Raw genomic sequence first — 68824 nt, forward strand, 5'->3', positions numbered from 1 at the left:
ATTTGCGAATAATCGCACCAAATGTTGTCACCTTCTCACCAAGCTGCTTGGCGATGGTCTTGTAGCCCATTCCAGCCTTGTATAGGTCTACAATCTTGTCCCTGACATCCTTGGCGAGCTCTTTGGTCTTGGCCATGGTGGAGAGTTTGGAATCTGATTGATTGATTGCTTCTGTGGACAGGTGTCTTTTTTATAGGTAACAAGCTGCGGTTAGGAGCACTCCCTTTAAGAGTGTGCTCCTAATCTCAGCTCGTTACCTGTATAAAAGACACGTGGGAGCCAGAAATCTATCTGATTGAGAGGGTGTCAAATACTTATTTCCCTCATTAAAATGCAAATCAATTTATAACATTTTTGACATGCGTTTTTCTGGATATTTTTGTTGTTATTCTGTCTCTCACTGTTCAAATAAACCTACCATTAAAATTATAGACTGATCCTTTCTTTGTCAGTGGGCAAACATACAAAATCAGCAGGGGATCAAATACTTTTCCCCCCCACTGTAGATGGAATGGTAATAAACCCAGACCCAGAACACTGACACGTCCATAAACCTTCATAGCAGTAGGAGACGTTACAGCCACAGAGTTGATACTAGTGAGCAGCAGGAGGCAATGTTACGCCATCCTCTGAGTTATTACGTACTCTCTTTAGTAGAAGGATACTCATTTCTAAATGCTGTAGTTTAGAGCAAGCATTCTTTCTAATGCACTGCTTTAAACTAACATTGGGAGCATATAACAGTGTGTTAAATAGGTACCACCAGAGTATTTCTCTATGTTCATCTGCCTGTCCACTCTTAGCAGTGTGACATCACCACATTGGGAGTTTGAGTGGCCCGGTGGGAGAGGCACCGATGACTGTCAGATGGAACTCAGTGTCCTTTTCACACATAGTCTGCCAAATTCCCAATATCTCTCAGCTGGATAGAGAGAAAGGATGCTGGAGACGCTGTATTGAGCAGTGGGGACCGAACATGGAGGACCAGTAGTGTACTGTACTGTGTGTGCGAGAAAAAGGAGGAGGAAGATGGAGAAATAGGACAGCAAACAGTATAGCCTTGAGGGTTCATCAACAACTTGATCTTACAAGCTCACCGAGATATCTGATGTTCGTCCAACGGCTGCCAGACATCAAGCAGGTGATCTACATGCGCACGACTGTACAAATGGAAAAGCTACTAAATGAAAAACCTACAAATGGAAAACCTCCATTCCATCACATTTCCTAAGATGTTTCCCAGGGAAAGGTCTATCCTAGATTGTAATATTGTGGGGTGGTTTGGTTCTCTAGGCCTAGGGAACACTAGTCAAAACCCATTGAACAGGGTGATAAAAATCAGTCATTGGATAAAGCCAGGATCCCCTCAGTGACTTCTATAACAAACAAATGAGGAAGTAGAGGGAACAGAGTGCGCATTATACCGTGACATTCGGGATTCTATATTTTTTTCACACGTGCACACATTTTTGGAATGGGCATAATAGTAAAGACATGTCATTTAACAGTAAAACATTTTTCATTTCCTTTCAATGTGGCATGAACACAACCAGTCACGATATTTTCATCTTACTGTCAAACGAATCACTTTGAAAAGTAGGCTGGCTACCAGCGCTACCTCGTCCACTCCAAAATAATTCCAGCGTCCAAACAGTGCACTGTGCACCCGCTGTTTGATGAATGGAAAGAGACATCTGTTACAAAAACACCAAAAAGTGTAATGACATTCGCCATTCTCATTGGGTCTACACCGTTGTAGTCTGAATTATTTGATACGTCTTGCTGACAAAAGGCCCTGTTTCTTGAAGAAAGAAAAGTTGGGACAACTGAAAAGGGGCTGAAATATGGGACTGTCCTTGGATGAGTGCAGCCATGACACAGAGGTGGGGGCGTTTGTTTATTTTGTAATAAGCTTTCATTTGAATATTTACCACTGTAGTGGTACAAATCGCATTTTAAACACAGAGGAGAGCCTGTGATTGTGCCTGTGATTGCGCTCGCACACACTTCACACACTCACAAACACCAGTTTTAAGCAATTGCATCAAAGAGAGGACCGTTGATATTTTCATGTACTGTACATTTTCACATTTGATTGACTTCATTTTATCTCCAGCAGTTAAACAGTGGGAAGACCTCCAGATTCAGTCAAATCAATTCTCGTTATGGACACAGTTTGATAAAAGCCATAATTGGGAGACTAATGGACAGTCTGAGGAAATAATTGATCAACTCTTAGTGAGAGGATTTGAGTGATTACCTTCCGACAGTTAAGATAATTGAAAAACTGTTTTATGCTTAGGATGTTTATTACCATACAAGAACAAATCTTCCATTAAAAGGGGTTCAAGGGCTTACTTGAAAAAGAGATGTAACTCTGGTAAAAAAAAAAAAAAAAAGGATAAATAAAACAAAATAAAAAAGTTAAATGTTGTTGAAAGTTAGTTGAACATCTACCACACCATATATTTGGGGTAAGTGTTACCAAGAAAATGCCGAAAGCTACAATGAAAAACTATCTGTAAGATAATTGCATTCACCCGCTTGTCATCTACAACCAAATGGATGGTATAGGTAAGATTAACTGACAAAATGTATTTGGGGATCATAAAACATTGTATATTTAGTTTTTTTCCTGTCTATATTCCTCCCCCTCTGTTTGTAGTGTTTATTGTTTTGTGGTTCACATGGTCCAGTGTTCCCACGGAGAGTGTTTTGTTGTAAAAAAAAATTGTTCAATGAAATATATTTTCCCCTAACACTACCTTCCTGTGGAGTGTTAGTGGGAAAGCTACAAGAACAAACAGATAATGGGAAAGGTAGCAGACTTGGGATAAACAGCAATCTCTCTACAAAAATCAGAAGAGACACTGAGGAACGAGCTATTATTCAACATCCTTCCGGAATTGGACCACAATTCTTATAACTTGACAGATCTGTCCACAGACTTGGATAGATGGCTCACATGCCACAAAGCCACAAAGACACACAAGATGGTGCCGACAGATATGGTCGCCTCGCTTCAGGTCCTTAGAAAACTATGCAGTTATTAGTTTTTTTTATGTATTATTTCTTATATTGTTCGCCCAGAAAATCAAGAGCAAGAGCCCCGACAAGAGCTGGTTGCTTTCTGGATCATTGCTACTCGAACTTCCGAGATGCAGACAAAGCCCTCCCCTGCCCTGCCTTCGGCAAATCTGACCATGACTCCATTTTGTTGCTCCCAGCCTATAGATAGAAACTAAAACAGGAAACGACCGTGCTCATGTCAATACAACGCTAGTCTGACCAATCGAATTCCACGCTTCAAGATTGCGTCGATCACATGGACTGGGATATATTCCGGATAGCCTCAGACAATAACATTGACGTATACGCTGACTCAGTGAGTGAGTTTATTAGCAAGTGCATCAGAGATGTCGTTCCCTCTGTGACCATTAAAACCTTCCCTAACCAGAAACCGTGGATTGATGGCAGTATTCGCGTGAAACTGAAAGCGCGAACCACCGCTTTTAATCATGGCAAGGCAACCGGAAACACGACCGAATACAAACAGTGCAGCTATTCCCTCCGCAAGGCAATCAAACAAGCAAAGCGTCAGAATAAAGACAAAGTGGAGTCGCAATTCAATGGCTCAAACACAAGACGTATGTGGCAGGGTCTACAGTCAATCACGGATTACAAAAAGAAAACCAGCCCAGTCGCGGACACCGACATCTTGCTCCCAGACAAAATAAACAACTTCTTTGCTTGCTTTGAGGACAATACAGTGCCACTGACACAGCCCGCTACCAAAGCCTGTGGGCTCTCCTTCTCCGTGGCCAACGTGAGTAAAACATTTAAACGTGTTAACCCTCGCAAGGCTGCCGACCCAGACGGCATCCCTAGCCGCATCCTCAGAGCATGCGCAGACTAGCTGTCTGGTGTGTTTACGGACATATTCAACCAATCCCTATCCCAGTCTGTTGTCCCCACATGCTTCAAGATGGCCACCATTGCTCCTGTTCCAAAGAAAGCTAAGGTAACTGAACTAAATGACTATGCTTTGGGAGACTAGCCAAAGACCATATCACTCCCACCCTACCTGATACCCAAGACCCACTCCAATTTGCTTACCGCCCCAATAGGTCCACTGACGATGCAATCGCCATTAAACTGCACACTGCCCTATCCCATCTGGACAAGAGGAATACCTATGTAAGAATGCTGTTCATTGACTACAGCTCAGCATTTAACACCATAGTACCCTACAAATTCGACCCAACACTGTGCAACTGGGTCCTGGACTTTCTAACAGGCCGACCCCAGGTGGTGAAGGTAGGAAACAACATCTCCATCCCGCTGATCCTCAACACTGGGGCCCCACAAGGGTGCGTTCTCAGCCCTCTCCTGTACTCCCTGTTCACCCATGACTGCATGGCTATGCACACTTCCAACTCAATCATCAAGTTTGCAGATGACACTACAGTGGTAGGCCTGATTACCAACAACAACGAGACAGACTACAGGGAGGAGGTGAGGGCCCTCAGAGTGTGGTGTCAGGAAAATAACCTCTCACTCTACGTCAAGCAAAACAACAGCAAAACTTCAGGAAACAGCAGAGGGAGCACCCCCCATCCACATCAACGGGACAGTAGTGGAGAAGGTGGAAAGTTTTATTAAGTTCCTCGGTGTACACATCACGGACAAACTGAAATGGTCCACCCACACAGACAACATAGTGAAGAAGGCGCAAAAGCGCAGAAATTTGGCTTGTCATCTAAAACACTCACAGACTTTTACAGATGCACAATCGAGAGCATCCTGCCAGGCTGGTACGGCAATTGCACCGCCCTCAACTGCAAGGCTCTCCAGAGGGTAGGGCAGTCTGCACAACGCATCAACGGGGGCAAACTGCCTGCCCTCCAGGACACCTACAGCACCCAATGTCACAGGAAGGCCAAAAAGATCACCAAGGACAACAACCACCCGAGCCACTGCCTGCTCACCCCGTTATCATCCAGAAGGCGAGGTCAGTACAGGTGCATCAAAGCTGGGACCAAGAGACTGAAAAACAGCTTCTATCTCAAGGCCATCAGACTGTTAAACAGCCATCACTAACATAAAGAGGCTGCTGCCAACATACAGACTCAAATCTCTGGCCACTTAAATAAACAGACTTAATAAATGTATCACTAGTCACTTTAAATAATGCCACTTTAATAATGTTTAATAATGTCCTACATTACGCATCTCATATGTATTTACTGTGTTCTACGCCATCTACTGCATCTTGCCTATGCTGCACGCCATCGCTCATCCATATATTTAATAAGGTAGTTGTTGTGAATTTGTTAGATTACTTGTTAGATTTTTCTGCATAGTCGGGAACTAGAAGCACAAGCATTTCGCTACACTTGCATTAACATCTGCTAACCATGTGTATGTGACCAATAAAATTTGATTTGATTTGAGTTTAGCATGGGCAATGCCATTGAGGACTTCAACCATTTTGAAGTAGTCAGCTGGGTGGGACTTGTTATGAGTCAAGGAAGAATCACAGAATTCCATCCGGGTCAGCAGGAGAAATCAGCCAATGAATCATACTCTGCGCGCATATGCAGGTGGCAGTAAATCGCCAACCTTGGCTTTATACACAACGCACTTTGGCTGCCATTATGCACCCTTTCAGTTTGTTTCATAGAAGTAAAAGAAGAAGAAATGAACTACTTTAATGAAGAAAGCCCTCAATGGCGCTGCCCATGCTGTCACAGAACCATTATAGAAAAGCTCTCTATCCAACTCTTTATCAGTCCCATATTTAAACCATAAAAAACTCAGAAGAAGGTCACTGGTATGAAATATATTGATCTATGACTGACTGGTATAACTCGGTGGTGTAAAGAGAGACAATCTATATGCTTCACATCCCCGTGGTTCCCTTTACATCTGCATCATGCCAATTGTGTCCTTTAGATTTTCTAAAGATCTGTTTCTGTAGAGGCTTGCATGCCCTATACAGAGTCCGTGTCAGCCATACAGAGTCTGTGTCACAATCATGATTTATATGTCGTGAGGCATGACACCTGCTGCTGTATAATGGCACAGTATCATTCATTTGGCAATGGAGGCTGATGTAGGCCTACTACTACTTTGGACTTTTAATATTCAGTACCAATGATTGTTAGCTTGTGGTGGCTAAAGTTAGCTGAAGTTTGTAGTGGCTGTTTATTACAGTTTCCCCTGGGCCATGGACTACTTTCAGGTGGATGAACCATGTATTGATAACCTCCTAATGTATTGGTATCATCATTGAAAGACCTAGGCACCCTTACCACCCTGCATCCCCCTGCTAGCTTGCCACTGAAGCTAAGCAGGGCTGAGTCTTGTCAATACCTTCATGGGGGTTTTTGTTGGAAGGACAGTAAGGGGCACTCTTTTTTTCTGGTCAAAGGAGTTTGGAACGTTTCCCTGCAAAGGGTGCTGTCCTTCATATAACATGAACAGTTGAGCACGCCACCATTGACAAAGTAACCCCAGCCTCACAGACAGCAAATCCTATATAGCCTAATTCATACTACATGGTTATGTTTAATTGAAAATGGGAGAAAATAAATCCTCCCTCTGCAACTCTTTTCCAGATTTATGCTGTAATTATTGACCATTATTTTATACTGTCTACTGACACAACAACATAGTACAGAAGTTTGATTTGTAATGATTCTATCAAGCACTAGATGGCGTCTCCACTCCATTATTTAGTGAACATCTGGCATTCAGACATTAATGTGATTAAGCAAATAGCCAGCAGGTTTCAGTGCAAGAGAACATAAACAATGTCCTCATGCCAGCTTGAGTAACTCATCAACTCTTTCCAATGTCAGGTTTCTGCACTGATGACCTAAATCCACCCCTGTTACCTGTATGGGAACTAGAAGGGTCCCCTGCCACCTGCTCAGTGTCAACATCGCTTAAAGGGCAGTTTGTGATATTTACAGATGTTTTTTGTCATTTAAATGAATGACCATCATATTCAAACCTGTTATTCAGCCAACGGCATCTCTGAAGGACAGTTTGCATTTTCCCAGATTTCAACTTCAGGTTTGTTACAAAGATGCTTAAAGATCTTGACAAACAGAAAGCCACAGTACTGAAAAACATTCCAGCTAGAATCCTGAATGATGCTGCTGATCGTATTGGACCTTATGTAATGCACATCATCAACCTTTCCATTCAACATGGAAAGGAACCACAAGAGTTGAAACATGCAAGAGTTGTTCCTTCATACAAGAAAGGAAGCAAAGTTGAACAAGGGAACTACAGACCAGTGTCAACAATGAGTGTATTGTCAAAGGTTTTAGAAAGAGCACTCCATGATCAGATCCTAAAGTACAGTACATTGATGACCATAACCCTTTATTTGTCATTCAGTCCAGTTTTAGGCAATCCTATTCTACCGACACTTGTTTACTATTCTTGACTGAGGGCAACTTCTGAGGTATGGTCATGCTTGACCTACAAAAGATTTTGTACGTCAAGAATTTGATACTGTGAACCATGATATTTTGTCATACAAACTGAAAGCAATTGGTTTTGGCTCCAACTCCATATGATGGGTGAAGTCTTATCTAACTGATAGGGTCCAAAGGGTGGATGTGGACAGGACACTGTCTGATGCTAAGGAGATAAACAGTGGTGTCCCCCAAGGGAGCACTTTGGGACCTTTGCTTTTTTTGCTCTACATAAATGACATGGACTCTGCCTGTTCGTGCCCTCTGTTCCTGTATGCAGATGATTCTGCCCTCTTGGTTTCACATAAGAATAAGGAGACTGTTGAAAAGACCCTAAGCAGCCAACTGACTATAGTCACCAAGTGGTTATCCGACAACAATCCGTCTCTGCATTTAGGCAAGACAGAATGCATCCACAAGGTATGAAACTCTTCTAACTTCTCAGTCAAGTGTAATTGTGTAGCGATGAAGGAAAAATGCTCTGTTATATAATTGGGATGTGAACTGGACCAACACATGACAGGTGAACTCATGGCTCTGAAGGTCATTGGGAAGGTTCACTCCATGACAGAAATTCCTGCATAAAGAGAGGACCCTGGCAAACATCTCAGATACCGTGCCTCTATGACTATGCTTGTATCTCATGGTTTAGTGGCGTAACAAAAAATCTGAAGGACACATTTCAAACAGCCCAAAACAAACAAATGAGAATTATACTCAAGCGCAGCTCGAGGACACACATTGGTCCTAATCATTTCAGGGAACTGAACTGGCTTCCAGTTGATCTCCGGGTGGTGCAGATCAAACTGTTGATGGTTTTTAAAGTTCTACATGACCTTGCCCCCAGTTACCTGTCTGGTTATTTTAATTTCATTAGACTCTCATAGCTATCACACCAGAGCCAGTGTTGCCAATATCAGACTGCTGGCTATAGGAGCATGGCTGGAAAAAATTTATTTCCTTAACACTGGTGCAGAGGAATTGAATGGTGTACAGAACCAAACCATATAAAAGTTTAAATATAAACCTTAAGAAAGGGTTTATGGACAAAATGCTTTAAAACTGCACAGGCCTAAATAAAGTATAGTTGTTTCAATAAATGTTACTTGCTAATTCATTTTATTCCTTTGACCATTTCCTCCTTATTGATGAGATGTAATTTAGATGTATTTTGTTTTCATGTCATAATCTTGTGTATATTTGTTTTCATATATCTATCTATAAGTATTTGCTAGGTAAAGCCCCGCCTTATCTCAGCTCACTGGTCGCCATAGTAACACCCACCCGTAACACGCGCTCAAGCAGGTATATTTCACTGGTCAATCCCAAAGCCAACTCCTCCTTTGGCCGCCTTTCCTTCCAGTTCTCTGCTGCCAATGACTGGAACGAATTGCAAAAATCACTGAAGCTGGAGACTTATATCTCCCTCACTAACTTTAAGCATCAGCTGTCAGAGCAGCTTACCGATCACTGCACCTGTACACAGCCATCTGTAAATAGCACACCTGTCAACGATATCCTTGGTAGCAGGAAAGGGGCAGAGTCAAGTGCAGGAGACGGAGGTCCGTTAACACAGATGTTTTATTAAACACTGTATAAATAAGGTAGCCACAAGGCAGGGTGCGCAAAACACACGATAGGAGAACAACTCCAAAATGTAAAAAGAACACACAGGGCGCAGCCCGGCAATCCAAATGTATAATCCAAAGTACGCTGCGTAGAAAAAGTCAGCGCAGAATACCAACTGCCACTCACACATGACATGAAATAATCCCACACGAATTCCCCAAACAAAAAGACAAACTAAATACCCCCCCCACTAAATGACTAACAAGGAACAGGTGTGGACCTAGACAGACAAAACCAAAAGACACAGAAACATAGATCGGTGGCAGCTACTAGGCCGGCGACGACGACCGCCGAGCACCGCCCGACCGGGGAGGGGCGCCACCTTCTGTGGACACTGTGACACCACCCAACTACCTCATCCCCATATTGTTATTCATTTTTGCTCTTTTCCACCCCAGTATCTCTACTTGCACATCATCATCTGCACATCTATCACTCCAGTGTTAATGCTAAATTGTAATTATTTCACCGCTATGGCCTATTTATTGCCTTACCTCCCTAATCTTACTACATTTGCACACACTGTATATAGATTTTTCTATTGTGTTATTGACTGTACGTTTGTTTATCCCATGTGTAACTGTGTTGTTGTTTTTGTCGCAAGCACTTTGCTTTATCTTGGCTATGTCGCAATTGTAAATGAGAACTTGTTCTCAACTGGCCTACCTGGTTAAATAAAGGTGAAATAAATAAAAAAATAAAAAAATATATATATATTTTCACGAGGACCACAATGGAAATATGTTTTGTAACTTTTTTGTGTCACCCTCAATAATTTTAATGGCATCCACAAGTGTGGTTGTATTGTGCTTTAAAATGGTCAAATAAATCCAATCAACCCCCCAAAAATGCAATATCTCCATATCACTTAAAAATATCACTTAGAAAAGCCCCATGATCTTAGTTAAACTGTCTTAACCTATCATAGCCTAAAATATATGGTTGGTTTACTCTTGGTGAACAATGTATTTGACAAATTATGGAGTGTGCCTTAAAAAAGCTATGGAGAGACATTCAGGTCTGAGACATGTAATTCATTAACACACTGACTTACTCATCTGGGACATGTCCCAGTAATGCACTCATACATAAGTGAGCCTTTCTTAAGGCACTTGACTCATACATACAGATACAGGAGAAGAAAAACCTGCTCACTCTGACCCCATTATGAAACATATAGAGGGCATTTGACCTGCAGAAAGGGATCCCTGTTTTTTCAGCCTCGAACTGTATTGATAAGGAGACAGAATCCCACTTCTGTGATGTGGGATGTGTCATCCACAGACAATCAGAAGCCAGAGACAACACTGGTGATTAAATAAGACATTAGAAGTTGATGTTTGAAGTGACGTAATCTATTCAGCCCATCTGTCATTTCTTAATTTTCCGCTTGGTCTTGCTCAGCGGGCAAAATATGACATGGGATGTCATAAAGACACAATTTTCTGGTTGAACTGTAACTTCCTTGTCAAATAACCAAATTACAACCAGGTAAAGACGTTTTTTTTTCAGGACTACAAAAACAACGTTTTCAGTCACTTCAGTCTGATGTCTTTTCAACCAATATTTCCCATGTGACATGACCAGGAAAAACTCCAGTCCAGCCCCTAATTCTACACCATTATACAATCTAATTTAATAACCCCCCCCCACACACACACACTATCTCACTGGATATACACTACTATTGTCTATTCTTCCATCGTTTCCTTCCCTCCACTCTCTTCCTATGGGAGATCTGTTTGGCTGGCGAATCCTACAGCAGATGGATGTAAACATAAAATTAGGCATCAGTTGAGGGCAGTAATTGTTACTTGCGCCGGAGCCACAAGTAAACGAGGCAAACCAGGCGAAACTCAGCAGAAAGTGCAAGGCCAAGTTTATCTAAATTCCCCTTCCTCCTGCTCCATAATGGAAAAACACTCTGAAATGTCATTTCAAATAGACCCCAATGTAATCCGCAGCCCAACGAGGCCCACTTAATCAATGCTATGGACATGTGCATAGAAGAGGAACAGTCTCCAAATGGAAAAGGAGTTCTGAGTCAGCTCACAGGAGATTAAAAAGAGGGAGATGAATAATGGAGGAGGGGAATGGTGGGAAAATTGCCCGAATGTGGCGAATCATCAATAACAGACGGAGGGTGGGAATACTTTGGAGTAAAAAAGACTACTGCTGAAAATGAAATATCCCTACCCCGAGTTGTTTTTAATTAGTTTCACTGTGTCTCGTTTTGTTTTCATCGTGTAGACTCATTATGTAAGTAGGCTGAGAGAGAGTTTGGCGTACTCAGAAAAACTGGACACAATGGTCGTGGTAAGCCCACAAACAACAGCTGTCTCCCATGGCAACCCGTTGAATAATAGTAGTCAGGTGTCTTTGGATGCGTTGACATATTTGAGTAGCCTACTCATACAATTTTACCAGGTTGACACTGACAGGTTCATAAATAACCCCGGTTCAGGATCTATTTTCAAAGATCCCAACACATTGAAGGTGTGTGAGCATTGATTCATATTTCATCAGGTTATGGTGCAACACTCACATGGCGAAAAAAGTAACCCTCCACCTCCACAGTCTTGGAGCCCTTAGGCACCAACTAGTTCTTTCTCCACATGGATCATTAGTGTCTTGCAGTGAATCAAGCTCTACTCCAGAACCCCACTGACTTCTCATTTCATTGGCATGAAAATGGAGCGAATGACAGTCTTGTTGGCCCTTGTTGGCTGAGAAATTAATATAAAAGTTTCATACAGTTTGACACTATTATACGTCAGTATTGAAATACAGGACAAATGTATTTTTTGGTATGACAGTGTGTTTGAGTTTTGGTATTACTTTTTCAAGTTTATTATTCATCAGTCTGCACTGCAGTAACTTTTTATGTCTCCGGCTCCTATTCTATGGCCTTCATAGCTGTAAGTCTTACCTCAGTCTTGAAATACATACATAATTTAGAACCAAGACACACAGACTTCCAATATTGTCCAGAGAGCTTTATTCACCTTTGTTTTATGCCCTGGCCTTCAATGCCCCCCCTGCCCCCGGCCCATACACACACACACACACACACACACACACACACACACACACACACACACACACACACACACACACACACACACAAACACAACCCCCCTACACACATACGGTAGCAGAGTCGACTGACTCCATAATTCGCAGGAGAGCTCAGGCTCTGAGATGATCTGTCATCCTCTCCTGTCAGCTTAGCGCCACTGTGCCTCCCCTTTCAGACGCTGTTTCGCAGCTGATACCTCTAGTGCAATTCTCTATTCCCAGGCTTATCCGTGGCTGCGTCCCAAATGGCACTCTATTCCCTACATAATGCACTACTTTTGACCAGAGCCCTATGGGGCCTGCTCAAAAGTAGTGCACTTCGTAGGGAATAGGGTGCCATTTGGGAGGTAGCCCTTGACTTGTGTCGTCTCGCTGCAGCGTCTCTTCGGCATGCTTTGTGAAATGTGTTTTTCCCCCCACCTCATCCCAATGACTGAATTATCATGTGTGGACTGCAGCGGGATCGTAAAAGGTTCTCTCCACAATGATTCTTCATAACACACATGTCACCACCACAGCAAAACACAGATGTTTCTATTCTCAGTCCATGGTCAAAAGCTAAGGTATACAGTATGCGATGGACTTGACTACCTGTGTTAGGATCTGTTTGAATGAATGAATGGATGGATGGATGGATGGATGGATGGATAGATGGATAGATGGATAGATAGATAGCAATCTAGCTATATTTTAGTCATTTAGCAGGGCCCATCCATCTATCTATTTACAGTGCCTTCAGAAAGTATTCACACCCCTTGACTTTTTCCACATTTGGTTGTGTTACAGCCTGAACTTACAAATTCATTACATTAAGATGTTGTGTCTCTGATCTACAAACAATACCCCATAATGTCAAAGTGGAATTATGTTTTTAGACATTTTTACAAATGAATAAAAACTATTAAAAGTTAAAATGTCTTGAGTCAATAAGTATTCAAACCCTTTTGTTATGGCAAGCCTAAATAAGTTTAGGAGTAAACATTTGCTTAACAAGTCAGATACGTTGCATTGGCCTACTCGGTGTGCAATAATGGTGTTTAACATGATTTTTGAATGACAACCCCATCTCTGTATCCCACGCATACAATTATCTGTAAGATCCCTCAGTCGAGCATGTGAATTTCAAGCACAGATTCAACGACAAAGACCAGGGAGGTTTTCCAACGCCTCGAAAAGAAGGGCACCTATTGGTAGATGGGTAAAAAAAACTGACATTGAATATCCCTTTGAGCAAGGTGAAGTTATTAATTACACTTTGGATGGTGTATCAATACACCCAGTCACTACAAAGATACAGGCGTCCTTCCTAACTCAGTAAACGGAGAGGAAGAAAACTGCTCAGGGATTTCACCATGAGGCCAGTGGTAATTTTAAAATAGTTACAGACGTAAATGGCTGAGGATGGTTGACAACATTGTAGTTACTCCACAATACATAGTGGAAATGACATAGTAAAAAGAAGGAAGCTTGCACAGAATAAAAATATTACAAAACATGCATCATGTTTGCAATAAGGCACGAAAGTTTGCAAACAGCACCTTATTGATCTCCTGTGTAGCTCAGTTGGTAGAGCATGGCACTTGTAATGTCAGGGTTGTGGGTTTGATTCCCACAGGGGACCAGTACAAAAAACGTATGAACATTTAAGTTGCTCTGGATAAGAGTGTACGCTGAATGACTAAAATGTAGTCATACTGTGAAAAAATGGGCAAAGAAATTATTTTTTTGTCCTGAATACCAACATCACTGAGTAACACTCTTCATATTTTCAAGCATGGTGGTGGCTGCAACATGTTATGGGTATGCTAGTCATCGGCAAGGACTAGAGAGTTTTTAGGATAAAAAGAAAAGGAATAGAGCTAAGCACAGGCAAAGTCCTAGAGGAAAACCTGGTTCAGTCTGCTTTCCAACAGACAGTGGGAGACAAATCCATATTTCAGCAGGATAATAACCTACAACACAAGGCCAATTATACACTGGAGTTACTTACCAAGACAACATTGAATGTTCCTGAGTGGCCTACTTGCAGTTTTGACTTATATCATCTTGAAAATCTATGGCAAGACTTGAAAATGGCTGTTTAGGAATAATCAACAGCCAACATGACGGAGCTTGAAGAATTTAAAAAAGAATAATGGGCAAATATTGTACAATCCAGGTTTGCAAAGCTCTTAGAGACTTACCCAGAAAGACTCACAGCTGTAATCGCTGCCAATTGTGATTCTAACGTATTGACTCAGAGGGTTGAACGTTTATCTAGTGAAAATGTATTTGTATTTCATTTTCCATCCCCCACAAAAATAATTTCCACTTTGACATTACAGAGTATTTTGTCGTTGACAAAAAATGACAAAACTTTGTAACACAACAAAATGTGGAAAAAGTCAAGGGGTGTGAATCATTTCTGAAGGCACTGTAGATAACTTACCTGACCTCTAATTCATATACAGAACACTATAGAGCATTCTCTCAGGCCTCAAACTTCTGGAAACAGCAGACAGAATCATGGTGGTGTTGATGATAATGTGTTGATGGCAACATGTTAATGATAGTGTGTAAATGATACTGTTGACCAACACGTTCCTAGGAAGAGGAAGTCACAGAATGAGTGAGAGGTTTAGATTTCACACCCGCATAGATGCTGGCAACACTCTTCAGATGACAGTCCTTCCTCTCTTCAGGAGTCCCTCTGTTGTTAAATTCCTGCTATGAGTGGTGGTCTAAAATGCAGTTGTTTGCCCTATAACCCACCTAACGCCTTTCATATTTTCCCCATTGAATTTTGGGAAACACTGGTCCTTTGTTAAATGACAGAAATCGATCCTCTCTCTCTCGCTCTCCTCTCTCTCTTGCTCTTTTCTCTCTCTCTTTCTCTCACTCTCCAACATGTAGGTATCCAATACACATAGGAAGGAGCGTGAGTGTTACCACCCCTACACACAAATCAAAGTATTTGTAAACCCTCCTCCATAGGCTACTTGATAGACTGGCTACTCTTTCCTTCTTGATAGCACTGACTGAACATACAGTTTATCTGTTGTCTTGACATCTGCTAATGAGAAAAACACCCTGTATAAAAAGTAGACTTTCCATACTCTCAAAAGAAAAACACTATGTCTGTCAACTATTAAAGCACCCAATACATCGCTAGCTACATAAGTTACATCACAACAACACCCCAGCAGGCAGCAGCGTCATATTTTTGGTTCAGTGTCAATGTAGTGATATGTGGTTTAAAGAGCCCTCCTATCAATCACTGTTTCAATGGAGGGGCAGCAGACCCAAGCCTGCTGGGAACTGAACTGTAGATAATAAGACCACAAAGACTGGGGACAAAACAAAAATAGTCGGGAGCTGGGGAGTCTGTGTGAGTGGGTGGGTTCGGGGGGGGGGGGGGGGGGGGGGGTCACATGGGGGGGCTAGGGGGAGCTGGTCATGGGGGGGGGGATCAAGCTGGTGAGGGGGCAAAGGGGAGGGGGCTTTTTGGGCAGGGTGGAGAGGAGAGAGACAGATGAATTAGCAGTGTTGAAGGGGGGCCTTGTTTGAACATGGGACTCATGAGTGCCATGTCCTGTAACCTACACACACCACTGGGGGGAGAGACAAAAGAGAAGAGGTCTAGTGTAATGGAGTTTTAATCCTTACGAGTCTAAGAAACATCATTAAAAAATCCCATCAAATACTGTCAATTTAAGGTGGAGATATCAGGTCTTTTTGCATGGGCAGCACTCCAATCCACCGCATCTGCTACAGCGGTGTTTGTCAGACCATGAGACATCCTGAAAACCGGTCTTCCACAATATGGAAAGGGGAGACTCAAATGAACATGATAGTGTTCTCTGTTTCGCTCTGTGACCCCCACAAGTGTCACGGGACTCGTCTGAAGGTAACCCATAGAAACGAATGGAAGTATGGAAGTAGTTTTGTGCCATCACAAATAAGGGGTTTAATGTGTAAAAAAATAAATATATATACACTGCTCAAAAAAATAAAGGGAACACTTAAACAACACAATGTAACACTTCTGTGAAATCAAACTGTCCACTTAGGAAGCAACACTGATTGACAATAAATTTCACATGCTGTTGTGCAAATGGAATAGACAGGTGGAAATTATAGGCAATTAGCAAGACACCACCAATAAAGGAGTGGTTCTGCAGGTAGGGACCACAGACCACTTCTCAGTTCCTATGCTTCCTGGCTGATGTTTTGGTCACTTTTGAATGCTGCCGGTGCTTTCACTCTAGTGGTAGCATGAGACGGAGTCTACAACCCACACAAGTGGCTCAGGTAGTGCAGCTCATCCAGGATGGCACATCAATGCGAGCTGTGGCAAGAAGGTTTGCTGTGTCTGTCAGCGTAGTGTCCAGAGCATGGAGGCGCTACCAGGAGACAGGCCAGTACATCAGGAGACGTGGAGGAGGCCGTAGGAGGGCAACAACCCAGCAGCAGGACCGCTACCTCCGCCTTTGTGCAAGGAGGAGCAGGAGAAGCACCGCCAGAGCCCTGCAAAATGACCTCCAGCAGGCCACAAATGTGCATGTGTCTGCTCAAACGGTCAGAAACAGACTCCATGAGGGTGGTATGAGGACCCGACGTCCACAGGTGGGGGTTGTGCTTACAGCCCAACACCGTGCAGGACGTTTGGCATTTGCCAGAGAACACCAAGATTGGCAAATTCGCCACTGGCGCCCTGTGCTCTTCACAGATGAAAGCAGGTTCACACTGAGCACATGTGACAGACGTGACAGAGTCTGGAGACGCCGTGGAGAACGTTCTGCTGCCTGCAACATCCTCCAGCATGACCGCTTTGGCGGTGGGTCTTTGGGGGGCCACACAGCCCTCCATGTGCTCGCCAGAGGTAGGCTGACTGCCATTAGGTACCGAGATGAGATCCTCAGACCTCTTGTGAGACCATATGCTGGTGCGGTTGGCCCTGGGTTCCTCCTAATGCAAGACAATGCTAGACCTCATGTGGCTGGAGTGTGTCAGCAGTTCCTGCAAGAGGAAGACATTGATGCTATGGACTGGCCCGCCCGTTCCCCAGACCTGAATCCAATTGAGCACATCTGGGACATGATGTCTCGCTCCATCCACCAACGTCACGTTGCACCACAGACTGTCCAGGAGTTGGCGGATGCTTTAGTCCAGGTCTGGGAGGAGATCCCTCAGGAGACAATCCGCCACCTCATCAGGAGCATGCCCAGGCGTTGTAGGGAGGTCATACAGGCACGTGGAGGCCACACACACTACTGAGCCTCATTTTGACTTGTTTTAAGGACATTACATCAAAGTTGGATCAGCCTGTAGTGTGGTTTTCCACTTTAATTTTGAGTGTGACTCCAAATCCAGACCTCCATGGGTTGATAAATTGGATTTCCATTGATTATTTTTGTGTGATTTTGTTGTCAGCACATTCAACTATGTAAAGAAAAAAGTATTTAATAAGATTATTTCTTTCATTCAGATCTAGGATGTGTTGTTTAAGTGTTCCCTTTATTTTTTTGAGCAGTATATATATATTTCCTGAGCTTTCTTATATCTCCTAGACATAGGACAGACACTTCAAAACCTTATTCCTTATTATTTTGACTGTCTTTTTTGCCATTTATGAATGTGTTATTCAATGAATGTGTTATTGAATGTGTTATTCACGACAGTGGTAGGACTGATCACCGATGACAATGAGCCTCCTATAGGCAGTGTTGTGCCAGGACAACAACCTCTCCCTCAACGTCCGCAAGACAAAGGAGCTGATTATGGACTACAGGAAACAGAGGGGTTGTAGTGGAGCAGGTCGAGAGCTTCAAGGTCCTCTGTGTCCACATCACTAAGAAATGAACATGGTCCACACACACCCACACAGTTGTGAAGAGGGTACGACAGCACCTCTTCCCCCTCAGGAGGCTGAAAGGTTTGGCACGGGCCCTCAGATCCTCAAAAAGTTCTACAGCTGCACCATTGAGAGCATCTTGACTGGCTGCATCGCCGCTTGGTACGGCAACTGCAAGGCACCCGACCACAAGACGGAACAGAGGGTGGTGTGTATGGCCCTGCCATCTAGGACCTCTATACCAGGCGGTGTCAGGGGAAGGCCCAATAAATTGTCAAAGACTCCAGCCACCCAAGTCATAAACTCTTATTTCTGCTACCACACGGCAAGCAGTAACACTGCATCAAGTCTGGAACCAACAGGACCCTGAACAGCTTCTACCCCCAAGCCAAGATGACTGCTAAATAGGTAATCAATGGCTACCCGGACTACTTGCACTGACCAATTTTTGCACTAACTCTCTTGCACTGACTCTATGTCCTCACACTAGACTCTACCCGCACACTCAAACATACTTACACTGACACCCCAACACACAAATACACACACCACACACGCCACACACACATAATATGCTCACACACGCATACTGACGCCACACACACACTTTCACACTCACCACGTACGCTGCTGCTACTGTCTGCTATGTTGTTGCCTAGTCAGTTTACTCCTACCTATATGTACATATCTACCTCAATTACCTCATACCCCAGAACATGGACTCTGTACTGGTACTCCCTGTATATAGCCATGCTATTTTATTCATTATTATTATTCGTTATTCACTGTGTATTTATTCCTATTGTCACAATTTCTATTTATTTTTTTATTTTTTATCTTTAACTCTGCATTGTTGGAAAAGGACCCGTAAGTAAGCATTCCACTGTTAGTCTACACCTGTTTACAAAGCATGTGACAAATAAAATATGATTGGACACTCAATAACCCGCGGGAGGCGCTATCTATCCATTTCAAAACCAGGCGCAGATATTGACATTCGTCACCTATCCACAGTAACGTTTTGTATCGAAAATGGATTGATTCCGACAGGTTAGGATTTGAATGAACAGAACCTCCACACAAACCAAGGCTTTTCTCTTGTCTCTGATGCCGGTCCCCAAAGTTCACGACATTCTCTCTGCGTCTCGGGAGGGGTGTGACTCGCAGAGCAAGGCAGCTGCTCCACAGCCGACAACCCCCCGCCCCCCTTCCATCCCTTCACCCACACGCCCCAGCTCCCCTCTGTCTCGGCAGTCCCAATTGCCATTCCAACGAACACTCCTTGAGGAGCAACAGCTACAACTGAGTCAGCGAAGTGGATTACTGAGTTTTTTGGGAGAAAAAAATAAGATTTGCAGTGTTTTTGGAGCAATGTGCGAGTGTATAGATGCGCTTTTGGACTACAATGTGGCATCGATAAAGCGCGAGAAAGGCGGAGAGAAAGGGCATTGTAAATGCTCCATAGCTTTGCTGTTTCTCCGTGGATTTGGCCGATGATTTGAATGAATAACTAAAATTGCTTGATTACTACTTTCGGCGATTGGATGTAGGCTAGTGGAATGGGATGGTTTTATTTGTTGCATTAATTCAAGACATGAGAATAAAGAGACTTGTGAAAGGTTCTACGTCTCCGGTGGTTTAGGTGCTGTGTATTGTGTGGCACCATCTGAAGGGTCCAGGCAAAACCTTTATTAATGTTGCAAGATCCTAGTTTATGACAATGGATTACTTGCTGTGGATATGCAGCTTTGTGCTTCCCGTGGTATTATCTGTTGAAGGTATGTATGTAAAATCATTTCAATATGCTACACTTTTGTTTGAACTTTTCTTTCACATGTAGCCTCATTCCGATTAATCAGGTTCTAATACACAATTCATTGGTATATACAGCCTGAAACTAATGACTGCAAAATCGTGTCAATTTGCCTCACAAGACAGAATGTTGAATAAAATGACATTTGAACTCGGAATTTGAGACAAAATATCCACAGGAAATATTGTTTACCCGACTTTTTAGAGGGCTGTTTTTTACAGTGCCTTGCAAAAGTATTCAGACCCCTTCTATTTCTTCACATTTTATTGTGTTTCAAAGTGCGATTAAAATGAACGTAATTGTCATTTTTTTTGTTAACAATCGACACAAAATACTTTCATGTCAAAGTGGACGTGGTTTTATTTATATATATAAAATGCTATAAAAAAATCTAACAAATATAGTCGTTGCATACGTTTTCAGCAAGCCTAAATTGGTGCAAGTGTAAAATTTAGCTTAAGAAATCACATAAGTTACATGGACTCATTCTGTGAAATAATAGGATTTGACATTATTTTTTAATGACTAACCCTTCCTCTGTCCCCCATCCATACATACATTACATCTGTAAGTGTGGCTCCCGAAGTGGTGCAGCGGTCTAAGGCACTGCATCTCAGTGCAAGAGGCGTCATTGGTTCGAATTCAGGCTGCATCACATATGGCCGTGATTGGGCGGTGCACAATTGGCCCAGCTTCGTCCATGTTTGGCTGGAGTAGGCCGTCATTGTAAATAATAAGTTGTTCTTAATTGACTTGCCTAGTTAAATAAAATTTTTAAGTTCCCTCAGTCAAGTATTCCATTTCAAGCACAGATTCAACTACTAAGATGAGGGAAATTGACAAAAGCCTCATAAAGAAGGGCAGTGATTGGTAGATAGGTAACAAAAACAAATCAAACATTGAATATCTCTTTAAGCATGGTCAAGTTAATAATTATGCTGTGGATGATGTATTAAACCACCCAGACATATCAAAGATACAGTCATCCTGCTGAACTGAGCAGCAGGACAGGAAGAAAACTGCTTAGGGATGTCACCATGAGGATGATTTTAAAACAGCTATAAAATTCAATGGCTGTGATGGGAGAAAACTGAGGATGAACCAAATTGTACTGACTCCACAACAATGACCTAAATGACAGAGTGAAAAGAAGAATGCAAATATACTAAATCAAAATATTGCAAAACATGCATCTTTAGGCACTATAGTATTACTGCAAAAAAGAAATACACTTTTTGGCCAAAATGCAAAGTCTTATGTTTGGGGGCAAATCCAACACAACACATCACTGAATAACTGCGGCCTTATTTTCAAGCATCGGCAAATACTGGGGATTTTTTCAGGATAAAAAGAAAAGGGATGGAGCTAAGCACAGGCAAAATCCTAGAGGAAAACCTGCTTCAGTCTGCTTTACACCAGAGACTAGGAGAGGAATTCACCTTTCAGCAGGACAATAACCTACAACAAAAGGCCAAATCTACACTGGAATTGCTTACCAAGAAGATAGTGAGTGGATTCTTGAGTGGCAAAGTTATAGTTTTGACTTAAATCTGCTTGACAATCTATGGCATGACTTGAAAATAGCAATTTGTATAGATTGCTGACAAAAAAAATGACAATTAAATCAAATTTTATCCCACTTGGTAACAAGGCACTGTATATGTTTGGCACCTAGGTAAAGTTAATTTTATATTGGATATTCGTTTTTCTCTCGTCAATGGCTATTGAACCAAGCCTACCATGACACTGAATATTGTATATTCTGAATCAGGGGAGGATGGAGAACAATCAACACCTTTTTTGTTGGGTGGTTTAAAAAATATATATGTTTTATGTAAATCAGAATAAAAAAAACTAATAATGAAATTCACACTAAAAAGGTTTCTGAATATATAATTTTCAATGTCGGGCTCCCGAGTGGTGCAGCGCACTAAGACACTGCATCTCAGTGCTAGAGGTGTTACTACAGACCCTGGTTCAATTCCAGGCTGTATCACAACCGGCTGTGATTGGGAGTTCCATAGGGCGGCGCACAATTGGCCCAGCGTCGTCCGGGTTAGGCTGGGTTAGGCTGTCATTGTAAATTAGAATTTGTTCTTAACTGACTTGCTTGGTTAAATAAAATGTCATGGCATGCTTGGTTCAATAGAGAAAATCGAATATCCAATATTATACACATTTTACCTTGATGCTGAACTCAATCAATCAATTCAATTCATTTAAAAAGCCATCAGCAGATGTCACTGAACCATATACCTACAGGCTCTATAGAAAGTCAGGTAAACAATACTTTCCTGTGGAAATTTTGTCTCAAATTTCGAACAGCTTGAAGGATAAACCGCCCAGACAACCGGTAGAATAAGTTTAGATATAATTGTATTCTGGCTTGTAAGGAACATTTACACGATTTTGCAGGCATTAGTTTCAGGCTGTATATACCAATTCATTGCGTATTACAGCTTGATTAATCAGACTAGTAGCCTAGATGTTTCCAAAGAATGTGGGTGTTTGCAAGCCATGATGAACTGCCAAAAATGCGATTATGTTTGAATATTACGTTGTATAATAAGATAAAGCGCAGCTTTATTTCGCCAATTGCATGGCACATACAAAAATCTGTTCTTTTGATTGCAGGTTTTAACTGTAATAGGCTTAAAAAAATAGTTTTTGCTAAAAACGCCACTGTTGCCACAGTTGAAAATGGATAGAGTAGATCGATTGTTAGGATACAAAGTTACCATTTATGTTCATACTATTCGGTACTGCCTGTTTTGTATCACACCACTGTATTGTGTTGTGGTTGAGTCACACATTGGATTTATTCTATGAAAACTGACCAATGACAACATACAACACACACAGCAACAGTTCCTTGGTATAGATTTCCCCACAAAGGAAAGCAGGGACGTCCCATGCATTTTCGGTCCTCCACGTGTCACCCATATGTGTCACACGTCATTGCAGCTGCATCCATTTCGCTATTGTCAAGTACCTTTTTCTGTGTTATTACACCCACTAGTTGAGTATTCCCTCATGTACTTATGTTGGGTTGCTTGACCAAGCCCACGATACAGCTCAATTTGACATAAAGGATTAATCCTACATTAAACACCCATATACTGTATTTTGGTTCTCACAAAGTACACAAGGTATTACCACAGATAGGAGCTAGTTACCAGTGTCTTTGATATTACACTAATGGGGCGGTTATATACTGACTGTTCATATATGTTCAAAATGGGTGCCAAACTTTACAACATGCTCAGTGTAAAAAGCTTTAGTGTCAGTCTATACATTTCCTTTCTGTAGGGAAAAGCCAATATCTCTAGCAATTTAAAGAGGGAGGAAGAAACAAATCCTCTAATATCCTGAAGCTTTCTCTCCTTTCAAAATACTTCACTTATATGTAGTCATTTCAGAAACACTAACAAAACTAAGCGTATTGTAATTACCAGAGGATCATACTCTCCCAGTTGCTAGCCAGTCAATAGCAATCAATGGTGTATGTCATTGGACACATACAAAATGACAGTCCAAAGATACATGTAGGCAAGTTGCCTTTAGATTTGTCTGATCAAGCCGACTGTAATACACAATGTAATTGGTATATACAGCCTAAAACATTGGAGTGCAAAATCATGTACAATTTCCTTACAAGCCAGACTGTTGAATATAATTACATTTGAACTACCTCTACCTGTTGTCTGGGCAGTTTTTCCTTCAGCTGCTTGAAATTTGAGACAAAATATCCACAGGAAAGTACTTTTTTTTGGTTACTACATGATTCCATATTTGTTATTTCATAGTTTTGATGTCTGTTACAATAATTGTAAAAATAAAGAAAAACACTTGAATGAGTAGGTGTGTCCAAACTTTTGACTGGTACTGTACATCAGGAGGGTTGGCAAACCAGGTCCGCGGTTTGTGCTGAGTTCATGGGTTAGTTGACTTGCTAACTGGTTGTATTTATACTCGTGCTTTGGCCAACTACTGTAGTTTAGCAGGTCGGAAATTTCAGAGTTTCCTAGTTCCAACTAGCACATGAACGCGACATTATCCTGTGTGTTGGGTTATGCCAAGCTGGCCAAATCCCAGGGAGAGAGAAATATCCCCGGATTTATTTCTGCTTTATGCAGGGTCACACACTTTTAATTGAAGTCTGTGTATTTATGAATTGTCAATCTGATATCTTGAATATGGTTTTTATTCCAATAATTTGTGATTGGTTGTAATGGTATGTCGAAGTATCCCATGTACCATACTTAAAGAAAAAAATCCACTCAAGATATTGGACTTTCAAGAAGCAAAGTGCCCAACTAACCTAATCCAAGGCAACTTCATTTAGGCTATACCAGCTCCTTTATATATTTCTCTCCAAATTCCGCCACGTTCCCTGCCTGCCTTTCCTTCTCTGAGTAAAATGTGCTTCTCTTGGACGCCAGCCAGTGTTATCGCTCATCAATTATGGTGTCAGCATCTAAATCAATGCAGCGGCAGCCTCCCTAGCGGGTCTCACAGAGATTTTCATAGGCTGATGATCAGCCAGTTTTCCCCCGACCAACAACTTCAGTTACTCAACACTGGGTTGTTAACTAATGTCTGTCCTCTGAGGATGGGTGGACGTTCGAGGAGTTGAAGTGTATTATGGGTTTTAGGGTTGTCGGGGTCGATGCCTCGTTGTCAGTATGGCGGATTCCAAGAGATGAATTTGAATTTGGTTCTTGAATTGGCAGTTGCCTGTTGGTTTCCATTACTTTTGTTTTGTCTATTTATTTTTTTTGTCCTTCGAATGAATCCAATTCATTTGAGTAAAGTTTAGTGCTGTTTAGTTCACTCCAATAGATTCATTGGAATTCATGGAAGTCTTGAATTAGCCGTTTCACATTGGTTTCCATTAGGATATGTATTTTTTCAATACCAGTATGTCAGTTGAATTTTGATTTATTTTGTGGATTTGAGTGCAATGTCCATCTGTGTCCTTGGGTCTGTCCATGAGTTTAGCTAGTGACATAAGCTCTGGCCTCCTAGTCACCCATACAATGGGCATGTGACTCACTGACCCTGTCATCTTCTTTATGACTAACCCCTTTAACAGTAATGTTGTGTACTTGTGCTATTTTCAGAGTCGCATGGTATTGGAGCGTAACTGCAATTATGTAATAGCTCAGAAAACCTTAACGTCCTATAGAAATAGCTCACTAGGTATGCATGGCTGCAGAAGAACACACTAATATCCAATCATCTCCGCACGTATAACTACGGAAGAGCATCTCCATATCGGTGCACGCTTTATTTATCTCTTCTCTATAGAGCGTACAGTAAATACGCATAATTATGAATGGAACCATATGCGCAGATGCAAATAGCCTGGAGGAGAAAGTTGAATTGGGTCAGCTTGAGTTGATTTAAAGCGGTTCATCAAGCGTCAAACATAACATTGCAGAATCTTGCAGTTGTGTATAGAGGAAAAGGAAGACACACTCACATGCAAACTAGATAGCGAGATAAGTCATACAGTAGGCCTAAGCACTCTGAATTTGCCACTACGAATTTGCTGTTTACAGTCAAAATACCCATTTGTTGTATGTATCCGATCATGCACAAAATTAGCGGAGAGACGTTACGCCTTTGAATATTTCATCTGTTTGTGGATGTGAGTGTGAAATTAATACGAGGAGAGGCCTTCCTTTCATAGCAGCCCATCTGAACAAAGTGAATTAAACATTAGCATGTGTGCTCCCATAGCAGCAGTGAGCATGTTTGCTCCAGTGATCAAAAACAGTATACACCATGGGCGGTGAATGAGATGCTGTAAGGACAACAAGTTCCTGTTTTTTGGCCCTGGGGGAGGCATCATCACTGCCAGTTTTATTACGGGGGACGGGAGGGGGGGGGGGGGACGGGTAAATTGCCGGATTTGAGTTATAGCAACAAGGGGAGACTTTTAAATGGTACATGTACATGAAGGGCAAATGCGTAGGTAGAGAGCTGTACATTTGGGACGCTATTCAATCAAAAGCTGTGTCCGGCTTTCAGGTTTCTGTCAAAAACGATATATACTTCATTCGCGTCTAAAGCTTTTTTGATTTAGTAATGGGCCCACAGTAAATTCTTCTCAATCTGAATTTAACTCATGTGTTAAGCCTGTGGATACAGGACCTCTAATCTACACTGATGTTCTTTGTATGTTAGTGCTCTGGAACTCTTCCCAGGCAAACACACGTTAAGTAATAATGAGCCTCACTAAGGTCTGTGGAGAGTTCAGTTGGAGTAGAGTTTATGTTACCTCAAGGCACACAGAGCGTTGGATCTAACATCCAATTATCAACCTGGACCCTTAGATGGGCTTCTTGTCTTGGCTCTTGTTGAATGTGAAGACAGCTAGTCAGTGTTCTTGCTGCCTCAAGAAGCCCATCAAAATGCCCGGATTTGAGTTATAGCAGCAAGCGGAGACTTAAATGGTACATGTACATGGAGAGCAAATGCGTAGGTAGAGAGTTGTACACTTGGGACGCTATCCAATCAAAAGCTGTGTCCGGCTTTTAGGTTTCTGTCAAAAACAATGCTTCTAAAGCATGTTTGATTTAGTAATGGGCCTACAGTAAATTCTTCTCAATCTGAATTTAACTCGTGTGTTAAGCCTGTGGATACAGGACCTCTAATCTACACTGATGTTCTTTGTATGTTAGTGTGTGGAACTCTTCTCATGTCCTCAATCTTCACACAAAACCCCATAATGACAAAGCGAACAGGTTTTTAGAAATGTTGGCAAATTTATAAAAATAACTTATTTACAAAAGTATTCAGACCCTTTGCTATGAGACTTTAAATTGAACTAAGGTGCATCCTGTTTCCATTGATCATCCTTGAGATGTTTCTACAACTTGGAGTCCACTTGTGGTAAATTCTGTTGATTGGACATGATTTGGAAAGGCACATACCTGTCGATTTAAGATCCCACAGTCCCACCAAGCCATGAGATCTAAGGAGTTGTCCGTAGAGCTCAGAGACAGGATTGTGTCGAGGCACAGATCTGACGGAAGGATACCAAAATAGTTTTGCAGCATTGAAGGTCCCCGAGAACACAGTGGCCTCCATCATTCTTAAATGGAAGAAGTTTGGAACCACCAAGACTCTTCCTAGAGCTGGATGCATGGCCAAACTGAGCAATCGGGGGAGAAGGGCCTTGGTCAGGTAGCTGACCTACAACCTGATGGTCACTCTGACAGAGCTCCAGAGTTCCTCTGTGGAGATGGGAGAACCTTCTAGAAGGAAAACCGTCTCTGCAGCACTCCACCAATCCGTCCTTTACGGTGGAGTGGCAAGACAGAAGCCACGCCTCAGTAAAAGGCACCTGACAGCCCGCTTGGAGTTTGCCAAAGGCACCTAAAAGACTCTCAGACCATGAGAAATACCCCAAAAGACTCAAGCGCTGCTAAAGGTGCTTTAACAAAGTACTGAGTAAAGGGTCTGAATACTTCAGTTTTTTAATTTTGAATAAATTAGCAAACATTTTTACAAACCTGTCTTTGATTTATCATGATGGGGTATGTGTGTAGATTGATGGGGGGGAACAATTTTATCAATTTTAGAATAAGGCTGTAACGTAACAAAATGTGGAAAAAGTCAAGGGGTCTGAAATCCGAATGCACCGTAAGGGCAAACATTCAAACATGCACAACTTTATAATTACTCTATTAGTACATTCCAATTTCACTAATATATTTTATTTAACCTTTATTTTGACAGGGAGTCATGCTGAAACCAATGTCTCTTTTGGTCATTTCTATCAAGGCACAAGGCGAGACCCAAATGCAGACACAGGAGGCAGATGGTTGGAGTCTTACAATGTTTATTAACCAAAGGGATAGGCAAGAGAAATGTCATGGACAGGCAAAAAGGTCAAAACTAGAGCAGAGTCCAGGAGGTACAGAGTGGTAGACAGGCTTGTGGTCAAGGCAGGCAGGTACAAAGTCCAGAAACAGGCAAGGATCAAAACCGAGAGGACTAGAAAAAGGCGAATGCAAAAGCAGGAGAGCGGGAAAACTGCTGGCTGACTTGGAAACATACAAGACGAACTGGCACAGAGAGACAGGAAACACAGGGATAAATACACTGGGGAAAATAAGCGACACCTGGAGGGGGTGGAGACAATCACAAGGACAGGTGAAACAGATCAGGGCGTGACAATTTCCATGTAAAAGGACCCATGAGCACCAACATGAATTTCATACAGATGTAGGATGTTAATTTGATCACTTTTGTTGCTGAGAATGTTCCTGCTCAGCAGGAAATGTAGTTTATTTTTTTAAAAGGCTTCTTGATTTGCCCTGACAAAAATGTATTAACCCCTACAAAAATGTCCATTAATTATAATCTACATAATAATTAACATTTTATGTTGCTGCAGGGTTATTTTCCTTAAGTAGCAAACTGCCTTACAATCCTATATCTGCAGGAGCATATAGAATTTGGTGTAAAATGAAAGCTAAGAGTCTATATTTTGGGGAAATGAAGGCATGGATACATTTTTCAATCATTTTCCTGTGCTGTACTGTACTGTATAGTTTACTAATTACCTTATAACCATGTAACTGACGGTTATGGATGAAATAAAATAACCGTCATAACCGTTAAAAAAAAAATTGTCATCAAGGCAAAGGGTGGGTACTTTGAATAATCTCAAATATAAAATATATTTTGATTTGTTTAACACTTTTTTGGTTACTACGTGATTCCATATGTGTTATTTCATAGTTTTGATGTCTTCACTACTATTAATATTATGTCCAAAGTTTTGACTGGTACTGTATGTAACAATTTTGAATGGACAGCTGACTGAAGAGGGGACGGCCGGGCATTCGTGCGGTTGAGTCCGTTTCTGAGATAACATGGACTCTTAACAACGTGATTAAACTTTGTTGCCCCGTTTTAAAACAAGCAAGGTGTTGCAGCAAATGATGAATAAATTGGGCTTGGAACTTCTAACCTAGGCAATATGACAGGTAAACTCATTTGTAAATGATTTTTCTATATCTTTTTTGTTGTTGTTGCTATTCGAACCATTATTACGGAGACCGTGGTCATTTGGAGGGCCAATTACCATCATCCAAAATTCCATGACCTTCACAGCCCTATACTCTACTTTTCTTTACTGTACCGTGAAAACTTGTGAAGTATAGACATCTATGGTTGGTAAAGTTTTGTCCAGTCTGGACCAACCAAATTGAGTCTTGTTTGGGGGACAGATCTCACTAGAATAATAGCCAGTGGGTAGAATAATACTCAAACATGCAAAGGAGGATATTACAGTTGTCTAACTTTGTGTACCTATTTAGGATACATCACCATGGAGAGAAATACATTCACAATTATACATTTCTGTATAGTACAGATCCAGGACCCATGATGTCGTTCTGTTATCGTCATTCTGTTACCGGGTGTTGATCCACTTCACTTAGTTCAATAATCAAAGTAGATTTTTTTCAAATTCATGGTGTCATGTTATAGCTGACACCCCATTCTTTCTGCAGACATCTTTGAATCTTAAGTCGGGCTAGATATTTAATAAAGATTTTGGAAAATGTGGTCACCTAAACTGTGATTTTACTGTCAATCTGTTACCAAACTTTGCATTGGCGCTGTTGCTCAAGTAAATGTGTTTTAGTAAAATTGTCAGTAGCAATTGTTAAAAGTAGACTCACATAGGTGTATGGTTTGTTAAGCTTTGCAATCAATGGATTTTGCTTGGCATACATTTTAAAGTGAGTCTCAGCGTCACTCTGTTACCGTTGAATTGCCCTTTTACAGATGAGCCTTGTAAACACATCAAAACACATATATACACATCAATATACATGTCAATATTCACATCAATACACAAAAAGCAAAACACAGTCATGGAAAACAAACCCGTTCTTCATTAAAAAGGTGCTCAATCGGCCTTTTGAATTGTATTATAATACATTTGAAGCAATAGTGCGATCAACTGTTTTGGCGCCATTTCGCACCGCTTTGAGACAAGCGTGGGGACTCGTCTTGATAAATCAATCCATGTCCGATTTCTTTCTTTTCACTAAATCTTTGTTTGGATATTGGTTAGGCTACAATTAGGCTGTGGAAATGTTAGCTAAATTGAGGTGCCGCTCATGATCATCTTGTCTAGTTGGTTCATTTGTTAGCACTGATCAGAACATTTTGCCAAGCATGTTACTGTATGTAGCATAACAAGTGGATTATTTTCCTCTTCAGTCGCCTGTGACTTCTCTTAATCAATCAATGTGATTTTGTTTCAGTGAATCGCCATCTGTATATTTGGTTAATTCTCTGTCTGGGCAAGTAAGTAGAGGTGCTAGCTTATCTAGGACTGATTAGATACAGTTCGCATTGCAAAAAATGTAGCCTAAATCAAGTGTAGGCCTATTATTTTTGCTTGATCGCGTATAGGCAACTCCAAAAGCCCCCGGAGGTTGTGAAATATGAACACAAGACTCACATGCTTTTGTAAAATATAGATTTTCTATCATTTTCTATTGGTGTCGTGATGAAGATACTCTCGTTGCAAGACCCTACGCCTGCTCCCTAACAAAGCGGAGTGAGGGTAGGAAAAGACATGAAACGTGGATCAAAAAAGCATGTGCTTGCCTTGGGCTCAATTCAAAATGACAGCCATTCCACACCTTGCTGTATCTATAAATACTATTTGTATTTTATTCTGTTATATTGAATTCTATTCTTAGGCTACCCTAATCACAGTCAACACACATATTTTATAGAAGGCTAAGTGTGTCTTGTTTGTTTAATGAGCAAAACAACTATAGGCTGCACAGACCAGTAACATAATTCATCTCTTTTGAAATGACATTTTATTAGTCTTATGTTTCTTAGGACCTGCCTAAAACAAATGTAATAACGGATTTCCTTGTGATGGTGTATATTCAATGGATTTATTCAAATAGATGTCCACCCACATGGGCCCACGTCTACTATCGCTCCTAAACTTGCCTGCATGTGCACTGGAGATTTAAAAGGCTTATCCCGGCAAGAATGTGGTAAAAATGGGACTATATGAATTGGGATCTAAAAAACATTGGCAGATTTTTTTAGCAGGCACCATACTGTAAAGTCTGTCTGTAAAGGGAATGAGAATCAAGAAGGTAACCTTTTACACCTTATAGCTAATCTAGATCCAAACTATGGTAATAAGGAAGCTAGTCCTCAGGGTTGGGGAGTAACTGATTACAAAATAAACTAACTGTAATCCGTTATGTTACCAGCAAAAACGATTCTAATCAGATTACAGGTACTTTTGAAAACTAGATGATTACTTCTTGGATTACTTTTAAATTCAGAAAGGATGTTTGTGAAAATACATTGACACCTTTTTCCCAATGACATTCAATTCAGCATTGAAAAAAGGTGCAAGTTTAAATTTCTCCTGACCACAAGTCGGAGAACACCATGATTCAGATTACATTACTGAGTTTGGGTAATCCAAAAGTTACATTACTGATTACAATGTTGGACAGGTAACTAGTAACTGTAATGGATTGCATTTAGAAAGTAACCTATCCAACCCTGATAGCTTTTACCCTTATTTAACTAGGCAAGTCAGTTAAGAACAAATTCTTATTTACAATGATGGCCTACACTGGCCAAAACCGGACAATGCTGGGCCAATTGTGTGCCACCCTATGGGATTCCCAATCACGGCTGGTTGTGATACAGCCTGGAATCGAACCAGGGTGTCTGTAGTGACACCTCAAGCACTGAGATGTAGTGCCTTAGACCGCTGCGCCACACGGGAGCCCAAGCTCCCATGCTTGGGCTTCTATTCAAAGTAATTGACACAACTGTAAATTGGAGGTGCATTTGAGTAAACAACAAGAAGATAACCTTTTGCAAGCCTTTGGTGTGTTTTGATGACTTCACTCAGCCATCATACAGATTGACAGGTGACAACGATGTCTATTGATCCTCATATTTACTCTCTTTCTTCCCTTTATTTGTTTAACCTCCTTATCCTTTGATTTTCATACTCCTGACTCTCTCAAAATGACCTGTGTAATACGAGGTCACCACTCTGGGGAATCCACTATGGCTGGGCCGAGTAGTGATTTGTGATTGATTGTGATATCACTTAGTAATAAAGCTTTGAAATTCGATCGAGATGATTTCTCCCTCCTAGAGGATGGCACATTTTTCTCAAATTTCTACATTTTCAGTGATATCAAAGGCAGACTGTTTTTTTCTTCCATCATCATCTTTTTATTTAGAGCTTTATGAGGATTTAACAGTTTTCTCATGACAGACTTTCTGTGTACCCAGTTTTTTATGTATCCGTGTGGAATTGATGCCGATAGGCTTACTGTCGTCTTCTGAGAAGAATAGACTAAAATAATAAATTAGGTAAATAATAGACTTCTGCTTTTTGGACTATAATTTTATTTCCAACCACCACTTAATAGTGTTTCCCAAACTCGGTCCTCAGGACCCCAAGGGGTGCACGTTTTGGTTTTTTCCCTAGCACTACACAGCTGATACGAATGATCAAAACTTGATGATTAGTTGATTATTTGAATCAGCTGTGTAGTGCTAGGGCTAAAACGAAAACGTGCACCCCTTGGGGCCCCGAGTTTGGAAAACCCTGAGGTATTGTTTGTTACAATAGCTTCTTGGTTTAACTAACTCTCCTGTTCTTGATTTATAGAAACACTAATGGACAGCAAGTGGGCGACCACAGAACTGGCCTGGACCACATTTCCGGAGAGTGGGGTGAGTGTGTTGTTATTCCACAGCATTTGTTACATTTGCTACTTAATCGAGCTCCCCCTGACTTAAACAACACACCTCCCACTGTTTTATACCTCTCTTTGTAAAGTTTCTTTTCTGCGTTGCTAAAAACAAATGAGAAACATACACCTTTTAAGTTCTACTTTTAAGCAAAGTTTTTCTTAAATGAAGATCCCCAAACCTCCAAAATAGTCCAAAACATAAATCTCCAATATAGTCAAACTAAACTCTGCTACATACTCATATTGAGTACATAGGCCCAAAATGGCAACAAACACGGCTGCAAGCAACACTAGCTGAAGAATTTGGAAATACAATACCAGTTTTCTTTGTTTACTATTTTCTACATTGTAGATTAATAGAGAATACAAAACAACTATGAAATAACACATTGAATCATGTAGTAACCAAAAAAGTGTTTAAACAAATCAAAATATATTTTATATTTGAGATTCTTCAAAGTAGCCACTATTTGCCTTGATGACAGCTTTGCACACTCTTGGCATTCTCTCAACCAGCTTCTTGATGTAGTCACCTGGAATGCATTTCAATTAACAGGTGCGCCTTGTTAAGTTCATTTGTGTAATTTCTTTCCTTCTTAATGCGGTTGAGCCAATCAGTTGTGTTTGTGACAAGGGAGTGGTGGTATACAGAAGATAGCCCTATTTGGTAAAAGACCAAGTCCATATTATGGCAAGAACAGCTCAAATAAGCAAAGAGAAATGACAGTCCATCATTACTTGAAGACATGAAGGTCAGTCAATCCGGAAAATTTCAAAAACTTTGAAAGTTTCTTCAAGTGCAGTCGCGAAAACCATCAAGCACTATGATGAAACTGGCTCTCGTGAGGACTGCCACAGGAAAAGAAGACCCAGTTACCTCTGCTGCAGAGGATAAGTTCATTAGAGTTACCTGAACCTCAGGTTGCAGCCCAAATAACTGCTTCACAGACTTCAAATAACAGACACATCTCAACATCCACTGTCCAGAGGAGACTGTGTGAATCAGGCCTTCATGGTCAAAACCACTACTAAAGGACACCAATAAGAAGAAGAGACTTGCTTGGGCCCAGAAACACGAGCAAAGGATATTAGACCAGTGGAAATCTGTCCTTTGGTCTGATGAGTCCAAATTTGAGATATTTGGTTCAAACCGCCGTGTCTTTGTGAGACGCAGAGTAGTTTAACGGATGATCTCCGCATGTGTAGTTCCCACCGTGAAGCATGGAGGAGGACGTGTGATGGTGTGGGGGTGCTTTGCTGGTGACACTGTTGGTGATTTATTTAGAATTCAAGGCACATTTGACCAGCATGGCTACCACAGCATTCTGCAGCAATATGCCATCCCATCTGGTTTGCACTTAGTGGGACTATAATTTTGTTTTTCAACAGGACAATGACCCAACATACCTCCAGGCTGTGTAAGGGTTATTTGACCAATAAGAAGATTGATAGAGTGCTGAATCAGATGACTTGGCCTCCACAATCTCTGACCTCAACCTATTTGAAATGGTTTGGGATGAGTCTGACCGCAGAGTGAAGGAAAAGCAGCCAACAAGTGCTCAGCGTATGTGGAAACTCCTTCAAGACTGTTGGAAAAGCATTCCAGGTGAAGTTGGTTGAGAGAATGCCAAGAGTGTGCAAAGCTGTCATCAAGAGAAAGGGTGGCTACTTTGAAGAATCTCAAATATAAAACATTTTGATTTGTTTTTAACACTTTTTTGGTTACTACATGATTCCATATGTGTTATTTCATAGTTTTGATGTCTTCACTATTATTCTACAATGTAGAAAATAGTAAAAAATAATGAAAAACCCTTGAATGAGTACATGTGTCCACACTTTTGACTTGTACTGTATTTCTCTTAGTGGAAGAAGCCAATAGGCAAATTACAGCCGGGAATGAATGTTTCAGCTGATCATATCCCCCATAGAAATGGTGAGAAAATAAAACAACATATATTTGACCCCCAGGCTAACAGCTTGACAGACCTTCCCCACTCCCGGGCAGTGTAATTTGTCTTTTGTACGTGAGCGCAAAGTCAGTCAATGAAAACGACAGGTTACCATGGCAACAATCTTCGGCAGTCCATTCTTTTCAGGCCTTTCTGCAGACTCACACCGAATGTCTTTGCACCCCAAGAAGTCATATGTCATTAGGGCAAGGCGGCCCTCTCAAAATGCGTGACAAGCCCGTACGTTCTGTCCGGGTGCAATTATCATATTTGTGAGGGATTGCTGCTGCGACATGTTGCACTTGATTTATGGTGTAGAATGCTGATTCCTGGACTCATCGTTTTGGAATAAATTGCATGCGTGCCAAATATGGAATTATGCATTCTGTTCCTCTTGTTGAATTGATCAATGTTTGGAGCCCTCATTAAGAATGTAAATTAATTATTCAGGTTGAGTTGTTAGAATCAAAAGATTAACTTCTTGGAAAAGATGATTTATTCCTTGGGCAAAAATATGTTAATAACCCAGTTAATCATGGATCATGGTTAATCATGGATTTAATCCTGTAATAGATAGCTCTTTGAATATTTCTTATAGGTAGTCATGCCTATATTGTAATATTGTAGAATATATTTGGTGTAGAATATCTGGGGATATGAACTGGTGTAAATGGTTAATTTGCTGACTGTAGAGAACCATATCATCGTTAGACCGTTGTTGAAGCTAAGTGCTGTGAAATAATTAATTGACTGCTTCACTCAATGAGGTATACTGACCACGTTTCATAGCATGCAAAAATGCTTCTCGCGGCTTTAAAGAGTAGGCTTGGAAATGTTCCACTTGAAATATACCACTTGAATCTTAAAGTACCGTAAAACTTCAATTAAACGCTGAGTCTGAAATAGCCACCTGTCCCTTTTAATAGCCGAGCAAGGGCACACATTTCAGCACACGAACACCTGTTTCAAATAAACACCGGGTCTAAATTACTTGTTTATGTGGTTTAATGTTTGATTTGTTACATGAAATAATTCAGTAACGTCTCAAAAAAATTATGGCAATCATCCGTTTTTATCACAAGTAAGAAACTGCTAGCCATTGGTTGCTAACAGCTGAGAACTTGTAGCTAACTAACAAGCATAAGAACAGTCAACAACTTTGGGGAGTACACCCCCCCCCCCCCCCAGAAATCGTCCGATCGCCCTCTAATGGCAAAAGTAAGAACTGCCCGAAAATGTATAATCAAAGACGAAAACAACTAATCTGTGAAAGAAAAACATTTTGGGGGTTGAAATAGAGGCATACTAAGACAACTAAAACGTGACACGGTATGTAAATGATAACACATTATTGAAGGAAATGAAGAAATGTATTAAAATGCTGGAATGCTGGAACTAAACAATGAACTGTTCAAATGAGCAAAAGCTGTGCACGTTAGGGAAAATGGACGCCTGGCTCAAATAGAAGCCTGTCTCTAATAAGCGCCTGTTGTGGTCAGTGATTTGAGCAAATGAACGGCCAGTCTATTAATTCAAGTTTTACACTATACACCATAACATCTCCGTGATGCAACCAGAAAGATGACATTGTATTTGAATTGCCCCTTTAGTAAATAATGCACTGTTTGCATTATACACGATTTGAGATTAGGCAGATATGGCAGAACTCATTAAAAATAGGCCCTATAATCTCTTTCAATAGCAGCACTTACTAAATTACTGTAGCATTTGGAGAACCAACATTTCCTAGGAAGGACATTCTGATTGCTACCTTTCCTGTGCAATTAATAATACGATTATATGAAGACCTGGGTTCAATTAGTATTTGTTTTCTTTCAAATGCTTTGCGTGTTAGAGCCTGCCTGGAGTGCCAGATGAGTGGGGTTTGCATTTTTGGCACTATTGCATTGGTTCAAGCAAGCTCAACCAAACACAGCTAAACTATTTGAAATAAAATCAATACTATTTGAACCCAGGTCCGATGATATCTACAGTTCTCTTCACTAGTAACATTGTTTGTCTGTTTTCCTGTAGTGGGAGGAGGTGAGTGGCTACGACGACTCAATGAGTCCCATCAGGACATACCAGGTGTGCAACGTGCGCGAGCCCAACCAGAACAACTGGCTGAGGACGGACTTCATCCCCCGTAAGGGCGTGCTGCGCGTCTACGTGGAGCTCAAGTTCTCCGTTCGCGACTGTGCCAGTATTCCCAACATCCCTGGCTCCTGCAAAGAGACCTTTAACCTCTTCTACTACGAGTCCGATGGCGATACCGCTACTGAAAGTAGTCCCTTGTGGAGGGAGACCCCTTATGTCAAAGTTGACACCATTGCCCCTGATGAGAGTTTTTCCTTGCTCGAGGCAGGCAGGATCAACACCAAAGTGCGAAGCTTCGGCCCTATTTCCAAGGCCGGCTTCTACCTAGCCTTCCAGGACCTGGGGGCTTGTATGTCCTTGATATCCGTGCGGGTTTTCTTCAAGAAGTGCTCGACGACCATCGCAAACTTCGCCGTTTTCCCCGAGACGGCCACAGGGGCCGAGGCCACCTCCTTGGTCATCGCCCCGGGGGCGTGTGTGTCTAACGCGCAGGAATTGTCCGTCCCTCTTAAGCTGTACTGCAACGGGGATGGGGAGTGGATGGTTCCCGTGGGGTCTTGTACCTGCATGCCGGGGTTTGAGCCTGCTATGGCCGACACACAGTGCCAGGGTGAGTTTTCAGTCTATAGGTGCCTGTTTTGACTTTTAACTAAAGCCTGGTTATAATGCTTAACTAAAGCCTGGTTATAATGCTTAACTAAAGCCTGGTTATAATGCTTAACTAAAGCCTGGTTATAATGCTTAACTAAAGCCTGGTGTTTAATGCTTAACTAAAGCCTGGTGTTTAATGCTTAACTAAAGCCTGGTGTTTAATGCTTAACTAAAGCCTGGGTGCTTCTAGCCGGATTGCTTAACTAAAGCCTGGTTATAATGCTTAACTAAAGCCTGGTTATAATGCTTAACTAAAGCCTGGTTATAATGCTTAGCCAAAGCCCGGGTTTTTTTATGCTCAATTCAAGTCACACAGTCTACTCCACCCTCTGTATGTATTGTGTGGTGCGTGAAGGAGGGTGGAGAGATTGCATTAATGAGCTGTTGCGGAGAGCAGCAGCATACAAATATTGAGAGAGGGGGGGATCGGAGGGAGAGGGAGAATGAGATAGTGAGGAGAGAAAGGAAGATAGTGGGAGAGAGTAAGAGATTGTGAGAGAGAATGTTGTGTGAGGGAGAGACAAAGAGATTGTAAAGGAGAAAGAGATATTGAGGTGGAGAGAGATATATTGTTAGAGGGGGAAGGAGAGATTAAGCGAGAGACGGACAGAGGGAGAGAGAGAGAGAAGGACAATGAGATTGAGCCGTGAATTGCCGATTGCCCATGCCAAAATGAGGAGCGGTCAGGGAAAGAAAGAGAAGCTTCCTCGTCTCTCTGCTTTCTTCACCTGGGCGTGAGAAACGGTAAATAACACGCGCCACAGAGCTCATTTATGGCCATTTGGCGGCTCAAGGTTAAAAGCCTGTTGTCGACGCCTGATAAAAGGCTCTCCAGAGGCTTCAGGCGTGGCGGAGGCGAGCGGTGGCGAGGAGGAGGAAGTGTAATTTCCTGTATGGTCTCCCCACCGTTAGTTCATCTACAGGCGGCTGCACTCATTACCACCGCTCAGACCACCGTGAGCCAACACTGCCACCGCTCACCATTAATCACAGGGACGTTACCTCAGTCTAGAGAGAGAGAGAGGTGGAATGAAGAGAGAAGAGAGGGGGGGTTGTAGAGAGGGAGGGATGGAGAGAAGGGGAGAGAGAGAGAAAGAGGGGAGGAGAGAGGGAGGGGTGATAGAGAGAGAGAGAGGGTGGGGGTAGAGGGAGGGGGAGCGGGAGCGGGAGGTGGGGTAGAGAGGGAGAGGCCAGTGAGGGCCACAGAACTTTCCGGTATCAGAGAGAGAAAGACAAATGGGCATGCCCTCCAAGGTTAATGGATTAAAGCGGAGGATTCAGGTGATTGTCCTCGAGAAACAAAACAAACAAACAAAAGAAAACGATGGTGCAGTGTATAATAAGACAAACATAAAATCAGATGAATGTTTCAAGAGTGTATCTGGGCCTGAGGTCTTAGTTGAGTTACGAGATCCAAAACACATTTTCATGTCATCTTAACTTAACTATTTATTGCATGGTTTTTTGAGCTAGAATGCGGAACTTTAAAGTTCACTCATTTCACACAAAGTGGCATTCCGGAGAATTAGGACTTAGCTTAAATTCAAACTGGAAAACCACTTAGCCCGACTAGTTAATCACACCCCCTCGCCAGAAAGGTTTTTACGAGCCCTCATGCTGATAAGACAGATGTTAGCCAGAGCCACGGTTTTACACCACACTTAAAGAATGTGAGAAAAGTAGAAGTAAAGTCTAGTTTCTAAGAGATATTTACAACCTCTTAGTGTAAACCTCCTTAACCCTACTTTTAGTACAAATCTTAACCCCATTTGATGTTGAGACCTTTGTTGGTTTATCTTGACACTTAGCCCCACATAGACACTGAGTGATGGATTCAGGTGTATGCTTACTTTCAATAGTATCCTCCATCCTTGTTAGCCAGACCGGAACAATCTACTGTAATCCGTCCATCTTCATCTTTCGCTCTCAATTTACCTGTCATCCATAGTCCTCTCTGGGATAGATTGAAATCCCTCGTATGTTATGATGAAAATGAGAGGGTATGAAGGATTTGCACAGACTTGCTAGAAGTTTATAAAGACTTCCTGACATATTCTCTCTTCCCCCCCCACACACGCACTGAGATAGTCTAGTGTGACGATATGACATGAAGGTATTTGACAGACTAGCTAGAGGGATGTGACAACCGAGGGGAAAAAAAATCTTAACATTTACATTTTTGTATTGGTTTTCCGTTAAAACGATAAGAAATGTTAATAAATTCCATGTGATTTTAAAATGCAGAATATGGTCCTATTGCATATGACCGCAACGGTTTGGATCTCAGTGTGTCCATTGCACTCGTATTACCATTACTGTACCTCAATTCCACCTTGCAAATGTTTCATTTTACCACCTTCTCATTTAACTTCTCAAAGTATTGCCATGTAGGACTTCGCTGATGTCGCTTGCCTTCCTCTGCCATTTTCCCAACTGTTAACAGCAAACATACGAATCATTAAAATCCAGACGGAAAATATTTACACAAGAAGCAACCTAATATCACACAGTCATTTAGTAAGTTCACCATTCTGCGACTCTCCAAAATAATCGACTCCTTGCACGTCGACTCCTGGTGTCGACTCCCATTTCTCAGTGCCAGGATTAGAATCCGCAACGAATCGACTCCTAAAATGTGGTATTTTTGGAACGGAGGAAACTGATTAGTTGCTGTACCTCTGTAAAAACACACATTTGCATCTTTCAAAGCAAGGGAGGACGAGGGGAAGGGCACAGTACAGGCAGGTTGGCCACTAGGTAGACGGAGTCAGAATCGTGCACTAGGCCTATCTATCGGCAATCGAAAGCTGAATCTCACAATGGAATGCTTTATCTTGCAATGTCTCACAACTTCAGTAAAGCAGGGCCTATCATTAAGGAATAAGCTAGTATATTCTACACGCACCAGACCGAAGACTGAACACACACTTGCATCATTAGCGAAGAGAAAGAGCAGGCGAGCCAGCACGAGGCAGAGAGAGGAGGGGCAGGCAGAAAGAACAGTGTGGATATGGTCATGGTAATCTGTATCTCGCAATGTCTTGTCTTGCAAATTTGCCAAGTAGCCTAAAGTTCACCTCTATCGCTCTAGTTTTATTTAAATTACACAACTTTCCCCAGGCATTTATAGCCTATCATCTAGTTAGGCTATAACACGGCAAAGAATATGTTTCGTGATAACTGCACTGTGATTTTAATTTTGTGGGAGGGGGAAAGAAAATTATTTTTTTCTTAATGTTAACGATCCCAATTTCGTTCACCACCCCTCGCTGGAAGTTTCCTTAATAAAGAGTTAGGTGTTCCTCACGCATTCAAACTCACCCAGAAAGAGAGAGTCTAGTGTGACATTATGGTTTGAAAGATTTGGACAGAGTAGCTCTCTCAAACTCAACGAGAACTGCCCTTTATCAATAGTTAGGCCTTTCTAACATACTTGACCCCAGCCGGACTGAGATTGTAGTATGTGGCCGGCCTTGGTTTGGTGTTGTGCTTTATTGACTTTGACAGTGTTCTGACTGTCCCTTTTGCTTTTGTCTTTCCAATATAGCGTGCACCCCCGGGTTATTCAAGTACAAGCAGGGAGAGGGCTCGTGTTACCCCTGCCCCCCCAACAGTCGCACGAGCTCCAGGGGGGCCAACATCTGCCTATGCCAAAATGGCTTCTACCGGGCCGACAGTGACCCTCCGGAATCAGCCTGCACCAGTAAGTCAAGCTCACCATTTTTCATTAGCAGTTGTCATTGGCCGTAGAAATTCAATGAAGATTCTCCGTTGAGCATGGGAGATTCTCCATGCTATTTAGTCTAGAACTAGGCTTCACCTTTGTCTGAGGAACTGGCCCAGAGAGTTTCGAAAACCGCTATGGTGTAAGTGTCTGTGAAGGTAGTTTAGTTTTAACTTGAGCATCTACAGTTGTTTCCACAGACACCTTTACCAGAGAAATCACCGTTTTTCTCTGCGATATCACAATTGATGTGTGATCGACATGCACTGCTTTGACATTGTGACATAGCCTAACACCAAAGGCCTTTTTTTCTCTGGCATAACATACATTAACTGTGACTGAGCCCCTATGACTCGTGCAGACTCTCCTTGTTGAGAAAATCCGGACTGTGTCACTGTGCCCAAATCTTTTCAAACCACTGTGTCACTATCCTCGCAGACCATTCGGACTCCATACTTCCCCTATAGCCTGTCAGAGCGTGTGCCAGGCCTGGCAGACAATGTTTAGCAAGGGGTCGAGGGTGTTGTACTAGAAAGCTCAGCTCGGGATCGCGTTGGGAGCCCGGCATTTCAGACTTTGTGCCCGATTAGATGATGCCACATTCCAAACTGTGTCAGTCTAATTGGATAAGACAGAGCATGGGGGGGGGGGGGGACTAGCTCCACTTAGGGCGAACAGGCAGAGGAGCTGAACTGACTTGGTTGAGATGCGTGGACTGAGACACTGTGAAAGCATTACCTCGCCTCGCTTTTCCTCGCCATGTGCTGCTGCCGTAGTAGGTGTTGTCTGAATCGGCTTTGAGAGGGGTTTGGGTTTAGATTTCCCCTCAGCCTCTGTAGCTGGATGAAAGAAACATTATGCTTGCTGCTCCAGTTGTCCCCTGTAGCATTTATCACACGTTACCCCGATTTCATACCTTTCTTATTTAAAGAACTCGTCTCTATTGAGTAACACTGTTCCATAGGTATACACTACTATGCACCACCGCTGCGCAATAGATCATTTACATTCAGATCGTCGCTATTTTATGGGTAATGGATCGAGTTTCATGAATAGTGATGTTTAAGTCAAGCGTGGCTTGGATATGGTTTATATTCTCTATGAGAATCCTGCTATTTATTTCATCATGTATAGCAGAACATCTTTCTACTTTATGGAATGAACTCCCATTGCTATTTAATGGGTAATGATTTAAGTTCCATGAATTATAATGTTGAAGTTGAAGTGCATGGAATGAACATGGTATATATAAAATAAATGAAGACTTCTATTCAATTCATTATGTGCTGGAGATCATATTTCTCCACCAGAAAGTGGACAATTGTATGAACTGTATGGATCCAGGAAGATAAGCCCAAGTTGGTATCTTAGTAAGCAAATCATAAATGCTTAGAGTGGGGTTCGAAGACTATGGTTTTAACAGTGAGGTTCTAAAAGTGAGGTTCTACAATATTAGCCTCTATAAGCGGTGTTCAGATGACATCACTAACCCGTATGTGGCGTTTCTGTCCAGCCGTGCCCTCGCCACCTCAGAACGTCATCTCCACGGTGAACGAGACCTCGATCGCCCTGGAGTGGGAGGAGCCGCTGGACGTCGGCGGGCGGGACGACGTCATCTACAACGTGGTGTGTAAGAAGTGTCTGCGCGACCAGAGCCCGTGCTCGCGCTGTGACGACAACATGGACATGTCGCCGCGCCGACTCGGCCTGACCCAGAAGAAGGTGGTGGTGAGGAACCTGCAGGCGCACACCCGCTACAGCTTTGAGGTCCAGGCGGTCAACGGCGTCTCTGGGAAGAGCCCCGGCGCACCGCGATACGCCACCGTCAACATCACCACCAACCAGGCCGGTTAGTATCGTTGTAATGCTTTGTCAGCGCTTAACGTTAGCAGCACTCAACATGAATAATTGATATCGGCACTCACTCTCACCTCACGACAACACAACACACCACTTAAAGTCACCACTGTAAGTAAAGTAGCTCCCTACCACTTAACATCACCACTCTGACTACACGACGACACACCACTCAATGTCACCAACTTTACCACTCAACTCAGGTTAGCAGCAACAAAGTCTTCTCCTTTCTACCGTCTCATCTTGTTCTCAGTACTGATGTTTTGTGTGAGTTTATGGCCTCAGTATGTGTCATTTCAGCTTAGTACCAAATCAATAAACTGAAATGTAATGGAGAATGGTCAGATAATCGTAAACAATGCTAGATGAAGAGCTTGTACACTTTGCTAATTTCATTTATACAGTGGAACAAAAATGCTCTTAACATATTCAACATGAAAGCTTGTATTTCTTTTACTTATTAACATCACCCATTTTTGTTGTCCAATCACAGCACCGTCAGCAATACCCACAGTGCACCTGATGAAGTCAACGTCAGACACCCTCAGCCTGTCCTGGCTTCCCCCAGAGAAACCCAACGGGGTCATCCTGGATTACGAGATAAAGTACTACGAAAGGGTAAGGCACTGTTTTATAGCCTGGTCCCAGATCTGTTTGTGCTGTATAGCCCACTCCTATTGCCTTTTTCCCAGCCTCTAGCCTGGTCCCAGATCTGTTTGTGCTGTATAGCCAACTCATTGGTGTTGTAGGTGTTGACTATACAGCACAAACAAATCTGGGACCAGGCTCACTGTTCTCTGATTCAACCACGATTTACCTAAGTAGACATTTACTCTGTACCTTAAGTTTGAAGAGTCACTGGAAAGAAAACAATTGTACAAAATATGTTTGAAAAATAAATATTGCATCTTTTGTCTGATGTAGCTGGGTTGTTTTTGGCATTTCACAGGTTAGCGCTCACTTGATGCAGATGTGTGTTGTTTTCTTCAGCAGCATCATGTGCCGATAGACATCAGCATGGACATAGACATGCTGCTCGTATAGAAAAGAATATGAACCAAATTAACTCAACTACATCAAGTGAATGCTGTCCCTTTTTATAAAATTCTAATCAATGTGTTGTTGGGTTCCTCAAGGTTTTCTTACTTCTAGGGAGTTTTCCTTGTCAGTCTGCCTCTGATTTCAGTCTAAGTTGTGTTACTGTAAAATCATGTGACAACTGCTGATGTAAAAAGGGTTTCATAAATACATTTGTTCGATTGGTTGATTGACTGATGTGTTCCGTAGGGCCAGGCCATGTCTCACACGGTGACGGCCCAGCACAGCTCAACCCGTGTGGAGGGACTGAGGGCTGCCACTCCCTACATTATCCAGGTCCGGGCTCGCACTGTGGCTGGCTACGGGCACTACAGCATCCCTATGGACTTCAGCACCTCCATACACAGTACGCATTTCTCTCTCTCTCTCTCGCTCTCCTCCTCCTCCTCCTGTGCTCCTTCGTTGTCTCACTCTTTCTCTCTGTGTTCTGTCAATCTCTTCCTCCCCATCTGTCTCTGTGCCTCTTACTTTCCCTCCATCTCTGCTCCTTTTCTGCCTTCACCAGTTCATTGTCTTTTTCTCCTCCTCTTTCTGTCTCTCTCTCCCTTCACTGTTTATCATTGTCCACCATTGCTAATGCCTTTCATTTTTTTTCTTCACCGGTGTTTCAAAGCTTTTCTATGTTCACTTTAATAAGTACAATCCATCCAAGTAGTGAAAGAACACTGAAGAAGCTGTCTGTCTTTTTAATTTGCTCTTAATAGCTATGTGATATTTTTACAGTCTATTATGGAAGCAGATTAATGCAGGATTTAATACATATAAAAACATGGAAATAAAATGTCTTGTTTTTCAATATCCGTGTTTTCTTTTTTTACCAGAGTGCATTGCTTTTTGGAATAAGTAAGTAGCCTTGCACAAGGCTTGGCTTCTAGGAGCAGCAGCCAGTCTCCTGTTTCTGTAGCGTGAGGCAGCTTGATGTGCAGGACGCTAGTCTATCGCAAGGCCTTAACCCCAATCTAACTCACTGCTGAGTGTCAATCAGAGACGCACTGGCCGGGGATCGAACTCCCAACCTTCCAATCGCAGGGCGGACACTAACCACAAGGCCGCTAACTTGGCTTTTTGTAATAAAGCACTTTTATTGTGTCTAAATGAAAAACTAAACACGGATTGGATTACAATTCACATCCCATAATTTGTTTTGGCATGAATCCGCTTCCATATTTCACTAGCTGTTTCTTTAAGAATTCCTCAGTGACATTTCAGGTTTTTGTTTGTTTATCTTTTTTTCTTTTTTTTTCTCAGGTGACCCTCAGAAATCGGTGCAGGACCAGCTGCCGCTCATCGTGGGCTCGGCGTCGGCCGGTCTAGTGGTCATTGTTGCCATTGTGGTCATGGCCATAGTTTGCTCTAGGTACGTTTGTTTTATTTTTTTTAGATGTATTTATTTATCTAACACAGGCCTTTTTGGTCATTATTTAGCAACTTCTTGAATCCTGAAAAGGCCCCTTAGAAAGGCTTAAGCCACCCTTAGCATTGTTCCATTCTTCCAATCCCGACTGTCTGAATACAATCTGTTATCTTCTGCTTGTTATTTGAAAGCAGCCTCTGGAGTGCCAGCCAAGAAAGAGGATTGATCATACGAATGAGATTGTGCGTGTGTGGTCCTTGTTTGCAGGAAGCAACACAGCAGTTCGGAGCTGGAGTACACAGAAAAGCTGCAGCAGTACGGTGAGCACTGGGGGAGGGGGTGTGTGTGTGTTGGGGGCAGGGGGTTGTGTGTGTGTGTGTGTGTGTGTGTGTGTGTGTGTGTGTGTGTGTGTGTGTGTGTGTGTGTGTGTGTGTGTGTGTGTGTGTGTGTGTGTGTGTGTGTGTGTGTGTGTGTGTGTATTGGGGGAGCAGATTGTATGTGTGTGTGTTGGGGGCAGGGGTTGTGCTTTTGTGTGTGTGTTTGGGGAAGGTGTTATGTGTTTGTGTGTGTGTGTTTGGGGAGGGTGTTGTGTATTTGTGTGTGTGTGTTTGGGGAGGGTGTTGTGTGTGTGTGTGTGTGTGCGCGCATGTGTGTGCATACTATACAACTCTAATCCTGAAGGGCTGCAGCTTCTGTGGTCCTTTGTTCAAACCAAGATGGTAAAACCACCTGATTGGATGAATTATTCAGTCATCTGACCAAGGCAGGAAACTGCATTTGCTCACAGGAAACAATGATTTTCTAGATCAGGTTTATCAAACTCCCCGAGCTGTGTGATAGATATGCCCATGTGCTGTTCATGCTTTCAATTTGATTCCAGTCATGACTGTATTAGTTAGTCACTCCACATTGGAACACATGACTTCCAAACTGCCAGTGTCATGCATATCTGAAGAACGTGTGTGTTCAAGACCTGGCGAGAAACATCTGACGCAATCCTCCCTTCATTCATTTCATCTCTCTAGTTTCCCCGGGGGTGAAGGTATACATTGACCCGTTCACTTACGAGGACCCCAACGAGGCCATCCACGAGTTTGCCAAGGAGATAGACATCTCGTGTGTGAAGATCGAGGAGGTCATTGGTGCAGGTAACCAATATAGCTAGTTGTTGAAGTTTTGTCTCTAAAAACATTTCAAATATTTTTTTAGGGGGTAGATTAATATTGCAGATAGATTGTGGCTTCCATCAATGTAATTGTCTGCATCATTTCCAATCCCCATATTTTTTTTTATATATATATATATATATATATATAGAGAGGTAGATTTTATATATTTTCCTTCATTATTTTCCCCTAACCCTACCATCCCTCCCGTAATTGGAGTAAACTAATGGACAACAACTCTTGAGCTTCTACTTCCAGCTATACATACTATATGCATTTTACGGACACAGAATATTTTACAAAATGTATCTTTTGTATGTTTTTAGTTCCACCCTTTAGCTCCACTCAGCCCATCCCATCTATCTCTGAACACCATCCAGTTTTGATTTCTATTTGCCATATGTTTTTCAACTGTGCTGTGATGCTTCACAAAAGTTCTGAACCTTAGATTCTACATATTGTAAATGAAAGATAACATTTTTGGCTCAGAGTATTAGTACGTTGTTGATCGATTGACTCTGCCTATTTAAAATCGCCCAGCAGTGCTATTTGCAGAGTTGGCTCCAGGTAAATGTTGCAATTCTTCTGCCATTCCTGGACCTGCGACCAAAAACAAGCTACATATGGCCGGTACCAAAACAAATGACCTAATGACTCTGCCTCTTCGCAGTAAAATCTGCAGAGCTGGGATGGTTGTATCCCCCATATATAACATTCTATTGGTTGCAAGAATTTTGTATAACATTTTAATTTAAAAACGCTAAGTTTTGAATCCAGGGTTGTTTTGTGTATCAGTTCATAAACCATGTGCCATGGAATTGGTACATCAAAAATCTCTTCCCAACTATTACGCAATCTATATGGCACAGCTGTCAATTTTTTTGGTCCTGAAATGAAACTGGTACACTTTTTTAATTTCTCACAATTTTCTTTAGACAATTTTGGTCTTTAATGCAGGGTCGACAGACAAGTTCCTTACTTCTCCCATCTTCCACTTTCCTCTTCCATATTTGCATTAATGCTGCAATTAGTTGGTTGTAATTTTGAGTAGAGCAGACATTTCCATATATTTTTCTTAGCTGCATGTGTGACATAACTATAATTTACAAAGATTATACCTTTTTTAGTGCGGTCTTTTTGAAGTGTGGATTTTAAGGGGTAGGCTTTTTTGGAGTTGATTGTGGTTTGGGGAGTGGTTAATGTAGGGGGGGGGGGGTTGGTTGAACAGGATGTGTGCTGGGTGGGCAGTGTGTGTGTACAGAGGATGGGCAGCGGTTGTTGAGGGGGTATGTGTGTATTGGAGGGGAGGGGGAGTTTGGAGTGTCTGCTTCTGTCATCCACCAAGTCTGCTGTTTCTTCTCTAAGAGCATGTCGTCTATCTCCTAACTTCAACCTTGAATGCCTCCTTTGCTTTCCTCTCTTTCTCTTCTTTCTCTCTCTCTTTTTCCTTTTTAAACACACACTTTACCAAGGCACCAAAACCCCCAAGCTCCTCATCCGTCCCTTCTCCCCCTACACCGGTCCCAGGCACCACTGATCTTTCCGTCCCTCAATCCCTCCCCAACCTCTCAGACCCCTGAGCTCTCACTCTTTTCCTCCCCTCCTCACTAACTCCATCCCTTGCTCTCTTCCTCCTCGTCTTCCTCTTCTTCCTCCTCAGTTCAAACCAGTAATGCTCCCTCTCCCTCACTCCCCCCCCCCCTTCCCCAATTCCCACTCCCTCCTCCACTCCTTCCACTCACTCCCTTCCCCACCCAGGTGAGTTTGGGGAGGTGTGCCGCGGGCGCCTGAAGCAGGCCAGCCGCCGTGAGGGGGTGGTGGCCATCAAAACTCTGAAGGCGGGTTACACCGAGCGCCAGAGGCGGGACTTCCTGGGGGAAGCGTCAATCATGGGCCAGTTCGACCACCCCAACGTCATCCGGCTGGAGGGCGTGCTGACCCGCAGCTGCCCCGTGCTCATCATCACCGAGTTCATGGAGAACGGAGCGTTGGACTCCTTCCTCAGGGTGAGTGAGGCTGACACCAGTTGTGGCGATGTGAGGAATTGTACATGACAACTGTGGTTGATATTGATAGCCTAGGAGTCGTATACTGTTTAAAATCCCAAGGTTCATGGAGAATGGAGCGCGGGACTCCTACCTCAGGGGAACACTGACTGAGTTGTGATGATGCATGGAATCATACAGGACACATTCAATTGATATTGAGTCTACTCTACCGAATCAAATCCTGGAGTCACGCATTATCACACGTAGTGTGCGACCACCTACTCACCAGTGGAGGCTTTGAGTCGTACCGAACACACACCAGTTAGGACAATCCGTGGAACCGTTCCTGACCCCTCTGAATATTGATAGCGGCTGTGCTGAAAATCCTGACACCTGCATAGTTATACACAACACAGCTGACGGATAGGGATTCTACTGCACAAAACCACTGATGGAGATACTCTTTGACTGTGCTACATAAAAGCCTAGGGACAAACACAATTGCACATAGCACCTCCTACACATCAGTGGATGCTGAACAAATCCATGGGGGAAGTAGAGAACTTCTGCAACTTCAAGAGTTCTATTACATGACACCTACTGTAATGACAGTGGGTGGTGTACACACACAGTAATGCTCTCTGACTCAGTAAGAGCTCGTTTTTGTTTTTATTTAACCCATATATTACCAGGTAAGTTGACTGAGAAGACATTCTCATTTACAGCAACCACTTGGGGATTAGTTAAAGGGGAGCGGAATGAGCCAATTGGAAGCTGGGGATGATTAGGTGGCCATGATGGTATGAGGGCCAGATTGGGAATTTAGCCAGGTCAACGGGGTTAACACCCATACTCTTACAATAAGTACCATGGGATCGTTTAGTGACCACAGAGAGTCGGGACACCCGTTTAACGTCCCACCCGAAAGACGGCACCCTACACAGGGCTAATGTCCCCAATCACTGCTCTGAGGCGCTGGGATCTTTTTTTTTTAGACCAGAGGAAAGAAAGAGCGCCCCCCCCACTGGCCCCCCCAACACCACTTCCAGCCAGGACCAACCATGCTTAGCTTCAGAGGCAAGCCAGCAGTGGGATTCAGGGTGGTATGCTGCTGGCTCTTATTAGCCCGTTAACCTTGATGAGCTCTTAGGAATGATGCTCTGTCCATTCTTAGGTCATCGTACTATAGCTTACATAAAGTGTAGCTCCGTTCCATTAACAGTAAACCAAGATCCCACCTCCGAATCAAAAAAAAAAAAGAAATGACCAGGAAAGACACTAGAGGTTAGAGACAAAGTTAACATAGTCATTCACAAATGATCTCTCTCAGAGGATAATGAGGAAACTTAAGACCATGCACTACAGTGGAATCTCCGTAACCCTCCTTGTCTTATCTCCTCTTGTGACTCAAGAGCAGCTTCTCACTCCTTCTCACGCACTCCTCTCAGTCAGATGTCTATCCAACCGTGTGTGTGTGTGTGTGAATCATGGATACACTCTGCCGTGATCTAGTGATGTCCCGTCAAACTATTGTGCCTGACTATGGGATGCAGGCAGAACAACACACACACACACACACACACACACACACACACACACACACACACACACACACACACACACACACACACACGACACACACACAACACATGCATCACACGAACACACACGTAAGGACACATACATACACACACACACACACACACACAGCATATGTTTTACTATCCTTGTGGGGACCTAAAATGTATTTCCATTCAAAATCATATTTTCTCTAACCTTTAATCCTAAACCTTAACCCATAACCCTAAACCTAACCCTAAAACCTAACCCTAAAACCTAACCCCGAACCCTAATTGTAACCCTAAACCTAACCTCTAAGCCTAAAATAGCCTTTGTCCTTGTGGGAACCTGGGAAATGTCTCCATGAGGAAGAATTTTACTTGTTTTACTATCCTTGTGGGGACTTTTGGGGATTTCCGGTACCCACGAGAATAGTAATACAAGCCCCCTAACAGGCCTAACCATCTATGCCTGTTATGAAGCATTTTGTTTACATATCCATCCAAACTTGTTTTCCTGTCAAACTCAATTTGAGTGTAGAGTACAAAACAGTATGTTTATTTGGAATGTTTCCCTCCTGAGTTGTTGAGAAACGAACCTCGATTTCCAGGCTCCCCCGTGAGACTCGGAAGTATGGCATCAAATTAAATCAAACTTTATTTGTCACAAATGCTTACTTAACCAACAATGCAGTTTAAGAAAGAGTTAAAAATCAAATAAAATTTTATTGGTCACATACACATGGTTAGCAGATGTTAATGCGAGTGTAGCGAAATGCTTGTGCTTCTAGTTCCGACAATGCAGTAATATCTAACAAGTAATCTTAACAAATTCACAACGACTACCTTATACACACAAATGTGAAGGGATGAGTAAGAATATGTACATATAAATATATGGACGAATGATGGCCGTGCGGCATAGGCAAGATGCAGTAGATGGTATAGAGTACAGTATATACATATGAGATGAGTACTGTTCGGTTTGGAAAATATTTACCAAATAAACTAAAGTAAAAAGTAACACCAATAAAATAACAATAACGAGGCTATATACAGGGGGTACCGGTACCGAGTCAATGTGAAGGGGTACAGGTTAGTCCAGGTCATTTGTACATTGAGGTAGGGCATAGATGCATAGATAATAAACAACGAGTGGCAGCAGTGTAAAAAACAAATTGGGGGGGTCAATGTAAATAGTCTGGGTGGCCATTTGATTAATTGTTCAGAAGTCTTATGGCTTGGTGGTAGAAGCTGTTAAGGAGCCTTTTGGTCCTAGACTTATCGCTCCGGTACCGCTTGCCGTGCGGTAGCAGAGAGAACAGTCTATAACTTGGGTGACTGGAGTCTTTGACAATTTTTGGGGCTTTCCTCTGACGCTGCCTAGTATATAGGTCCTGGATGGCAGGAAGCTTGGCCCTAGTGATGTACTGGGCCATACGCACTACCTTCTGTAGCGCCTTACAGTCAGATGCCGAGCAGTTTCCATACCAGGCGGTGATGCAACCGATCAGGATGCTCTCGATGGTGCAGCTGTAGAACTTTTGACTATCTGGGGACCCATGACAAATCTTTTCAGTCTCCTGAGAGGGAAAAGGTGTTGTCGTGCCCTCTTCACAACTGTCTTGGTGTGTTTGGACCATTATAGTTCATTGGTGATGTGGACACCAAGGAACTTGAAACTCTTGACTCGCTCCACCACAGCCCCATCGATGTTAATGGGGGCCTGTTCGGCCCACCTTTTCCTGTAGTCCACAATCAGCTCCTTTGTCTTGCTCACATTGAGGGAGAGTCTGTTGTCCTGGCACCATACAGCCAGGTCTCTGACCTCCTCACTATAGGCTGTCTCATTGTTGTCGGTAATCAGGCCTACCACTGTTGTGTTGTCAGCAAACTTAATGATGGTGTTGGAGTCGTGTTTGGCCAGACAGTTGTGGGTGAACAGGGAGTATAGGAGGGGACTAAACATGCACCCCTTGTTGAGGATCAGCATGGCAGACGTGTTGTTGCCTACCCTTACCCCCTGGTGGCGGCCCGTCAGGAAGTCCAGGATCCAGATGCAGAGGGAGGTGTTTAGTCCCAGGGTCCTAAGCTTAGTGATGAGCTTTGTGGGCACTATGGTTTTGAACGCTGAGCTGTAGTCGATGAACAGCATTCTCACATAGGTGTTCCTTTTGTCCAGGTGGGAAAAGGCAGTGTGAAGTGCGATTGAGATTGCGTCATCTGTGGATCTGTTGGGGCGGTATGCGAATTGGAGTGGGTCTAGGGTATTCGGGATGATGCTGTTGATGTGAGCCATGACCAGCCTTTCAAAGCACTTCATGGCTACCGACGTGAGTGCTACAGGGCAGTAATCATTTAGGCGGGTTACCTTCGCTTCCATGGGCACAGGGACTACGGTGGTCTGCCTGAACCATGTAGGTATTACAGACTCTGTCAGGGAGAGGTTGAAAATGTCAGTGAAGACACTTGCCAGTTGCTCCGCGCATGCTTTGAGTACACGTCCTGGTAATCTGTCTGGCCCCGCGATTTTGTGAATGTTGACCTGTTTAAAAGTCTTGCTCACATCGGCTACCAAGAGAGTTATCACACAGTCATCCGGAATGGCTGGTGCTCTCATGCATGAACAATACTAATAAGAAATGGGACTGATTATGTATTGGAGCTGGTAATAGAAATATAATTTCTAGAACGAAAATGCCCATTCAAGTCATGGAGCCATGATTTTCCATTCTAGTTATTCTAATTCTGTGGAGCTGTTGTGAGGGTAAGCATGGTTAGCATGGCTCCATCAATGGAACGCTCATTTCCTTTCAGTCACGACTGGATCACGCAGAAAAAGGTTGAACCTCTTGTCGTTCTGTGAAAGGAAAATTGAATTCTAACTGTAACTAGTTGACAGCGGACTTTCCTATTCACTTTCACGCTGTTTCATCTGTAGTTACACACAGAAACACACATACACACAGCACAGCACAGCACATGGAATTTAGTTATTAAATATTCATTTAAATCTTATTAGATGGGGTCAGACAGCTTGAAAAGTTTGTCTGTTGCAGACTGACAGAACCAGTCATGGATGGTTATGGCATATGTCATGATTATGTTTATGTAAGCTTTAGGACTGACTGACTTACTTCATCTACCTATTCCCTCTCTCTCTCTCTCCCCTTTTACCTTTTCCTCACCCATCTTCCCCTTCTCTCTCTCTCCCTCCTCTCTTACTTTTTTCTCACCCATCCCCCCTTCTCTCTTCTCTCCCTTCTGTCTCTCTTTCCTTCTTCTTCCTTCTGTCTTTCTCTCCCTTTCCCATTCCCCTCTATCTCCCCTCCTCCCTGTCTGCCTTACTCCTCTATTTCTCTACCTCACTCACCCCCATTCCCCACCCACCCCTCACAGCTGAATGATGGGCGCTTCACGGTGACCCAGCTGGTGGGCATGCTGCGTGGCATCGCGTCGGGCATGAAGTACCTCTCGGACATGAACTATGTCCACCGGGACCTCGCCGCCCGCAACATCCTGGTCAACAGCAACCTGGTGTGTAAGGTGTCCGACTTCGGTCTGTCCCGTTTCCTGGATGACTCATCAGTTGATCCTACCTACACCAGCTCTCTGGTGAGTGACGTGGGAGGGAGAGTGTGAGTTGTGGGAGGATCTGCTTGTTGGCTCGGTCTGTGTTTATTTGGTATGTCTATGTTTGTCTGTGTGATTGCTTGCTTGCTTGCTTGTTTGTTTGTTTATCTTTGTTTGTTTTGCAATTTTGTGTGTAAGTGTGTGTGTGCTCACCATGTGTTGTCTTTTTGTCTCTCTGCAGTCTGTATATGAGAGTATGGTTATCAGTGTGTGTCTTCCTGTGTGTGGGTGTGTCTCTGCCAGTGTTTACTCCATCGCACAGCATGCTCCAATGTAGCAACCCTGCCTCCCCCTGTGTCTCTGCAGGGAGGTAAGATTCCCATCCGCTGGACCGCCCCCGAGGCCATCGCCTTCAGGAAGTTCACCTCGGCCAGTGACGTGTGGAGCTACGGAATCGTCATGTGGGAGGTGGTATCCTACGGAGAAAGGCCCTACTGGGACATGAGCAACCAGGATGTGAGTTAGTTATATGCACTGAACAAAAATATAAACTCAACATGTAAAGTGTTGGTCCCATGTTTCATGAGCTGAAATGAAAGATCCCAGAAATATTCCATACTCAGAAAAGGCTTATGTCTCTCAAATGTTGTGCACAAATTTGTTTACATCCCTGTTAGTGAGCATTTCTCCTTTGCCAATATAATCCATCCACCTGACAGGTGTGGCATGTCAAGAAGCTGATTAAACAGCATGATTAATCACAGGTGCACCTTGTGCTGGGGACAATAAAAGGCCACTGTAAAATGTGCAGTTTTGTCACACAACACAACGCCACAGATGTCTCAAGTTTTGAGGGAGCGTGCAATTGGCATGCTGACTGCAGGAATGTCCACCAGAGCTGTTGCCAGAGAATTGATTGTTCAATTCTCTACCATAAGCGTCGTTTTAGAGAATTTGGCAGTACGTCCAACTGGCCTCACAACCGCAGAGGCGTCGTGTTGTCGAGCGGTTTGCCAATGTCAACGTTGTGAACAGAGTGCTCCATGGTTGCGGTGGGGTTATGGTATGCGCATGCATAAGCTACGGACAACGAACCCAAGTTGTCTGTGCCCAACAGATGCATATCTGTATTCCCAGTCATGTGAAATCCATAGTTTAGGCCCAATTCATTTATTTAAATGAACTGATTTCCTCATATGAACTGTAACTCAGTCAAATCTTTGAAATTGTTGCATGTTGCGTTTGAATATTTTTTGGTTCACTATATACTGTATATATCTGCTGTAGCAGACTAGAATGAACAATAGCATGCGACCTGGATGTCAGTTACTTCCTAGCTCCTGTTGAATCTATTAGAGTGACACAGAGTGTGGTTCTGTTCCAGTACTCTCTGCCTACTCTTTAGATAGAGGTTTCCACAACACTACCATACTACTTATTTATGTATTCATGGAATTGATTTGATAGGGACAGTGCACACTAATCAACATTTTCAGGGTGAAAATCAATGTAAAAGAACCGGAGTTAGCCACAAAGCTTATTTTAGTCCCTTAATAAAGTACCTAAAATGAAGTATTGGTAATATATTGGGCGGGATTTATGTAATACTTCGGAAATTGGATTTTAACCACTGTTTAATTTCAGGAGGACTAGTTTTCACTGAGTTACATCCTCTACTTTTAGCTTGAGCTTGACAGTTATGCTTAAGTGTGTTTTTATCTTCACTGTGCAGGTGATCAGTGCAGCGGTGTGTCTGGGTTGGCGGTTTTTTTAACTTTATTGCCTCCTGCCACCCCTATCTACATCTGCATCTTCACTCCACAGATATTTACTACGGCAGAGTAGTAAACACACAGACACACACACACTCTATCCCCACAACACATCTTACCATCTCACTGGGCTTCTACCTTATTAATAAATAGAGAACAATTATGCTCATCCAAACGTGGCATCCAACATGTTGTTTTACTACTGTAGCTAGTTTCAGTAGAGCAGCACAAAAAGTGGGAATAGTATAGGAGAGATTTTGTATGATCCCCGAAGGCAAATTTCCATTGCAGGAAGTTGTAATTAAAATACATACAGAGAGCATATGGATATGAATAGCTTCCCTGTACAGAGAATAGAAAACATGTCATAACAAATCAATGCGCAAACGTGGAAAGTTGTAGAGTGCAGTAGAGAGATTCATTATCATCCCCAAAAGGCACAACCGCTTTGTAGCAAGCAGTTAAAAATGCACACGTCAGGTATGAAAATGAGTAAGGGAATTGAAGCATGCCGTACCTATTCATTGAGTGGACATCTACAGAACTTCATTTTATTTTATTCCACCGTCACTTGTAATGTAACATTCCCCTTTTGAATTGCCCCCCCCCCCAAAAAAAATTTACGGAATATTCTATCACGTTGTAGAGTGTCATATTGTGCCGTAGAGTATCGTATCGCATCGCATTGTATCACAAGATATGTGTTGCATTGTACCGTACTGTATATCATATTAACCCTTTACTTCCTGTAGGTGATGACTGCTGTGGAGCAGGACTACCGCTTGCCCCCTCCCATGGACTGCCCCATGGTGCTGCACCAGCTCATGCTGGAGTGCTGGGTGAAGGAGAGGAACCTGAGGCCCAAGTTCTGCCAAATCGTCAGCACCCTGGACAAGCTTCTCCGCAACGCCGCCACCCTCAAGGTGGTCACCAGCACATACTCGGGGTGAGTGGACGGGACTGGAAAGCATTCTTTTTTTTTGATTTGCACAACAAGACCGGTGTTGAGACAAAGTAACAGTTTCAAATAAGTATGTACGCGTGTGAAGGAGAGATCAGAAACCTAAGCGATCGTACAATCTTTTTTTGTTGGTTTGATTTGTTGTTTTGGGGTGCGATCAACAATATCGACAGTGGTTAGTTGGCCCTAAAATGTACACAGTGTACAAATCATTAGGAACACCTACTCTTTCCATGACAGACTGACCAGGTGAATCGAGGTGATCCCTTGTTGATGTCACCTGTCAAATCCACTTTAATCAGTGTAGATGAAGGGGAAGAGGCATGTTAAAGAAGGATTTCCAAGCTTTGAGACAATTGAGACATGGATTGTGTGTGTGCCATTGAGGGTGAACAGGCAAGTGCCTTTGAACGGGGCATGGTAGTAGGTGCCAGGTGCACCGGTTTGAGTGTGTCAAGAACTGAAATGCTGCTGGGTTTTTCACGCTCAACAGTTTCCCGTGTGATTCAAGAATGGTCCACCACCCAGCCAATTTGACACAACTGTGGGAAACATTGGAGTCAATCTGGGCCAGCATCCCTGTGGAACGCTTCCGACACCTTGTAGAGTCCATGCTCCGACGAATTGAGGCTGTTCTGAGGACAAAAGTGGGTGCAACTCAATATTAGGAAGGTGTTCCTAATGTTTTGTACGCTCGGTGTACGTTTAATGCATCAAGTGCATGTGGCAAAGCTCTGGATCAGCTCTGTTTACCAAACAAAAACCGCAAAATTATCATATTCCCTCACTTAACAGCTCCTCTCTTGAGCCTCAATAGAGAGCAATAGTAATGATGTATTTTTGTAGACACTAACTCCACCATGGCTCATTGGTCAAAGCCTGTGGGGAAATTAATGTTTTTTTGGATAGACGTCAAAAGTAAGGTCTGTGGTAAACACAGGCTTAGGAGATCTTATATATATATATATATATATATATATATATATATAAATAATCTGAGATAATCTTCATTACCTAACGTCACTTTTTGTCAATTTTGAAGCATTTATGTTGTCAAAACAAACACATAAAGCACATAAAGGCTTCATAATTCATATAAGGTCATGTTCACTGACCAACATTATCTCAAAACTTCTAAGATCTCCTAAGCCTTTCCCCCAAACTCCATTCTTTCCCAATTCATTTCCTCCATAGGAACGGCTGGACGAACCGGAGGTTACTCATTTCCGTTTTCTTTCGGACTACAAGCTGGCCAGCTCTGTGTCTGAGTTTCCGCGTTTCACTGCTGCAGCATTACCCCACGGACGATTCCTATTGCAAGAAGTGGGCCTAATTGCGTGTGGAAACACCTAGGTTTAATTCCCTGTGCTCTTGGCTGTCTCTTAAATGTAGGCGATAGGACAGAGCCAGAGCCAGGGCTGCCGATGTGGAAACAAACTACCGGAGGGCTGAGGTGATGGAGTGTGTGTAATAAGGCAGATTCAGGAGAAGCTAAAAGAGAGGAATGTGTTTAATTAGGTTGCTAATTAGCTTTTTTTTTATGCGCCAAGGGAGGCCAAGCCATTGCTTTGATGGGTTGAATGGGGAGTTGTGTGTATGTCAGTGTGTCTGGCATGTGTTATGCTACATGTCACTGTATGCAGATGGCATGCGGATTATTAATTTATGGCCTCATCTGTATGTGACAGCCACAGAGCGAGAGAGAGAGTGAGAGACCCCTATCAAAAGTAGTGCACTATACAGGGAATAGGGTGCCGTTTGGGATGCAAAAAGACAATGTAGCATCCTCAGAAGGTAGATGAAGGAGATACTAGTTTTATTACAACCCCAAAATGATGAATTGATTCTGCTCAGAGGTTAAATTGGATTTTGTAAGTGGTGGAACTGGCTTCTAAAATAGGTTGTCTTTTCCATGATCGGTATCAACACATATTTGATCGATTCTCACTGTGTGCTGCTACGTGTGCTGTGTGCTGTCTCCCATCCTCAATGTTGTTGACAGCGTAATACTATACCTAACAAAGCAGCATTCTTCAATCCTGGTCCTGGAGAGCCTACAGGATATGCAGGCTTTTACCAGACCATTATTGTAAATACAAATGTGTTCTTAACTGACTTGCCTGCTTAAATAAAGTATTTTTTAAATACTAACAAACCTAATTCAACAAATCAAGGGCTTGATGATTTGTTGATAAGTTGAATGCATTGCGCTGGGTTGGAACAAAACCCTGCACACCCTATGGGTCTCTATTCCAAGACCAGGACTTTAATAAGAATGGTCTAACAATTTGTACTCTTGAAAGAACCACCTGTGACTGATCTTTGCCTCTCTTGTTGACAGGGATCTTTTGCAGATCGGGGGGACACTGCCTGGCCACCACAGGAAGAGTCTAGACAGCAGTCAGAATGATATAGTTCGACAACAGATGAGCACGACTCTCCCCATCAGGGTCTAAGGTTTGGGTCGGGACCAACAAACCACAAAACAACCAAACAGAGACAGCATGGGAAACTGGACCCACTAGAAACTACCTAGGAACTCTACTTGCAGAGCCCAATGGATGAATGAATGACCATATCTAGACAAAACAAACATTGTCTACTGTAACTAGACAAAACATTGTCCACAGTAGACAAAAACGTCTACTCTACCTAGACAAAACTAACATGGAAGAGGAAAATCTCGACTTTGGACAGCTTCAGTAGAGCACCATAGAAAATAGACTCTGGAGAAGCTTGTGGATAACCCGTCATTGATGTTGAAATTGAATTTGTGAACCGTCCATTGACAGAATGCCAAACTCCCCCTCAGGTTGTGTTTGCATGTCTGCATGTGCTTTCTGCTGACTGGGATGTGTTCTTTTCCCAAAATGATTTTCATGTCTTCTCTGCCATTATCGTTGACTTTGACCATGGATGGGAATGGACAAGGATACTGTGGACTTCGACGTCTGGAAAGAAACGAGTGCAATGATGATGCAAAAAGGGTTGTTCACACATGGGACTTTGACCAGGGTTGTTCATGGGACATGAATCTATGGATTCTAAATGAATGTGGGCACCTGAAAGATTGTATCCCAATGTCCATGGCCAGAGAACCTGATTACAGACGTCTATAACAATTGCTGTTTTTGATCCTGGTTTCATCCCCATTTCTTTTAAATGTGGTCTTCCATGTTACTGGGAGGTTTTTGGTTTCATGATACTGTATGTGTTGTTGTGTGTCCTCTTCACCTACTCTGGATAAAGGGGGTGACTGAGAAGGACTTATTTGACTGTACAGGACACACCATCATGTGCATACCATGCCAAAGTGGAACTGTTGTGGATGAACGTCATGTGAACAAGAGACGATGGTTCCGCATAACTGTTACTCGACAGACGTATGCCATATTTTCGTACTCTTATTTTATTAAACTTGTTTTGGATGCTAAGTTATTACTTATTGTTTTGAAAAAAATATATAATATTCACACATTAACTCAATACGCTAAACGGTGAATTTAATGATTCAACAAGAATCAAACATTTTACGGAGGCTGTTGCTCATAGGAAAGGGTTAATGGTGAACAATGGCTATTTCTAGTCACCAGTGCTGGCTCACATTTTCAACGTGTCAGTACAGTTGTCAATTCCATTATTCTGGACTAGCTGTTGATATCTTAGCCTGGGGCTCCAGTCCCTTTGTGCCTCAACCAACTCCTCTCTGTGTTCATCCATTGTCATGCCTAACATGTTTGGCCTGACAACGGTAGTCAGGGGAGTTGGCTAAAGTACATACAGTATGGAACCAGACTGTTGATGTGTCAGATCTATTCTTTAGTAAAATGTGTCAAGGATCAGTGCAAATGAAAAAGGTCACCATTGAGATAATAGCTATGTGATCTTAACATCAACCTGACCCACAAAATCTTAATGTAGTTTGAATTATTCAGTTCATTACTCTTGTTTTTTTAGTTATTTTTTTAAGTACGACCAGCTGTCAGCATCAATCTCTCACATTAACACTGCCGCTGTGCTACAGTTATTATATGATCCCCATCCGTACTACACCAATCCGCTCATTTCACCCTCTGGCCTCCGTGTGAACCCTTGTTTGGATGTTTGTTGTTGGTGAGAGGCAACATCAAAAGGAAAATGACAGTTTAAAGGGGCCATGTACCAGGAAAAGAAAATCTATGTGAAAGAAGAAATATAAGAAAATGTATGTCCGTCAGTGCAGACTTCTTTCTGTAAGAGTAAGATGTATGGAATTGTAAAAAAAAAAAAAAAAAAATGGAACAAAATACACATTTCTCTTTGAGTATTTTTACGATAATCATATGCAAATAAATTATTCAAGTGATCTATGGTATTCTCTTTGATTTCTCCGCGGGTCCAGCAGAAAGTAATTCCAGGTCTTCTCTTCTTCCAGTTGTAGGACGAACAGAGGAAATAGCAAGTACGTTCAGCTTTTAGGAATATCATATTAGTTCTAGAACCCATTCACTTTTAAACTTAATCAAAGACCAGTCCACACAGCTAATTAGTGAGAAAGCAGGACTATAGATTTTCCCCTCCTTCATCGGAGAAGCTTCAAAGAAGCAAGATACCCTGGCATCATTCTAAAGCTGGTACTGTATCTTTGTGCAATTTTTTTTGGCAACCTGTACACAATCGCATCGTGTCACATCGGTTTTCTCTTGTCAATATTGATGAGCGGAGCTGTCACCCGGCAACATGCTAGCTGTGGAGACTGATGTTATGTTCTTATTGACTGTGTTGAAACTGATCCTCACGGAGGCTTCCGAAGCCCTATGCATATTTAGGGATTTCTTTGGACTCGATGTTGAGCCAGCAGGCATCATGATAATCTCCCTGAGGAGAGATCAATGGTGACATGTCCGTCCGTCCTCCGATATGTCCTTGAGTGGGTAGACACTGTATTTTTACTAGGCCCATCAAGGGAGACATACCATATAGAAACCATATAAAATTGTTAAAGATAACTCGCTACTGTGTCCCAGTTCATTAACGACATGGGGATCGGTCATTGAGATATATGGGTCAGCTCTGGCATGAATTCCATCTTGTATATAATAGCTATCAGTATATCTGTGCTATAGTGTGGCTTGTGGGAAGATATGCTTCTTCTACTATACCCCACAGTAAGTTGCATGGTGACATACAGCACTATACATTGATGGGAGACAACCAATTCATATACAAGTGTAGAATCTTAATTTGATCAGTGTTGCAGAAACAGGATTTGAACGTTTAGTCCATAATGTTGCTTGATCGGTGGTTAAAACATTTGCTGTCCAAAATTAGGCTACATGAAAAGCAGGGATTGGAACTGAAATTGTTAAGTTAACTGTAATTATTTTTTGTTCCGTTCCCCTGTTCCTATCTGCAAGATAACTTCTGAACTGGTTCAAACCCCCTTCAAAGTGCTGGTTTATATTGTTATTTTCTGTTCCTACATCTAAACCTCTAAAATCAAGATGTTTTTAAATTATCTCGACATTAAATGACTTCGCAATCAGTGAGGATAGAGCAGCTTGCTATGGAGCGGACAAGCAATAGTTGTTTTAGCCTAGGCATCAGCTGCCTAGGCTATAGTTGTTTACATACACGATGGACAGCCAGTGTAGTGCGTGAGAGGCGACTGAAATTTGTGTAGGTGGGGAGAGAGGGTGGAGGAGGAGGCTTGGTGTGAAGCGCTGGACATCTTGTTATGACATGCATTATCTGAATTAGGCTCACAGAATTATTCCTATGGAGGAACTTTGAACGTCTTTGAACTTCCATTCTCTACAGTGCTTGACTCTTTTCCCAAGTCAGTCCATTAGACTATGTTCACCGAATTTCACACATTACATTATGCTATCGAGACCTCTGATTATTCCCTGTTAAAGGTTTATACACATTTTCCATGTCTTCTCCATGACTTTTAACCAAATGTTCATGTTTATTATCATAGCCTACATGAAAATGTAAGCGTTATTGACACTAGAAAGCTGTTGTGTCTGATCCCATGTAGACCTACCACCTCCTGCCATTGTACCCTTGATCAAGGCACTTAGCCCCACACATAGAACTGTACTGTTGTCAACTCTCCATTTGGAGATCTTCTGAGTGTGCAGGCTTGGCTTTTGATCCAGCCCTGAAACACCTAAGTCTGCTTATCAAGGTCCTGTTGATCAGCTGATGTTTAGGCTACAATGTGGTTAGAGCAGGGCTGGAACAAAAGCCTGCACACCCAGTAGCTATCCTGGAGGATGGTTGCCACCCTTGTTATAAAATATTGTAACATTGCAGCCAAATAGTTTTGAATTTATAAAATGAGTCCCTCTTTCAATAAATCAGGGATCAAATGGATAAGGTAGGCTATTTCAAAGCAAGGTAAACAGATAAGGTAGGCTACTTCAAAGCAAGGTATCTAACTACACATGTTTATACAGTATATAAGGCCCAGCTATTCATGTTTCAGGGGAGATCTATGCACAGCAAGTTATTTGTCAATTAAGCTATTCGTAGAATATTCGTAAGGTTGTCGCAATTACATGGCTACTGTTTAATGGAGGGGAATCCCATCTTTCCAGGGGTGCAGATTTATTTAGGCTCTACAGTGCCGGTGGAAAGGCGACAACAAAATGAATGCTTAGTTGGCTATAGTTAACTAGCGAGATAACTTGTAGCAGTTATGTGTTGAATTGGTGATCTAGTTAGTCTGTCTGTCTCATTATTTTATAGTACCTGCTGCTAAAATGTCGCGGTCTCTCCTCGGGCATTTGCCCGCTTGCAATGGCACACATGCAGCACCACATCCACTGAAGGGTCATTCCGATAATGGCTGACATGTCATTTTTTTTATTTGATTGATCATATTTAAAAGTGATCTTTCATGAATTACATTAACAAAAAAATCATGAAACGAATTAAAATGACTTTTCATAACCTTACAAACCTTAATTTGACAACTTGCATCATTAGGGCTGTAGTGTCATGAAATTCTGTCAGCCAGTGATTGTCAAGCAAATAACTGCCGGTCTCATGGTAATTGACCTTTTGGAACATCTACATTTTACAAAGTCTAATAAATCAATGTAATATAGCCTACACCATCACAATAAATCCATTACTTATTTTAGACAGGTCTAAAGGTAGGAAGAAAATGTAGTCTATTTCAGAAGAACCGAATAGCATACTCTGAGCTGACCATATGGCTGTGGGCTACACTAGTTCATTTAGATAAGCTTAGAATTTCGTGGCATTGTTTTATATTATTTTATTGTATGAAGAATACAATTGAATATAGCTGAATAAAATAGAAAGGATATTTTCTCCAAACCATTTGAGGGAGTGTGCACATGCGGCTATTCTGTGTTGAGTGGTTAACAAAGAAACAGGTACTCCTATTTGCTTAATTTAGAGTTATTTATGCAACTTTAGTTGTGATACAAACGTTGGGCTATATGTTTTGATTTTGAATACAGTACATTATAAGGCTGCAAGATGCGACTCCAATGATGATTTGTAAAAGGTCGCATGAAATCATGAGCTCTGCTTTGTTATTTGCACAGGCTGCACACACTTCATCAGTCTCTCATTCACAATTTGACAAGCACTTGATAATGCCTCGAATTTCCCGGCAGCATGTTCTTTGTGTGTCCGTAACGCCCCCTAAAAAAAATCTATGTATTTTGCGGCCAGTGGTCGTTGTGCCTTTGGGCTAAATATAATAATTATAATTCCCTTCACATGGCTCTCTCATGTAGCTCAATTCTTATTAGCCAATGCCTGTCATGTGATCGGGTCTTTCTCACAGGCTACAAGTGAAGACAGACACATCGGGGACGCAACTGCGCACGTCCTTATCCAATTCCGAGGTGCATATTGAAGATATTGGAAGAACTGTTCACATTTACTTTTCGTCATCCAACAAGATGAGTAGGCCTAAGGAACAGCAAAAGCACTAGCCTGTCAACTTTTGTACTATGGGGGATAGTAGATTGACAGGGTGCCTATGCCAATCTACTATCCCCCATAGAACAAAAGTTGACCTATTTTGTGCGAGAAATAGATATTCCAAACACAATCTGGGACAGTTTTGGGATACGATAGATCCCAAATTAATACAACCACTAGCATCAAAAAACCTTGTTTAAGCAATGAGGCTGATGCAACCGATCAGAACGTTTATCTTAAAATGTAGATAAACTATTAGGCTATTTTTCACATTATAAGTGTAGCAATGCACACACGGCAGTGGGCTATGAGCGCGAATGTTACAAAATGCAATCAATTAGCGGAAAACACCATTCTCAAAAGTGACAGCAAATGTGATTATGTATGTAATGCTTTTATTATAAAGGTGCATTTTTATGGTGAAATCTTCCCCAAACTTGAAACTCACTACCTACCTGCGTATGCCAGTTAGCCTCTACACCCATTGTAAAGCGGATTAATGTGCTTAATTTTAAGAACTTATTTGGCCACTTTAGTTGTGATACAAACCTTATCAAAACATATAGCCTATGGGCCAGCTACATGCGACTATGATCTGAACAATTTTACAACAAAAAAGCCATGCGCTGTTTCTTGCGTTACAGCACACAAAGCTGGGAATCATTCACAAGCGATGATATATCATTCAGTGACAGGCTAATATTGTCACCCATCAGAGTGTTCTTGATTTAATTTTGTCTTTAAATATACTAAATAATATGTGTGAAATTTGTTTTGATATAGAATGGACCATTATCATGCACCTATTTCGAAACAGGGGGGAAAATGACATGCCATCTATGCACTTAAATAGTAAATGGAGCATTTCCATGCCAGCCAGGTAGGCTATACTCCTGTCCTGTTCTAAAGAGAAGCAATGTGCTTAACATTAGGAAAGCTGATAAATAAATATAGTATGCCTAACCTATAGAAAGCTGGTGAGATCCTCCTCTTTTTAATAGAGGCCATCACTTTATTTTCTCACACAATTGCATAGCCTATAGAAATGTTGTGAAACATGAGCTCAAGTGTTTGATTAGATTTTTAATCACACTTGCATTGATGTCAGAGTGATTAGAGGGACAATAGAGTGGTGAGTACCAGGCAGTTAGCAAGTTTGGTTGGCTACTAATGACCATCAGAGCTCGGAGAAGCCTGATACCATGATTAAACTGTCACACGGAATTTGACTGCCGTCATGACTCGTGACCACCGGTGTGGCGGTAATACGATAACCGTAACAGCCCTAAGCATTATGCCATTCAGGCTGGCACATTTTCAATCTGTGCAAATTCAAACAGCCTACTGTCACGCACAGATTCACAGACTAGCGGCAAATAAACTGGAACAAAGTGGAATCAGGAAATGAATGCCCACTCTCCATTGCTATTCAATGAAGATCCTGCCTTCATTAGGCTTTGACCTTTTTTGCCTCGGTGTGTAAATCTGGGTCAGTGATAGGCTACTTTGTTTTTGTAGGGGAGTCAGTACACAATTCCCCAAAAATAAGATGTACCAGTACGGCGTTCCGGACAGCTACTGCCCAAGTCAAGCACTCCTTCTCTAATAAAAAATATCTCCCTACTTTATGAATCACGCTAGTAACGTCAGTAGGAATAGCCTAAGCTTCGGAGAGGGAAGGGCAGTTTGCCTACTTACAGTGCATTCGAAAAGTATTCAGACCCCTTGACTTTTTCCACACTTTGTGTCACAAGGGTCGTATGAAGGGGACCAAGGCGCAGCGTGTAAAGTGCTCATCTTCCTTTTATTAAAGTGAACACTTAAACAAAATGAACAATACGACAAAACAGTTCCGTAAGGTGCACAGACTATATGAAAAACAACCACCCACAACCCACAGGAAAAAACAGGCTGCCTAGGTATGGCTTCCAATCAGAGACAACGAAAGACACCTGCCTCTGATTGGAAACGATACTCGGCCACACATAGAAAATGAACATAGAAAATGAAAACTAGAACAAATCCCCATGAAACAAACTAACCCCAAAACACACAAAAACAACACCCCCTGCCACGCCCTGACCATACTACAATGACAAATGACCCCTTTTACTGGTCAGGACGTGACACTTTGTTACGTTACAGCCTTATTCTAAAATTGATTCAATTGTTGTTTTTTTCTCATAAATCTACATACAATACCCCATAATGACAAAGCAAAAACAGGTTTTTAGACGTTTTTGCAAATGTATTAAAAATAACAAACTGAAATATTACATTTACAGAAGTATTCAGGTCCTTTGATGTGAGACTCGTAGCAAAGAAGAAGACTACTAGTAATGTGGGCATTGACTTGCTATTGGCTTCAGACATTGTGTATGCTTGATATTGACTAAGACCATTGACACGTGGTGCCAGTAGTGGGATTTCGCATTCTATTTTTCTACAATCTCTCAAGGCCACCATGGACTAGACATCTTCAATCTTCCATCGCTCACTTAATCTCACTAGGAGTGTCTCGGAGCTCATTTTTTATTCTCCAATTTAATGCGAGATGACAGCAAGCTCACAGGAAAAGATGCGACACCATCCCCATATTACCGACTATTAGGTAATGAGAAATCAACTGAGACAGTTCATCCATAGATTTTAATGAGTGTGCATGATGGAGTCAAAATGGAGGACGCGGCACATAGATGACAGTCAATTCAGGGCAATTTATTTCCTGCTTACTTGTCGTATGCTCATCGATGGCATTACACTCGTGCAGTAAAACATCAAATCCCCACATCACCAGTGTGATCCTATGATAAATATGAGATTAACAACTGACAAGCTCGTGTACTTAATACTGTGTGTACATGAGACTGCGTGTGGGGGAAGGATAATCGTCCACACACACACATGCCAGCATGTACCCTCACTCAAACATGTATCCACACACAGACAAATACATACATGCACACTTGCTTGCACATGCACACACAACACACACACACACTCCCCTCCCCCCCCCCCCACACACACAGCCTCACACACACACACATAAAGCGCACATGCCATCCCTTCAACACGCACCCACCCTATTCCACTCCCCACTCCCCACACACACAGATACATCCCCCAACCCCGGCCCCCACATACACCCAGTGGATTGGCAGTGACTTCTCGACTTCCCCCTCTCTCACGTATCACCTTCTGATTTCACCGGTACGGTTTCTGCCTAAGCTCAAAGCACTCATTTGCCATTCTGTCCAAAGCAAATGTAATGTCTCCAATTACAGGAGGCTCTGCAAGCAGGCAGATTTGGGGTGAGGTCAGAGCCAGAGTTTGCTACGCATCAGGGCATTTTAACAGAGTAGTGATTTTCTGCTGGTGGGGCAGATGATGGTGACTGTACGGCCTCATCAGTGGAAAACTACCCCCTTTATGTAGAAAACGAACGGTTGCTTGGCTGAAAACTGCTGGGATAGTCACAAAAAGATCTGCCTTTCAACTGTGCTCGCTATCTCTCCATCGGAGGAAACCTCAACACAGCAGATGAAGGCTTGTATCAAGGAGGATGGGAAACGTTGACAGGCGAAGTTGTTGGGAAATTGCAAAATGTTGCGGTATGAATAAGGCCCAGACACTTTTATTATGGTGATTGCATCACACACAGAAACATTGTTTAGGTGAACCTTCATACCGCTAACGAACATAGGGATAGAAACCTTATCGCAGAAGATCCGCGTTACAGCTCGATTGAATTGTAATAATTCAAATCATTCTTACAATTATATAATTGAGACAAACAAAAATAACCTAAGCAATGCTGCCAAACATTTCCCTGTTTTCCTGTCTTGAAGTCAACTCAGCAACTCCCAGCAGCCTTTGTCATTGACATCCTTAGTTTCCACTGTTTTTGTATTAGCATGACAGTGCACTTTGTGTTCGGCCGGTGAGGCTGAGGAGGCATGAAGCATGTGTGCCAGTGTTGTGATCTACTAAAAGGCCACCTAAGCCTACCATTGATTAAATTGGTGTCAATGCTCCAGAGGGCCTGAGTCTGATGGACAGGGTGCAGGATGCAACATCAGAATGTGCCTGGCTGCATTCACAGGTGGGGGGGGGAGGAAGGAAGGGGCTCATCAGAAACAGAAAAGAGAGAGGAGGATGAAGTGGTCTTGTGGTAGAAGTAAAAGTAGATACATTTTGATCATTGGTCTCTAAATATAAGTGAACCTATGTGGTTTGTTATTTGACGGTTGCTCATCATGGCTCGAAGGATGACACTAATTCACTGATCTACACATCATCACGTGGAGCTGCATCACAATTACGCCAATCCACTGATTGTGAGTTTGAGATGATTGAGTCTGACGTCATTCAACGAGAATGTGCCCTATTATTGGAATCACACAAGCTCAAAGACCTCAGAGCAGAGATTTAAGCCATTGGCGACAGTCAAAAATACTGTGCAGTATCTTTCACTGCAATTCTGGC

General features: G+C 42.3%; 1 protein-coding gene across 2 annotated transcripts; it reads left to right on the forward strand.

Moving 5' to 3' along the window:
* Window positions 1–19036: 19036 nt before the first annotated feature.
* ephb3a (eph receptor B3a) lies at window positions 19037–60734 on the forward strand. Of its 2 annotated transcripts, XM_014139353.3 has the most exons (15): window positions 19037–19808; window positions 32553–32617; window positions 36624–37296; window positions 40885–41040; window positions 42575–42910; window positions 43412–43536; window positions 44206–44362; window positions 45265–45373; window positions 45638–45690; window positions 46396–46518; window positions 48295–48542; window positions 53483–53698; window positions 54023–54172; window positions 56181–56374; window positions 58731–60734. In XM_014139353.3, the coding sequence occupies exons 1-15, from the start codon at window positions 19745–19747 to the stop codon at window positions 58843–58845; spliced, it is 2784 nt and encodes a 927-aa protein (XP_013994828.1). In that variant the 5' UTR covers window positions 19037–19744; the 3' UTR covers window positions 58846–60734. The 2 variants fall into 2 exon arrangements, with proteins under 2 accessions (XP_013994828.1, XP_013994829.1); XM_014139354.3 differs by lacking the exons at window positions 19037–19808; window positions 32553–32617 and adding an exon at window positions 35808–35918.
* The last annotated feature ends 8090 nt before the right edge of the window (window positions 60735–68824 follow it).

This window comes from Salmo salar, chromosome 14, assembly GCF_965601325.2.
Source record: "Salmo salar chromosome 14, fSalSal1, whole genome shotgun sequence".
Classification (NCBI taxonomy): Eukaryota; Metazoa; Chordata; class Actinopteri; order Salmoniformes; family Salmonidae; genus Salmo; species Salmo salar.

Excerpts from the sequence above, each read along its gene's own strand:
- ephb3a (XM_014139353.3), top strand. The coding sequence starts at position 19,745 with ATGACAATGGATTACTTGCTGTGGATATGCAGCTTTGTGCTTCCCGTG. Across the intron at positions 19,809-32,552 it reads CGTGGTATTATCTGTTGAAG|AAACACTAATGGACAGCAAG; the intron begins GTATGTATGTAA and ends CTTGATTTATAG. Across the intron at positions 41,041-42,574 it reads TCCGGAATCAGCCTGCACCA|CCGTGCCCTCGCCACCTCAG; the intron begins GTAAGTCAAGCT and ends GTTTCTGTCCAG.